Source organism: Nelumbo nucifera, chromosome 1, assembly GCF_055504915.1.
Source record: "Nelumbo nucifera cultivar China Antique chromosome 1, China Antique-T2T, whole genome shotgun sequence".
NCBI lineage: Eukaryota > Viridiplantae > Streptophyta > Magnoliopsida > Proteales > Nelumbonaceae > Nelumbo > Nelumbo nucifera.
The window spans coordinates 17,245,328-17,317,416 of NC_142649.1; the positions used below are offsets into that span (position 1 = coordinate 17,245,328).

The window sequence follows — 72,089 nt, forward strand, 5'->3', positions numbered from 1 at the left end:
TCAATTACAATAACAGAAATAGAGCAATAAGAAAAGGTCTTCAGTAGGAAACTTGCTAAGAAGAGAGTTTCCTTTATCCTCTGATTGATCTGTCTTTGGTAAGAGTATTCTGTATTGTTGCTGGTCCTTTGGTTGGAAGACTGAAGCCTTCTTTTGTAGGAGATCTATGGCTCTCTTTGGTAAGAGCGCTGGAGCTCTCTTTTGTAGGAAGGCTAGAGCTTTATTTTCTAAGAGTGGAAGAGCTAGGGCTGGCCGACCTAGGGTTGGTCAGCTTCTCAATATGCCCCCTCAAGCAAAAGTGGGTTGGAAGCACTTGAAGCTTAGACCTAAGCCATTCAAACCGTTGAGAAGGAAGTGGCTTAGTGAAAATATCGGCAAGTTGATCTTGTGTGGAAAGGAACCGCACGATTATACACTTCTTAACGATAAGATCCCAAAGGAAATGGAAATTAACATCAATATGTTTAGTACGGGCACGGAAAATGGGAAAAGCTGCAAGATACGTGGCCCCAATATTATCATAGTAGAGAACCGATGGAGATCTAAGTTTGACCCCAAGTCAGAGAGAAGAGAATTGAGCCACAAGAATTCAGTGGTGGCATTGGCTAGACCTTGGAATTCAGCCTTAGTGCTAGAGTGAGCAATAGTCAGCTACTTCTTGGCACTCTACGAGATCAAATGAGAACCAAGAAAGATACCATGGTCTCTAGTAGATCGTCTGTCGTCAGGGCAACTAGCCTAGTCAGCATTTGAGTAAGCAATCAATGTCTCTGATGCACGACCCAAGAAAAATAAACTAGTGTCAATGGAACCCTTCAGATATAGTAGAATACGTTTAACTGTAGTCCAGTGCTCAGTAGTATGAGAATGCAAAAATTGACACTTTATTGACTACAAAAGCAACATTCAGTTGAGTAAGAGTGACGTACTGGAGTGCACCCACTATGCTCCGATACTGAGTGGGATCAAGGAGTAACTCACCATCAAACCAAGAGAGATGAGAAGAGGTGACCAATAGACTGGAAATCGGTTTGGCTGCAGCAAGATTAGTCTTCAACAAGAGGTCCAATATGTACTTTTGCTGAGAGAGAAACAAACCTGAGGCATCACAGTGAGACTCAATGTTAAGAAAATAGTGCAACGATGTCAAATCCTTGAGGGAAAAAGTTTGAGACAAACTGCTAATAAGCTGAGACACATGCAGAGAAGAAGAGCCAGTAACAATGAGATCATCAATGTAAACAAGAATATATTTATAATCTGATCTTAGTATAGATAAACAAGAAGGATCACATTGAGAGCTATGAAAGCCAATATCATATAGTTTATTACTTAATCGAGAAAATCAGGCCCGGGGAGCCTGTTTGAGACCATAGAGGGCTTTATGAAGCTTGTAGACATGATCAGGATAATTACTATCCTCAAATCCTTTCAGTCGGAACATATAAATCGTATTAGTAATAAAACCATTGAGGAAGGCATTACGGACATCTAACTGGTGGATATCCCATCCATGGGAAACTACTAGTGAAAGAACAACATGCATAGTTGTCGGTTTGACAACGGGGCTGAAGGTCTCAATGAAGTCAACTCTCGGAACTTGAATGAAACCTTGCGCGACAAGACGGGCCTTGTAATGTTCAATCGAGCCATCTGGGTGCCGTTTGATTTTGAAGACCCACTTGGACACAACGATGTTCATAGAGGAATCATAGGGAACCAACTCCCAAGTGCCATTCTGGAGTAGTGCGTGAAATTCGGCAGTCGTAGCAGAATGCCAATGAGGGGACTTAGCAGCCTGTTCGTAGGAAGATGGCTCCTCTTCTTGAGCAGTAACATCATGGACTAGAGCAAGAGGAAGAGGGTGGCAAGTAGATGTCAAAGCTTGAGCCGATCTGGATGCCATTAACCTAGTTGTCATAGTATGAGTACGAACAGGGGGATCCACGGCATGGGTTGTGTCATGCTACTCCTGAATAGGTTTGGTGCGCGGAATTGGTAAGAGATCATCAGTGATGGAAGCTTCCTGTTCTGGTTTAGGGGAAAAAGTGGCAGATTCCTCATTAGTAATAGATATAGATGGTGAGTGATCAGGAGATGCCTCAGGAACAGAATCAGTAGAAGCTGGACACGTGTAAGCATTAATAAGACCCAAAGAGGGGAGAGTAACCCCAGTAGGAGCAGCAGGGTTGGGAGATGGCGATGACTGTACCATTCTAGGAAAGGAATGTTCATAAAAAACAACATGGTGAGCAATGATCTCTTTACTGGTAGCAGGGTTATAACAACCATACCCTTTGTGACTGTTGCGGTAGCCAATAAAGATACAATGAGCAAAGCAAATATCCATTTTGTGAAAATTATAAGGCCAAAGTAGAGGAAAACATTTACAGCCAAATACTTTCAATATAGAATAATCAGGAGGTTTGCCAAATAACTTCTCATGAGGAGAGAGATTACCAAGACCTAGAGTAGGTAGTTTGTTGATAAGAAAGACTACATTTTCAGCAGCATCGGCTCAGAACGACTGAGGGAGAGAAGATGACGCTAATAGAGGTAAGGTGGACTCAATAATGTGCCGATGTCTGCATTCAACATTGCAGTTCTGTTCATGCCTGTGGGGACAACTAAGATGGTGAGTAATACCAGTACTGTCAAGATAACGGGAGAGAGAGCAAAATTCACCACCCCAATCACTCTGAAACGTCTTGATTTTTGTAGAGAAAAGATTCTCAACATGATTCTTGAATTTAAGAAACATATTAAAGACATCTGATTTTCGCTCAATAGGAAAAATCCATGAAAATTTTGAATATGCATCCATAAATAGAAGATAATACCAGAATCTTTTATTGGATAAAGTTGGGATAGGTCCCCATACATCCGAAAATACTAACTCAAGAGGGGAAGAAAAATCTGTATTTGAAGACGGTAAACTTAAACGGTGGGCATTGCCCATCTAACAAGCTTCATACACAAAAGGATGACTAAAACAACCGGAATAAGGTAAACCAAATTTAGAAATAATGTTTTTCACAACTCTTAAGGAGGCATGACCAAGACATTGATGCCATTTTGACAAGGAGGTTTTCTCTCCAACACAAACTTCCATGTTTTCTATCCTCTACTGAACTGCTCTAGGAAACTGATAGTCTATCTCTACTAGTACCTCTGAGTAAAATTCTCTTAGTATGGTCCTTCAAGACAAAGAAATCCAGATGAAATTCAAAAATCAAACCAAGTAAACCAAATAAACCCAAAAACCCCAATATGACTCTTTTTCATGACCCTAGAAATTGACGTAAGGGCCATTATGACAATTTTAAAGTTACATTTTCAGCTATTGAGATGTAAGATTTGAATCTGATATGAACAAATTTGAAAATGACACCATTGCACGTGAAAAAAACAAAGGAAATTATGGGAACCTCAGATTGATTAATTAATCCCCTGAATATTTTCTGGAAAAGCATGTTAGCTAGATTGAGTTGTCTCAGACCTGCTTCAGCCCTTCCTCTCTATAAATAAGATGGGTTTTAAGCTAGAGACTTTTGAAGAAAAAACAAGAACCTAGAATCCCCACCCGAATACCCAACCAGTTCAGCCAAGAACTTCAGAAAGAGTTTCAGTCTCAGATTAGAACCCACTAAAAGTCTCAGACCTGCTTCAGCCCTTCCTCTCTATAAATAAGATGGGTTTTAAGCTAGAGACTTTTGAAGAAAAAACAAGAACCTAGAATCCCCACCCGAATAAACCATTTCAGCCAAGAACTTCAGAAAGAGTTTCAATCTCAGATTAGAACCCACTAAACACCCCAATTTCTCTCAGTGTTTTCATCCTAGCCTTCAAGAAAGGCAGAGCCCTTCCCAGCTCAGATATCCACCCTTGCACATCAAGAAGCAATCACAAGACCTTTGTTCGTCCAAAAATCTCAAGAGACACCATTCCTAGTTAAGCTCTACTAGGATTGCTTCTATAAAGTTTAGTCAAGTCTACATCAAATGCATACATTTCTTAACCAGCATTGGTAGATTTTCATTCTTGTTAGTTAATTTTCGCATTAGTCTCCTTAATTTAAAAGATGATTTGGTTTGATTGCGGATTGATTGAGAATGTAGTTATAGACCTCTGAAAGCTTTCCTTTTAACTTCATGTAATCTTAAAATAAGAGGAAGGGAGGTGGGATTTAGGGTAAATTGATATACCTAATTCCCAATAACATCATCTACATCCTAGTAGATGATCAAGACTTCACACACAAATGGTTGAAAGTGATAACAACAATCATATATATCAAATACACCTATATTGGCAATAACATCATCTAGAAATTAACAAGTAGATGATGAAGACATCACACACAAATGGTGGAAAGTGAAAACAACAATCATATATATATCAAATACGTACACCTAGTATAGGTAAACATTCAGTACTAGTATAGATAATTTAAGTTACACGATCAATGATAAATAATTAGCACTTAATACTTGCCTAATACGGAACATTCAAAACGACAACCCACTCAATGACAAAGTTATAACATATTCATTGACCAACTCCGAGCGATATCAACTATCACCATGGATGCATGTATTTATTAGCTAGTTTAGCTGATAGATGTTTAATTAGGCGGTAGGATAAGAGGCTTTCATGGCAATGCCACAAAGGCCACCATTTGAGGCAGCAACATCTCGTTGGATTCGCATATCTCCATTATCTCCCCACTGAGTGCCCCACGAATTCTTCAGTAACCAATACATCATGCCATCTTCAGTTGTACCATAACCAACCACTGTAACAGCATGGTTTAAATCAGTTCCACATTCCCCTGTAAAAACACCAGTTGAGTGTTGCAGTCTACTGCCTTCAACTGGTGTTTATGGCGACAGAAACTGGTTGCATCGCTACTGCCATCTTCGTTGGAACTAGCGTCTATGGCGACAGAAACTGGTTGCATCGCTACTGCCTTCAATAACTCATTCTCATCATTTGATGGGACGTCCACATATCCACTGATACTTGCTGCATGGGATGCTGATTTCTCTGTGTCGCACATTCCCTGCACTCCTCTGTAAGGGTAGTTTTCTTCGCTGTTAATGCCACCAGTTTGTTGGATATATTGGAATGCAGTATCCATAAAACCACCGTCACAGCCATTATTTTCAGTGTTGCAGTCTACCAGCTGTTGCTCAGATAGAGAAATTTGTTGGCCTTTCTTGATTTGGATAATCCCTTCTATTGCTGCCACTGCCGAGAATGCCCAATAACATCCTATATATATTGAATTGATTACTTTGTTAGTGAATTGTACGTATTGTAATGCTTTGAACCCTAGTTGCACTTGCACCCCAAGTTGAAAGAATCTATGCGCTCGGCATTGTTCTTGAATATGTTGAAGTGTTTCTCCTTCTCTACATTGTCTTGGTATACAACTCCAGGGCGAGCCATCCATTGCTCAAACCTCTCCAACATAGATGCTTGTTGGAGAGTGCGGGCATTGGCTTGAGAAGTAGAAGCTCCTAAAATGATGATCAATAGCGAGGCCATGGCACAGGTTATGAGTTGGCACGCCTTTGTCGTCTGAAGTAGCTGATAACTATATATATATATATATATATGATGATGAATAAGAGGAGAACAAATTAAAGGCTAAGTAATTGAGGATCCATGTCCAATTCCTTTGGTGGTTTTCATTTATATAGAGTTTGCATGCATGTGCACTTCCCCAAGGAAACTATGTTAATTTCCTTGCCGTGCAGGGGGTGTTTGACTTATAACATTTATCATTAGGAATTGATGGGGCTGTATATGATTTTCTTGCACTCAAAGGACGCAACCATGTCACCACTTTGTCAAATTTTGCTGGATGATCACCATATATAACTGGTTGGCCGTGTCTCGATTGTGGATTGTAATTGTAATTAAGTTGATGGGGAATGGCCTGCGGAGATTGCTCATTTGACGGATATTGCCACACACTGAAGTCCCATTACACAAGTGGAAAATGAGACTTAATGTTAAGGTTTCTTGGATTTTGCATTCAATTATCGCCTCCTGCTGCATAATTTTGATTTTCTTTTACCTTGTCTCCTACGGCCAACGTGGGCTGGTCCACAGGTCGAGTCTTGGGCTAGTCATGGACCACTCCAAGCCATGAGAAGAATATCTTTTAAAAAATTGAAAAAAATAATTATAAAAATTTAAAGTAAATTAACAAAATAAAATAGACAAAAAATTAAAAAAACCTTTATATATATATATATTAAAACGAAATTTTGATGTATAAAATTGTTTATATATGCAATAATAAAATGAAATAATATAATAAAAATGAAAATCAAATTATATATATTAAGATACATATGTGCAAATTTATAAACTTTAAGTATTAAAATAATTATTCTATTATAAATATTTTATTTCTATAAATTTCATGAGATTCAAATAATTAATCTTCTCATATAAATGTGGATCTATTAGATTATTTATTCTATTGTTTTATCAAATACTGATTTTGTATATTATTATTTTTAATTTTTTGTTAGAGTTGTTATACATAAATATGTATTATTTATTTGAATTGGATTTAGACAAAAAAATTCATAAGGTTATTTTATTTTACTTGCTAAATTGCTTAGTGGTTTAAGAAATTGGACACTAAGGAGTATTGCCTTAATTGGTTTGGGTTTGAATCACCCCATTCTAGCTCATTTTTTAGTAAAAAACCATGTGTGCATGGCATATGTCTCCGTCCATAACGAACAATACACACCCATATCGACTCAATACACACAATTGGGGGTGCTCACGGTTTAATTAACCAAACTAGTGGTACCGATAACTAAAACCGAACTGAAGACAATCGATTAATCCGAAAAAGCATTCACTCTACATCGATACGTTTATATATAATATAAATCATATCAAAAAGTGGCATCTATTACATGCGCAAATTGGGGAACATATTTTCTAGCACTTAGAGGACGCAACCATGATGAAAGCTACTATGCTATTGGCTGGACCATAAACTATTCAATGTTTAGTTTAACCAGTCAAATCTAATTTTTTCTAATCTTATACTTCCATTCACTCTTTGACAATATCCATTTACACGTATATAAACACATATACATGAAAATACACATTTAGAAAGGCTATTGTTCCTTCATTAACTTGAAAGTACATTCCTATATCATTGCAACCACCCACAGCATTAATTGTCACTGATTGCGTTCTATCTGTGCAATGTCTAAGGCAGTGTTTTAAAACCGATCAAGAGGTTGAGCCACTGGCCCACTGCTGGGTCACAGGTCAGAGGTTCAACCATCCAAATCGGATGGATTAGAGTGTGACACATCATCCGCTATATAAGCGTATAAATTATTTATTATATAATAAAAATGTATAATTACATTTTATATGTAATATATGTATGTATATATATGTTTAGTTCAAGGTCAATTTATATATTTTAGAGTACATTACAAAAACCTCCCTTGAAGTTTTTGACAATCATAAAAACCTCCCTTATAGTTTCATTTTAGCAAAACCTACCCACAAAATTAACAAATACCTCCCTTCCGTCAATGATCAAGATGGAAAACGTTAAAGAGATGATCATTTTTTCAAAATACCTATTTTACCCTTTCTCGAATACTGTTCATCTTCTTCCCTGTTCGAACCCAGAAGCAGAGGCAGCAGCGGCACCCCTCTAAATCCGATCACTTCCTCTTCTCTAATCTCTCATCTTCTTTGGCTTCTTGTTCTTCTCCTTTTTCCCTTTCTCTATCTGGTTGCAGCGGTAGATTCGAACTCAGCATCGATCCACCTTCTCCCACCATCTTTCTTCCCCCTCTGTGCTTCCTCTCTTTCTTCTCCATCTCTTTTCTTCTTCTTGTTCCTCCTTCCCCTCCTTTCTTCTCCTTCCCCTGTCGGCGTCCATTTTTGGATCGCTTTCTAGGTTCGAACGGGGAAGAAGATGAAATTCTTTACCACACACCACATTGGTATAGGCATAGGCATAGGGTGCCCTTGGTTTTGAAATTGTGTTTTTTCTTTTTGACTAATGAGTAATGACTACTACATGGCTTAACATGTTTCTCGATTGAAACAACTCCTCAGCCATCAAAATCAAAAGAAAATCTATGAAATCCAAATTCCTTCTTAACATTAACTCAGAAGTCTCTCTGAATCCACAATTCCACAAACACGAACGAGATCTCAGATCCGAGGTCTTCCCAAGTCCCAACTCCATGATTACCATCTTGTTTTCTTCAGAACTTCTATTTATTATTTTCAGATTATTAATTTCTTTTGTAATCATTTTTAGATCAAAACCAAGGACACCCTTTCTTCCCCTATTGGTGGTAGAAAACAAGGGCGATGGAAGGGGACAATGCTAGAAGAAGAAGAAGAAGAAACAGAAGAAGAAGAAGAAGAAAAGAAGGAGAAGAAGAAGAATGGAAAAGAATAAGAAGTCGAAGAAGATGGGAGAAGAGGAAGAGATCAGATTTAAAGGGGTGTTGTTGTTGCCTCTACTTCTGGGTTTGAATGGGGAAGAAGATGAACAGTGTTTGAAAAAAATGATCACCTCTTTAACATTTTCCATCTTGGTCATTGACAGAAGGGAGGTATTTGTTAATTTTGTCAAAAATAGAGGGGAGGTTTTTGCTAAAATGAAATTATAGGGGAGGTTTTTATGATTGTCAAAAACTTTAGGGGAGGTTTTTGTATTTTACCCTATATTTTATTTCAATTTTAATTGCAGCGTTTAACCTGACCTAGTCGTTGAGTCAAACAGGTCGACTATTCATTGCTCAAATTTTTAGGTTTCCATTGCTGTCAAGGTTGGGCCAAGGGCAACATTGTATATATGCTTCCATAGATGAGGGCTAATTGAGTCCGAGGGCTTATCAAGTTGAGGGCCAGAAAGTCTGACTTGTGAAGGAAGAAGCATGTTAGAGGCCCGGGTGTTATCCTAGGGATGGAGACTCTGACGGTCAAGTTAGTAACTGCATAACAAGGGGTCGGACGAGATCTGAGAGAGGTAGCTCAAACAAGGTTACCCAGATGCTAGAGAGCTTGAGAGTAGAAAATCCAAGATAGCTTACCTAGGGAGTGACACCACTTATTTATACTTGAGCCTACCCCCCACTCTCAAGGTCACGGTGGAGATTCTAGTAGGGACCTTGGTTTTGGCTGAAGAGAGTGTAACATTATTATCGGGAGGCACTAAGTGGCATGTTCCAGTGCAGACCTCAGAGATAGCCTTAGCTCAAAGGCACGGAGGTGTCGGCCTCAAATTCTGAGGGCTTCCCTTAGTTGCTTTGGTGGCGTTTGCTTTGTTGATGACTTTGCCTCTTGAGAAAGTTATAATGGGCCAAGGGCTTGGTACCGCGCCTTGTACAGGTATGAAAGGCTCGTGCCCCCTGATCATGTGCCTCACAAGACAGGTGTCGGAGTCGATGAGTCGTGACCGTATGTGGGATGGGCGTCAGTTCATCTAGGTTGGGTTACTTCTGGCCCAGAGCCGGTGGACGAATTGGCTTGATTACTCAGTGTCGTTTTGCACTACCAAGGTCGATGATGCGTGTTACGCATCGGATTGGGCTGTCAAGTCGGCTGCTCCGCGGCCATTAGATCCGAGAAGATCTAAGCTGTCTGTTTCCCTATAAATAGGGCGCTAGTTGAGGCAAAGATCACCATTTGCCTTCTTCATCCTGAGCTTTCAGAGACCTCATCCATCATCTTAGCCAATCTCCTAACCTTTAGAGACCTCACCAAAACAGAACTGAGGGCCTTGTCCCTAGTCGAGAGGTATAGGAATAGTGTGTCTCCACGAAGCGGCCGAGTGAGCAGAGGAGGCGAGGCAAGGTAAGACTTCAGTTCATCAAAGGCTTGTTGGCATTCTTTGGTGCATTGGAAGTCCTTCAGTTTCTTGATGGCTCGAAAGAAGGGTAGGCAGCAGTCGGCCGATTTCGACATGAATCGGATGAGGGCAGCCACTTGGTCGATAAGGCTCTGAGTTTCTTTGATCGACCAAGGTGGTGCCATGTAATGTATAGCATGAATCTTCTTGGATTGGCGTCAATACCCTACAATGTGGCGAAGAAGACCAAGAATTTGCCCCAGGTGACGCCAAAAACACACTTACTGGGGTTAAGCCTCATGTTGTACTTCCATAGTGTAGCAAAGGTCTTGGCAAGGTCTGAGGTGTGCTGGTTAGCCTCCATGCTCTTGATAACCATGTTAGGGGTGCAACTTGAGCGGGCTTAACCTGAGCCCAGCCTGGCCCAACACGATTTTTTTCACGGGTTGGGTTAGATTTTCTGGACCTCGGGTTGGACCTGGGCTTGAAAAAGTAGGTTTTTATTTTTTTCAGGTTGGGCTCGGGTTGAGGTCTTAGGTAACCCGAGCCCAGCCCGATGTATTGTACATGTAGTATATAGTTGAATCAATGAATCGTATGTTAATATGTTATTGTGTTGGCTTAATGGTAGTTGTTTAATTAGTAAATTACTAATTTAGTATTAGGTGCCATGTGTCAATTGCCAATGCCATTACTCAAAGTCATTAATTAGTTTCTTAAGTTTCTTTTTCTAGACACATTTCCCTATATGAAACTTTGACGTTTCAAATTCTTTTAATTTGAATGCCATTTTGGCAAGTTGGCAACATTAATTAAGGAAACCCAAAGTTTAAACCGCCAAAAGCCCAAAAGTCCAAAGCGAGTGGAAACTTATTATGGCAAGTTGGCAACATCAATTAAGGAAATCAAAAACAAGTAAAAACTCATTAGGCTCATTAAATTTTAATGTGGGGCTTTGGCCATTGGGCTGATTAACCAATTCAAGTTTGGCCTAGGCCCGGGCCCAACCCAAGTGCCTAAAATTTTAGTGCAGGCTGGGTATGGGTTGAATAATTCGGGCTTGACCTCGGGCTCGGGCTTTAGGTCCTATTCTTAGGGTTGGGCCTGGGTTGAGCTAAAACCCGGCCCAGCCTGCCTGAATTGTACCTCTAAACCATGTCATTCAAATAGGTTTTGACGTTTCTTCCCATTTGGTGCTTGAAAACTTTGTCCACAAGTTGTTGATAGGTGGCTTCGACATTCTTCAGGCCGAAGACCATGCTAAAGTGACCACTACTGTTGTACGGTTCCTTCTATCTCTTCGTACTCACAGCACAAGGGAAAACTACTATTGGAAATCTACCTTTTATATCCCGGAATGTCCGAATGTGTGATTTCCCCTAAGCCTTAGCATAGGGTGGCAAAATTTCCTTGCTGTAATTAATTAGAGTCCAACTTGAACCATAACATTCATTAAGAACTTTCCTCATATCATTTGAGAAAGTGGCATTTATTACATGCACAAATTGGAGGACATATTTTGTAGCACTTAGGGGACGCAATCATGACCAATGGTACTCTTTCCTAGACCACAAACTGGTCAATGTTTAATTAGTTTGAATTTATTTTCTTTTAATCATGTACATTCGTTCACTCTCTGACAAGTGTCCACTTACACGTATATAAACACTAGTATACATGAAAATACACATGTAATTGATAAGTGATCGATGAGGGGTGATCTAACTGTTCAGTCACAAAGAGCCACGTGGCTAGTCTGAACCGTTTAATGATACTTCAACTATTAGACAATGTATGCCCTTAGCTCCAATCAAATTGATGTTAACATTTATTGTAAATAAGCACATAATTGTTTCATGTTATGATTGGTGTGTTTCTATATTATTACTTTAATTATTTCTTAAATTAGACATTTATGAGACTCATATTAGTTTAGAATGTTCCTAGTCGTTGGATAGACTTGGGGAGTTTATCCTAACAAGGCTAACGCTAATGTCCTCTCAAGAAGGTTGGGGCAGTTTCTCTCAACTGTCAGGGTTGGACCCGAAGCACAGACTACAAGAAAATTGACTCAAAATACAATTTTTAGCAACAATTGATTAGTGTTGTTGCCAAACCGATGTATTGGCAATAGTTATTCTACAACTGTTGTGAATTGTATTAGCAACGATCGTAAAAATTGTAGTGGCTTAAATTGGGGAGGGATGTCAATGGGTCAAGTTTGTACAAGTTTTGTTTTTATTCAAAATCGATTTAATTGACTATAAGAAGAAGTTGTATTAAATTTGACTTAAATAGTTTTTTATATACTAATGTTTGAAAAAGTAACTTGAAAAAAGAACCATTCTCCTGCACCTAGATCAAAATTGAGAAAATTAAAAATGTTGAAGAAAACTATGTAAAAATCATTAAATATTTTAAATGATGAAAAATGTTTGAAAATTATATACTAATAAATAGGAATGACAATTTTTCTTGTCCTTGTTTGGCATTTGATTTCCCCAAGCCCAGAGTGTTGGGAATTGAGATGGCCATGATGGAGATGGGGATTGATAGTCATACCTAACCAAGGACGAGGATGGGAAGTGAATTCCCTACCCCACCTCAACCCTAATTATATATTATCATTACAATAAATTAGATTTTTAATTACCAAAATCGGCCTAACGAACTCGTCATTGTAAGGTACTAATTAGGGCTGCAAGTCGGGTGGGTTAGGCTGGGTTTGTGGTCAACCCAAGCCCAATCATAAGATTTGGGCTCGAACCCAAGCTTGAGGTCAAGTCCAATCTTCCCAACCCGAGCCTAACCCGCATTGTAATTTGATGCATTCGGTTTGGGCTCAAACCCAAGCTGGGCTCAGGTTAGAAAATGGACCCATTCTAAAATTATATATGTATGTATGCAAATATGTATACATATATGTATGTATATAAGTAAATATATATGCAAGTATATATGTATATATATAAATATGTGTACACGTAAGTACATATCTATATATGTATGTATATATAAATATGTATAATTGGACCACATTCAAGCTACCTAAAGGCTAGGCCTGTACCCCAACCCAAAAAATAAAACCTAAGTACAAAAAATCCAAATACAGTTGATGTAAAATTTTGTGCTGGATTAGTTTGGACCAGGGTTCAAAATATCAATACGCCCGATACGCCAATAGGGGCATATCAGGCGAATTGATACATTTTTTTACTTTTTTTTTATTTTTTTTTCAAAACCAATTTAAGGGAGCCAATTTAAGGCTCCTCCACCCCTTGAACCGGTCAGACCCCCGATACCCACTGTAAGGGCATATCGGAGAGGTCCCAAAATAATACGTATGCGTATTCATACTTTGAACCTTGGTTTGGACCCACCCAATGTGCACCAAATCGAATTTTATGTATGGTTGTTATTATTTACAATAATAGATGATCATTTAATGATGAATTTCAAAAACTCACCATTATTACTTAAATAATTCCGTCATTAATTTAAGAAATAAAATACTTAAAAAAAAGTAACAAAACAATTGTGCGCATTGAATTTTGCGCGGGCTCCATCTCCCCTCTCAAAATTCCATCTTATTTAAATGCGAAATCGGATTTGATAAGACCATGCTCACACCGTTCGCATGCGTCCCTTGCAGCCATTTCTTGAAAATATCTCCCCATAAAAAAAGCAATATAAGTATAGAGATATTCCCAAACGGTCTTTTTGAGCACTGAATCTGTTCTCTTCAAACACAGGCTGCTCTCTCCCTCAAAATAGCAAGAATACTCGTTCGGCTCTTTCAAACGGGTCCGGATGTAGTAGGCACGTTAGGTTCGCACAATGAGTTAGCACGTAATAGCTGTGTGATACATCTCAGTTAATGTGCCTTTCATTCAAACGTTTTGCTTCTTTACACAGAAATTATTCATTATTTTATTATCTTTGTCAAAATAATAAAAAGTAAAAAACAATGAAAAAAGAGAATGTAAATGAGTCTCAACTCCCAACATGTTTAGGTTTTTCTTTTTCATTATTTTTATTTTTAATTATTTTTACAAAGATAATAAAATAATGAATAATTTGTATCTAACGGAGCAAAAACGTTTGAATGAAAGACACATTAACTGGGAGATGTGTCACACAGCTATTATGTACTCACTCATTATGCTAACCTAATATGCCTATTACATCCGTAGTTAGGACCCCTTTTAAACACCTTGCTCCCCGCCTCTTTCTTCTCTTTCACTCTTCCTGCACTAAACCTGAAACCAGAAGTTTGTTCTCTCTCATCTTTCTTCCACCGATCGCTGCTGAAATCATAGGAAAACATAGCGTCCCTCTACCTTCTCTACTTCATTGAGTTCACTCCGAATCTAGGAGAAGATTTTGAGAAGAGCAAGAGACTGCGGGAAGAGTCATAGGCTTGGTCCCTAGGGTTTTTTTTTTTTCTTAATCCGATATCAATAATAGGTGGGCCGGTTTTAAATCTCTTACTGATTGCAGATCAAATGGGTGGTTGTCTCTCCAATGCTAAGTTTTTCTTTGCTCTCATAGATGGTGTCTCAGTTTCTATTAATAGGCAAGATTATTCGGCGGCAGCCATTTCATTGCCTATCATGGTCAGGGGTGGGGCAAGGAGTGGAATTGGGAACCAAGGGATGGATAGAGTAATGATGAAAGAAGGGTTGACAGCTTCATCGTGGATACCAGATCCCGTTACCAGCTACTACAAACTAGAAAAAGAGAAGTTCATTGTTCACCTGTTAGAACCATTTTTCTTTTCTTTTCTTTTTACTAGTCTTAGAATGTAATCAAGGGCTTCCCTTATTGTTTTTTTTATAGATTTTGACCATAACCCCTTTTCTCTATTTGCAGTATTGCTTTCCATCCTGACTGTCATAACTCATAAAAAAGGCTCACTCCTGTCTTCCACTGCTTATTAGATACTAACTATTGGAAATGGAGAAACGATCAGCAAAGTATTTTATTTTTTCTTGAAACTCTATCGATTTTGCAAGCATTCCATTTCTAATTGGAGGGGGTTTTGCAGGCATTCCACATTATGCATTGGATTTGAGGTCATGCCTAAGAGGTTTTGTGCATTTCTGACTTTTTTTTTTTTTCTGTTATCAATTTGGCATTTGTTTTGGCATTTTTGTCTTATGAGAATAGTCTGTCTATAGATGTTCTACCTATTGTTACTATTAGGAGAAACTCACATTATTGAGTTCCAGATGATTTGAGAACCGAAAATGAGTAAAAATTCATTAGGCTCATTAAATTTTAATGTGGGGCTTTGGGTTTTGGGCTGATTAACCAATTCAAGTTTGGCCCGGGCCCGGGCCCAACCCGAGTGCCTAAAATTTTAGTCCGGGCTGGGCTTGGGTTGAATAATTCGGGCTTGACCTTGGGCTCGGACTTTAGGTCCAATTCTTAGGGTTGGGCCTGGGTTGAGCTAAAACCCAACCTAGCCCGCCCGAATTGTACCCCTAAACCATATCATCCAAATAGGTTTTGACGTTTCTTCCCATATGGTGCTTGAAAACTTTGTCCACAAGCCATTGATAGGTGACTTCGACATTCTTCAGGCTGAAGGGCATGCTAAAGTGACCACTACTATTGTATGATTCCAATTCTCTCTTCGTACTCACAGCACAAGGAAAAACTGCTATTGGAAATCTACCCTTTATATCCATGAATGTCCGAATGTGTGCTTTCCCCTAAGCCTTAGCACAAGGTGACAAAATTTCCTTGATGTAATTAATTGGAGAGTCCAACTTGAACCATAACATTCATTAAGAACTTTCCTCATGTCATTTGAGAAAGCGGCATTTATTACATGCGCAAATTGGGGAACATATTTTGTAGCACTTAGGGGACGCAATCATGACCAATGCTACTCTTTCCTAGACCACAAAATGTTCAATGTTTAATGAGTTCGAATCTATTTTCTTCTAATCATGTACTTTCATTTACTCTCTGACAAGTGTCCATTTACACATATATAAACACTCGTATACATGAAAATACACATGTAATTAATAAATGATAGATGAGGGGTGATCTAACCGTTCAGTCACAAAGAGCCACATGGCTAGTCTGAACCGTTTAATGATACTTTTGCTGTTAGACAGTGTATGTCCTTAAATCCAATCAAATTGATGTGCTAATACATTTATTATGAATAAGTACATAATTATTTCACGTTATGATTGATATGTCTTTGTATAATTACTTCTTAAACTGGACATAATGATGAGGCCATGGCACAGATGATGAATTGACAGCCCGTCATTTGCTGGTTTTCATTTATATAGAGTTTGCATGCATGTGCACTTCCCCACGTAGAGCAATACGTACAAACTAATTTCCTTGTCGTGCAGGGGGTGTTTGACTTATAACATTTATCATTTATATAGACAGCATTCCTTATCAGTCCAATCAATCCAGTAGTGCAGGGTGACTAAAAATTTCCTTGAAGTAATTGGAGAGTCTAACTTAAATTATATATAGCATTGATCAAGAACTTTCTTCATACGAGAGTGTGGCAAGAATTACCTGCACAAATTGGGGGATAACATCGTATCAAAGAAGAAAAAAAAAATGGTCGAGGTCATATTTTCTGGCACTTTGGAAACGGAACCGTGACAAAAACTACTTAATTTGCTTACTCTTATACAGTTATACTTGCATTCGGTCAGTCACAAGTGTCCATTTACATGTGTAAGACATACATCATATAAAACAGATGTGACTTACAAAAGCGCTATTAGAATAAAAGTAAGTATTTAGAGTGTTGAAGATAATGTGCTCACGTCCAATTCAGATCTGATTAGAATAAAAGTAACATTTATATAAATATATTTTCCAAAAATAAATTTCAACAGTTGAAATCAACTGCTAGTAGTTTAGGTTTTCATCACAGAGAGTGCATCTCCGATCATTCAATTTCTCCGGCAAAGGGGCTGATCATATCAATATGATCACCCACTCAGTTGAATTCTCAAACTGTCCTAACATACCCAAGTTTTGACCCCCTCTAAGGATCTCACTGATTGGCATATCAAAGACAGTCCAATCCGACACCTAATGCAGTATCATAATCGAATCTAGGGGTTAGGTGTAACATTCTAGTTTTGCCCACCTATTTCCAAGGTCTAGGGCAATACTGGAATTTTGGTTCAGTTTAGGGTTTCAATAAAACCCACACTGCATGTACCTCAGCTCTCACCCTAGCAGCTGAGACAAGTCACCCCAACCAACTTGGTGGTACATCAGTGTCAGCATTGGTAGGATAAATTTCCCCAGATCAACTCAACGGCTATGAAGATTCTAAACTAACTCGAGTCTCATATGTGTCCAGTTTAAGGGTATAAATTTCCCCAGATCAACTCAACGGCTATAAATTTCCCCGAAAAATATATGAACGTCGAGGAAACACTTCACGCACACGAAAAGCTTGTCAAAGTTGGAAAGAGGAAGGAACGTGATAATGGCCAAGGCAAAAGAAGTAGTAAGTACATTTGTAGAGGCAAGAGGTTGCTTAGCTGCTATGAGTCACTGAAATGCTGATCCAGGTCATCTCTTAGTGCTCCAGGTCATTGACAAGATGCTTTAGGTCTCCCCCTGTAAAGTACAAGAACTACACACCATTGAACGTGAGGAGGAGGAGGATCTTAATGAATATTAAATCAACCGACTACTTGAAGTGGTCATCTCACTTAAAGGGAAATGTAGAGAACAGGAATCAGGACCAGTACTGCCACTATCACAAAAAGAGGGGGCACGACACCGAGAACTACTGGAACCTAAAGGACGAGATCGATGAGCTCATTCGATGGGGGTTCCTGAGGAAATTCATTAAGGAGGACTGAGCGGCTGAGGAACCCACAAGGAGACCAGCCCTAGAAAAATGAATGGCCACTCATCGAGTTTATCAACAAGATCACTGGTGGATCAATAGTAGAGGCTAAGGATACGACTTGAGAAATGACAAGGAGAAGCCCTGCAAGAGGATGAGGACAGAGGAGGTGATTTATTTCATCGAAAATGACATGAAGGGGGCTCACTACCCCATGATGACGCAATCATAGTGAGGTTGATCTTCCATAACTATAAGGTGAAGCACATCCTAGTGGATAGCAGCAGCTCGGTGGACATCTTCTTCATTGAGGCATTCAAGAAGATGCATCTGTAGAGGAAGGACCTCTTCCCTACCGATGTGTATCTGGCTGGTTTCAACAGGGACATCGTCTAACCTCTAGGAATGGTTAAGCTGTTGGATACAGTGAGGACCACATTGAACAAGATTTCATTTGACTATAATTTTTTGGCCGTGGACACACCTACATCATACAATGCTATTCTTTGTCGCCCTATAATTTACGTACTTTGAGCCATGCAAACCGCATACTACATGGCCACAAAACTCCCCACTAAGAATAGAATTAGGGTAGTGCGTAGGGACTATCTAAACTCTCAAAAATGTTACATGGTGGCCTTGAAAGGCAAGGGAAAGCGGTCATTGGCGGTTAACTTGGAAATAGAGTTGTTCACGGGCCGGGTTTTGGACCTGACTTTACACTATGTCGTGCTCGGGCTTCGGGCCGGGCTCATTCAAATTTTGTCAAAGCTAGGCCCAAGCCCGGCCCATGAACAAGTCTACCTACAACTGCTCCCAAAGCTCGGCATGGATAGAGCTCACCCATTGGAAGATGTCATCCTCGTGTTGATCTTAGATATCGAGCCCAAGAATACAATCCAGATTGGGTCACAGCTCGATGAACCTCCATGCTTCTAAATTGGTATGTTTTTTTACATTCAAATATTGATGTATTTTCCTAGTTGCATGTCGGCATGCCTAGCATAGACCCCTCTGTTATTACCCATAGATTTAATGTAGTTCCCTTGGTTATACCTAAAAAGTAGAGGAAAAGGAAATTCACCCCAAAGCGGTGTAAGACAATTGACGAGGAGGTTGGGAAGGTCCTCAAATGGGAAGTGGCATATGTGCGTTGGCTATATAGACCTGAAACAAGCTTGACCAAAGTATATCTTCCCACTCTTAAGGATAGATAGACTAGTTGATTGCACCTCGGGGTTCAAGCTGTAGAGATTCATGGACGTCTATTCTGGTTTCTAGAAGATCTAGATGGATCTAGCAGACTAAGAGAAAACAACTTTTGTAATCAAAATTGGGTTGTATTGTTACAAGGTCATGCCTTTTGGTCTAAAGAATGCCAGGGCGACATACCTATATCTTGTAAACAACTTTTGTTTACAAATTTAATTGGAAATAAAGTAGAAGTTTACATAGATGATGTTTGTTGTTCTAAAGAATGTTTACTATTTTAAGAAAATATAACCTAAAGCTTAACCCAAACAATTGTGTCTATGGTGTCACATCGGGCAAGTTCCACAGTTACATAGTCACCCGACATGGCATCGAAGCCAACCCTGAGAAAATTAAGGCAATTTTACATATGTAACCAAGTGAACATAGAGGCAATTTTACATAGTCAATCCCTCAGGAAGGAGGTCAGTGCGAGGAATGTAGAGGCATGTATTGACTCTTAGCTCATGGTCAACCAATTGAACGGCCATTACGAAATTCAGGAGCCTTCAATGATTAAGTACTTGCGTAGGTGTGTGAGCTAATCAGACAGTTCGATACTTTATCCATCCAAAAAATACTGAGATCCAAGAAAGCATATGCTGACGCGCTTTCATAGCTATTGGCTCCTATGCAAGTTGTAAAACTGAGCAAGTTGGATTCACTTTTCGAGTATTTGCACCATGAAGAGTTGCCCTTAGATCAGAACACAGCTCAGAATGTCAAATGTAAGTCAAATCGCCACATCATAAATGGTGAATAGTTGTGCAAGAAGTCATTTACCCTTCCTTAATTGCGATGTCTCCATCCTAGCGAGGCTGAGTATGTGTTTTGCAAGATCCACGAAAGACTCTATGGTGAACACTTGGGGGATAGGGTGCTTGCTTTGAAGGCCCTCCAACAAGGTTACTACTAGCCAAAAATAAAACTAAAGGTTTAAATTGGGTCATGCCGCCTGCGGCTCAGCATGACACAGCACGACGACATGCGGGCCATGCTAGGCCAGGCAATAACCATGACTGAGTTGTATAAATTCAGTAAATATAGAATTTTCTTTAAGCATAAATGACCAAACACCCTCACACAGCCTGGCCGAACTTCAACGACCGAACTCCTCGTTGACCAACGATCCCAGCACAATTGCAACATCATGAAAGACCAGATCGACAACAGACGGTCAAGGCCAGAACAAGCCCCTGACGGGCTTCCTGAGAACGACGTCCCCGCCACAAAATGGCAAGAGGACAGCCATCGAACTCCACACACTCTCCCGATTCACAGTCGAAGCAAAGCTAATCGAGGACCACGACTAGCCCAGTCAAAGAGCGTAAAGCTCTCCAAGACCAGATGTCGCTGAGCATCCCGACAATGTGGAGAGCTTGGAAGCACCTCAGCCGGCATAAGACCGAGGTCACTAAGCTAAATACCTCGGCTCGCGAGAATCAAGGACAAAGACCTTGGCCAGCAAAGGCCGAAGACCTCGACAAACATGAGGCCGATGCCATAGAACTGAAGACCCCAGTCACAATGTCATGTCCAAAACCTCAACTAGCTAAGAGCAAGTACAGAAGCATGGCCTATGGTTCCTATCGACCAACCTAATTCTGAAGCAGAACATATTAGAAAAGGAAGGGAAAAACAACATAGGAAGTGCTCGAGAAAAAGACCAAACTTCCATTAGTGAATAAGTTGATACAATGATTATGAGGTCGACATATCGAGCTGTGTACAACAAGGATAAGGGAAGAGACAACACATCAACTATCTGCTGGGGGGTCCTAGGCATGATCCTAGGCGTCGGCAATGACAACATCTCCACTATCAGGCTCTTTGATATCAAAAGGGCCAAACCCATGAACGACACCAGCCACCTCTGGGAACTGATGCATCACCCTCCACTAATAGAGAGCCAAATCCTCCTACCAAGAGTCGGTAGCATAGTTGTCCAACTCGTTCTGATGAGCCTTCGAAGCTCTATAATTAGAGACACCCTCCTTCTTTGCCCAAGCAATCGTTGCATCTACCTCCTTGAGCCCCCTCCTTAGCACATCCCGCACCTTCTTGAGATCATGGATGCGTCCCTTCAGCTTGTGGACTATGTTGTCCCTCTCCTCGACTCTACGCTTCAACTCGACCAATTCTGCCTTCAGTTGGGCATTATCAATCTCTCTCAACTCATAAAATCATCGCAACCCACAAAGGCGGTCGACAAGCCAACGATCGAACAAACCGACTGTAGGGCTATGAATAGTTAGTACAAAAGAAGAGAAACAAGGAAGGACAAGTAAAGCCGAACTTACCACCATGATTTGATGAAGGCTGTGGCTACTAGCTTCGTTCCTAATATCGGGGAGCATCACACCCTGGGCAAGATGCTCAGTCACCCTCTCCGTATCAAGAGTGCCTTTCAGCCGAATTGACCATTGTGGCACGTAGACATTGATCGAGCCCTTAGCCGAAGCATGTTCCGGAGCATCCCCCCTTTGTGACGAGGACCTCTCAAGCTAAGTAGTGGCCTCCTCACAGTTAACTACCACGACTTCCTCTATCGACCTTGGACTCTTCCCTTATCGAGGCGTGCATTCTATCGAATGGTGTTGAAGCTCCATGGCCCCGGGCTACATGCTCGAGGTCCTAGCTGCCTATGCCTCCCTTGAGACCGCGACCTTCATACGCCAAGCTCTCTTAGCATTAGCAATGTACGAATCTACAACGTTTAGTACAAAGTTAGAACGAAGTAAAGACAAGATCATAAAAAGAAATGAGAATGCACAGCCCACGTACCAGACTAGAATTGACCGGCTGAAGTGCACATCAGCCCAGCCAGGGTCAGCAATTGTGATGATGTGTACTCCTTGATGTGCAGCTATACTATCCTTTTCACAACAGCTATCTCCTCCTTTGACAACTCGACCTTGGAAGGACCCTTATCCTTAGTCCTTGGAACATATAGGGCGAGGGAGAATGACCAACCTCCTCGGCACTTCACAAAGAAGAAATCCTCTTTCCAGTGCATAATGGAAGTCAGACCCAATGAGCACCTTCGTGTTCGACCTAGCTGATAGGTAGTAGTACCCCTGCTTGTGCTTCTTCAAGTGGAGAAAGTATCTAAATATCGGTAGGGTAAACTCAATATCCTTGAGAGTGTAGTAGCAAAGCAGCCCGACCAGGTATTGAAATGAGTTTGGCATCAACTAAACAGGAAGAACCTGATACTACCTCAGGATGGACACTACCACGGGACTTAAGGGGAACCTAAGGCCGGCAATCAAAGTATGGATGTACACACAAATCTCCCTGGGACGGGCTGAAGTGGCCATCTCCTAAATCCTGGGACACCTCAGTTCGTTCTCTTCAGGAATGCGGTACACTTCCCGGATTTTAGCCAGGCCGGTCGGAGAAAGAGTACACGAAGCAAATAAATATCAAATAATCAAAAAATGGCTTGGGTTGATAGTGTGATGGTCCGAATGCAATCCGGACAAAAGCTGCATCCCTACGAAACTGTAATCTGTAGATCGATCTCCATCTGCAATCTCTATCTTCTCTGCAAGCTCCAACGATTTCTCCGATGTAAAAAAATAGAAAAACCATAATTTATATTGCTTACATCAGAAAAACCTAATATATTATTTCTAAAAACAAAAATAATTAATTACAGACCAAATAATCAAATTAACAAATTTGGTGTGCACCAATCTTCCCACCATCAAGAGTTCGATCTCCATCACTCTTTCAAGAATCCATAATAAAACAATTCTATAATATATCAGGATATGCTATAAAAATTTTAGATCATTGGCCCACTCTGAAAACCAAATTCTTAGAGATTTCTACTAACTACTCAAATTGGCTAGTGTATGCCCTTAGCTCAAATCAGATTGGTGTACTGATACATTAATTGTAAATGAGTATAAGTATATAATTGTTTCATGTTATAATTGGTGTGTTTCTGTGTAATTACCCCTTAAACTGGACACTTATGAGACTCATGTTAGTTTAGAATGTTCTCAGCCATTGGATAGACTTGGGGAGTTTATCTTGCCAAGGCTGACACTAATGTGCTGCCAAGAAGGTTGGGGCAGCCTGTCTCAACTGCCAGGGTTGGACCCGAAGCACATGTGGTGTGTGTTTGTTTGAAACACTAAACCCAGACTAATTTCTAATTATGCCCTGGACCTTAGAGACTGGTTGGAAAAATTGGAAAGTTACTCATAACTCCTAGACTCGATTATGGTACTGCACTGGGTGTCGGATTAGGTTGTCCTTGATATGCCAATTAGTGAGATCCTTTGGAGGTCAAAACCTGGGTATGGTAGGGCAGCCTGAGAATTCACTCAAGTGGGTGATCATAGTGACAGTATCAGCCCCTTTGTTGGACAAAGTGAATGATCGGGACTACACTCTCTGATGGAAACCAAAACTGCCAATAGTCGATTTTAAACTTGTTTGAGATTTGTTTTGCAAAATATATTTATATGATATATATTATGTTTTAAGGTAAAAGGTTTGCAAAAGGTCTTAATTCCTGGGACCCATCCGAGAAGAGAGTGTGACACTGCACTTTGCAGCCAGGGGAGAGGTCCTTCCTTGTCGGGCAGCATTTGATCATTAAGGGCTGAGAGGTTAAGTGTAAAAGACCATTAGTGGTTGTTTTACCTGATGGGCTATATCTCACTTAAGTCTGTTGTCCTTGGGCCTTCATAGGATGGTTGGACTCACTGATCATTTATTGTAAATGTTGGGCCCATTAAGAGCCCATACTGATGGACTCAAGGGTTCACACCACTTGACAATGAATTCAGCCAAGCCTTTTCACAAAGGTTGGGACAAACCCATGTAGGCTTATGTGAGGTCATTGTTGGGGTCCAACGCTAAATAAAGTGAACCTAAATGGGCCAACAACAAACCAAGGATGTGAGTCACTTGCTTATTAGGCCTAAAGGCAATGATTAATTGGATTAATTAGGGTGTCACATGATAGCTTAAGCACTCATTTTATATGGGTGAATATGGGTTTGGATATGGGTCTGGATCAGCCATTAGGATAAGAGGATAAGTTTTATCCACTTAGCGAGTTCAAATCCAAATAAATATTTGGATTAGGATTCTCCTAAAAAAAGAGGAGATCGAATCTGCTCCAGTTTACTCTACTCTTAATTCTTTCTCTCTCTGTTCTTTATGCCTCAGAAACCCTAATTCGACCTCCCCTTCTTGAACTGATCTTGATCAGTTCCACCTCTGATTTTTGGAAGAAAAATATAGAGAAAATTCGTGCTCACCTTCCTTGTACGATCCAAAGTGTTGGATTGTAGTTTTGTTGAAAATTGTGTTGCTGAATCGGCTTCAATTCAAGTTGTGCCATCTTCAGGGGAAGTTGGTTTTGGGATTCAGTTTGAGTGTGAACTATCACTTTGGGAGATACATTTGTGGAATCCGTATCAGGTATACTTCTCCATTCTTTTTGGTTTCAGATTTAGTCTGGTTTCGGTGCAAGAACGATCCTTGAGAAATGTAGCTTTTTAAAACTGGGAATACGATTCCTTGAAGGTTGCAAGAAAATTTTTGAAATTTTGCCCAACCATCGGGCATGGTTTGGCCATCCTTATGATGGATTCCACTTTCCTTCACTTGCCAATTTGAGTTTTGGTTAAAATCCAGTTTGGTTCATTCCAAGGGATGAACCTGGCTCCGATACCACTGTTGGAAGGGTTAGGATTCATCGTATGGATGGCCGAACCATGCTAGATGGCTAGGAAAAATTTCAAAAAATTTACTAATCCTTTTGGGAATCGAATTCCCTATGTTTTAAAAAATTGCACTTTTTAGAATTGGTCTTGCACTAAATCAAACCAGATTTGAAACCAATCAAAGAGGAAGATTTATACCTGATATGGATACCACAAATGCAGATCCTAAGGTGGCACAGTGTGTAGGTGAAGTTGATTCAATAACACAATTTTCAGCAAAATTGCAACCCAACTACTTGGATCAAACTGGGGAAGGTGAGCTTGAAGTTCCTCTAAATTTTTCTTGCAAAAATGAGAAGAAAACTGATCTCCATCTGTCCTTGAAAGCCTAGGTCGTGACAGGGTTTCATGGAAGACAAAAGAGAAGAAGAGAGAACAAGAAATAGTGGTATTCTTGTCTGGTTCACCCTCTTCTTCTTTTATCTCTTTATGGAGCACTTCTCCTAATCAAATTAGGAGATTATCCAAATCTAATTTGGATGTGGACTCTAATAAGAGATAAGCCTTATCCTCTTAAGAGGATAGGTGCTCCATACCATTTCCTAACCTAGATTCGACTTAGAGCACATGACAACTTAATTTGTCATGTGACAACTTAAGATAAAGACCATTAGGTAATCAACCCTGTAATGGTCTCTTACACTTAACCTCTCAATCCATAATGGTCACAACTCTACCCAATAGGGAAGGACCACTCCCCTGGCTGCAAGGTATAGTGTCACCTCTCCTTGACAGATCCATTGCCGGTAGTTTAGATTTCCATCAGAGAGAGTGTAAGCCCAATCTTTCGCTTTGTCCGACAAGGGGGCCGATCTTAACATTATGATCACCCACTCAGATGAATTCTCAAACTGCCCCAACATATCCAGGTTTTGACCCTCAATGGATCTGATTGATTGGCATATCAAAGACAGCCCAATCCAACACCAAGTGCAGTACCATAATCAAGTTTAGGGGATATGTGTAACTCTCCAGTTTTGCCCATCAATCTCCAAGGTCCAGGGAATAACTAGAAAATGGTCCTGGTTCAATGTTTCATTTAAACACACACTACATGTGCTATGGGTCTAACCCTAGCAATCGATACAAGCTGCCCCAATTTCTTTGGAAGCATATCAGTCTCAAAAGATATATATATAGGGTTGCCAATTTTCCCCATTTGCCCAATCCCCGTGGTGATCCACCTCAAATGGGGCGGGGATGGGGATGATTTTCCCCTATGGGGACGGGGATGGGGAATTTTCATCCCCATTAGTGGGGACGAGGATCCACACTAATATATATGTATATATGTATGCATACGTTGTATATGTATATATGTACACATACATCTATATATTAATATTTTTAAAAATATGGTTGAATCGTTTCTAATAAGATTGTAAATTTTATTTTTTTAAATAAAACTAAAAACAAAAACAAAATGGTTAACATTATAAAAAATCACGGGGAATGGGTATCCCCATGGGGATGGGGTTCCCCATTGGGACGGGGATGGGAATTTTCATGAGGAAGGGGATGGGGAGAGGCTCCCCATCCCTGCCCCACCCTGTTGCCATTCATATATATATATATATATATATACTAGTAATTAAGCACATGCAGTGCATGTAAGATTTGAATCTGATGTGAACAAATTTGAAAATAACACCGTTGCATGTAAAAAAAAAAAACAAAGGAAATCTTGGGAACCTCAGATCGACCAATTAAACCCCTGAAAATTTTTTGAAAAAGCATGTTAATTAGCTAGATTGAATTGTCTCAGATATCCACCCTTGCGTATCAATTAAGGAGCAGTTACAAGACCTTTGTTCATCCATAAATCTCAAGAGACACCATTCCTAAGATCTAGGATTGCTGCTATAAAGTTTAGTCAAGCCTACATCAAATACATAAATTTCTTAACTAGCTTTGGTACATTTTCATTCTTAGCTTGTTAGTTAATTCCGATAACTTCACTATCACACACAAATGGTCGATTCGCATATATCCCTTATCTCCCCACTGAGTGCCCCACGGATACTTAATTCCCGGTAACATCATCTACAAACAAGGAGATGATGAAGACTCCACACACAAATGGTCGAGAGTGATAACAACAATCATATATATATCAAATACGTACACCTTATATAGGTAAACATTCAGTAGTAGTATATATAATTTAAGTTACACGATCAATGACAAATAGTTAACACTTAATACTTGACTAATATGGAACATTCAATACAACAAACCCACTCAATGACATCGTTATAACATATTCCTAGAGCAACTTCTTTGTAATTTATATATATAAACTCCGAGCGATAACAATTATCACCATGCATGCATGTATTTATTAGCTAGTATAGCTGATAGATGTTTAATTAGGCGGTAGGATAAGAGGCTTTCATGGCAATGCCACAAAGGCCACCATTTGAGGCAGCAACATCTCGTTGGATTCGCATATATCCCTTATCTCCCCACTGAGTGCCCCACGAATTCTTGAGTAGCCAGTACTTCATGCCCTCTTCACTTGTACCATAACCAACCACTGTAACAGCATGGTTTAAATCAGTTCCACATTCCCCTGTAAAAACACCAGTTGAGTAGAAGAGGAAGTCGTTGGAACTAGCGTCTATGGCGACAGAAACTGGTTGCATTGCTACTGCCTTCAATAACTCATTCTCATCATTTGATGGGACGTCCACATATCCACTGATACTTGCTGCATGGGATGCTGATTTCTCTGTGTCGCACATTCCCTGCACTCCTCTGTAAGGGTAGTTTTCTTCGCTGTTAATGCCTCCAGTTTGTTGGATATATTGGAATGCAGTATCCATAAAACCACCGTCACAGCCATTATTTTCAGTGTTGCAGTCTACCAGCTGTTGCTCAGATAGAGAAATTTGTTGGCCTTTCTTGATTTGGATAATCCCTTCTATTGCTGCCACTGCCGAGAATGCCCAACAACATCCTATATATATTGAATTGATTGCTTTGTTAGTGAATTGTACGTATTGTAATGCTTTGAACCCTAGTTGCACTTGCACCCCAAATTATATATATACTTGGTAGAAAAGAAAAAAAAAATATATATATATATATTGCCACTTACCACAACGGCCTTGGTCTTTGATGGGGGTAACAGCTCCTTTTTCTCTCCAGTCTAGACTTGGCGGAACATCAGTCACATTTTCGTAACTGAAACTGCGGCCATGGGGAAATTTTGATGATGGCCTTTGTTGTGCAAAATTTATGTAGCCATTACGGTAATGCTTTAACTCTTCATCGGTCCGGTCAGCAAATACATTTATGCTTTGCTTGTATGGTCTATCATCAGCCAAGTTGAACGAATCTATGCGCTCGGCATTGTTCTTGAATATGTTGAAGCGTTTCTCCTTCTCTACATTGTCTTGGTATACAACTCCATGGCGAGCCATCCATTGCTCAAACCTCTCCAACATAGATGCTTGCTGGAGAGTGCGGGCATTGGCTTGAGAAGTAGAAGCTCCTAAAATGATGATCAATACCGAGGCCATGGCACAGGTGATGAGTTGACAGCTGGCCATTGTCGTCTGAAGCAACTGATAATTAACTAGTTATATGATGATGAATAAGAGGAGAACAAATTAAAGGCTAAGCAATTGAGGATCGATGTCCAATTCCTTTTGTGGTTTTCATTTATATAGATCGATCGAGCTGCATTTGCATGCACTTCCCCCCAAGTAGAACAATACAAACTATGTTAATTTCCTTGCCGTGCAGGGGGTGTGGCAAGAATTACATGCGCAAATTGGGGAATCATATTTTCTTGCACTTTGGAAACGGAACCGTGACAAAAAGCAACTTAATTTACTTACTCTTATACTTGCATTCGGTCTGTCACAAGTGTCCTTTATACATCATATAAAACAGATGTGACTGACAAAAACTATTAGAATAAAAGTAAGTAGTCAGACTTCATAAAGTTATATGATGATTGAGATGGTCTAGAGTTGGAGATTAAGGTTGTGTTTAATGTTTCCACTTTCTTCTTCAATCATTTTCGGTTGATCAATACAAATTGGCATATTTGATGCTATTTATAATTGACCAATTTAAAAATAGAACTTGTTGACCCAGTTGTTCCTCCAGGTTGTAGGTCAATGGTTCAACAATTCGAGTAGAACAGGTTGATAACCCACCCGTGATATCGTCACAAATATAAGTTAAGAAAACTACACATTGAGACAAATGCCGAAGAGGTTCCTTGGCTTTTGCACCCAATTAATTGGAGAATCCAACTTGAACCGTAACATTCAGTAAGAACTTTCCTCATGTCATATGAGAGAGTGGCATCCATTACATGCGCAAATTGGGGAACATATTTTCTAGCACTCAGGGGACGCAATCATGGTCAATGTTACTCTTTCCTGGACCACAAACTATTCAATGTTTAATGAGTTCGAAACTATTTTTTCCTAGTCTTGTACTTCCATTCACTCTCTCGCAAGTGTCCATTTACACGTATATAAACACTCGTATACATGTAATTGATAAGTGATCGATGAGGGGTGATCTAACCGTTCGGTCACGAAGAGCCATGTGGCTAGCCCAAACCATTTAATGACATGTCAGCGCCATATGGAGGCAGGTCGCACCCACCAAGTCTGCCCAAGCCGACCAGCTCGACCTACGTCTCGACTGATGGAAGACCAGCAAGTCACTCCACAGCAGAGTGGAGCACATCACCTCGGGAGAATGAGTTGGTGACTTTCGATGACAACTTGACCTCCCTGACCAGGGTAGACAAAGACTTGAGTAGTCGGCCCACCTCTGGGTTACCGATAAACATGACACATTATCCTTATGCGATTAGTATGCCTATCGGTTCCGAAACAAATGGTGGCATGTCGTCCATGCTTTCTCAAGGTACTTGTCATTCATTGCATTTTATCTCTCTAGCTCTCAGAATCTCCCTTTGCTTTCTTGCTCACTAAACTCGGCTAACATAAGCATCGGAGTGCCTAGCTGAAGTCGAAACCCCCAGGTACTCTGATATCTTTCTTCCTGCATACCGGTCTGTCAACCTCAACACCACTCGTTTGAGTTGTCCTCCAGTAGGGCAGTTAGGTGATAAGATCACCATTAATTGACACCATTTGTGGGAACCTAAACAAAAAATCCAGTTCAACCTCTCACCACATTAGTCATAAACTCAGCATGTCATCCCCAAAAAACAACCAAAACAAAGGAACCTCCATTGGGGGGCAAACGTAGGTAGTCGAGCCCTCGTTGGTTCCTGATAACTCTATATTTTGATGCCTTAACGAGCATCATTTTAGTGTTACTTGGGCCTTAGAATAGTCAAAATTTGCCATTTTCCCAGTTAAATTCAATATTGTGACCTTTGAGGGTCCCTGTGCAAATCCTGTAAAAACTGGGAAATTTATAGAGTTTTCTACAGATTTTGAAAAGCTGGTGAGAATTCCAACTGAGAGAGGGGGTGTTTCTAAAATTTCTCCTAAACTATATCCCCCACTATCCCCCGCTTTCTCCAAAATTATCTATAATTCCTATTTATCTTCTAAATTATCTCTAATTTAGTAGAGAGTTTCTCTCCTAAATTATCTCTAATTCCTATTTATCCTCTCCCCTACTTTTTATCTATATCTCTCTAAAGAAAGTTTGGATTAAAAAATTTAATAAATATTTAAATATTCTAACAAAATTAAATAATAACTTTAAAATATTTATTAAAAACACAAAAAATAACTTTATATTTTTACAAAATATATCACGAAATTATGTTCTAAAAATTTAAGTTATGTTTTTCCGAATTATAAATTTAAATGTTTTTCAAATATTTAATAATATGTAATAATATGTTCTAAAAAAAATCTTTAAAGTAGAAAAATAATTAAAACCTAATATTGAAATTAATAATAATTTAATATTTTTACATAATATTGTAAGTAACTAATTTCACATATTTGAAGTAATAATTCGAGAAAATAACTTTCAAAAAATTAATATTTTTTAATAATAATTTTAAACTATTAATCTGTATTTATTATATAATTATATATACTAAAATTAATATTTATTGTACTTCGGTAAATATTTATTATTTTTATGATAAATTATAAATATATAAACTATCTGTAATTCCGTTTTATCCTCTCCCCCACTTTTCTTCTATATCTAAAGAAAGTTTGGATTAACAAATTTAAGAATTATCTAAATAGTCTAACAAAATTATATAATAACTTTAAATATTTATTAAAAGCACAAAAAAAGTAATTTTATATTATTACAAAATATATAATGAAATTATGTACTAACAATTTAAATTCTGTTTTCTTCGGATCATCAACTTAAATGTTTATTCAAATAATAAAAATTTAACGTTAAAATATAAAATCTTATTTTAATATTTTAAGAAATAAACATCCTAAATAGCATAATATTATAAATATATAAATAATTATATAACAAAATATGTAGTAATATGTAATAGCCTTAAATAAATAAAATTCAAATAAAAAAAATTTTTAAATATTTTACATACTGTTTAAATATTTAAATAACTAAATATATAACAGAACTATATTTTAAATAGTTAAAATAACGAAAATTTGTAATAATTTTAAAAATTTTCTTACAAGTAGAAAATAACTATAACATAATATTGAAATTAATAATAATTTAATATATTGAAAAATTAATAATGAAATTATGTATTAATAGTATGAATTATAATTTTATGGATTATTAAATCAAGTATATAACAAAAAATTTTAAAAATTTTACATATTACTTAAATATTTAAATAATTAAATATTTAACATAACTAGATTTAAATAGTTAAAATAACAATATTATGTAATAAATTTAAAAATTTCTTAAATGATGAAAAATAATTATAACATAATATTGAAATTAACAATAATTTAATATCATGCAAAATTAATAATGAAATTATGTAATTATAGTATAAATTATAATTTTATGGATTACTAAATTCAATAAATCATGAATATTTTAAAATTTAAATATTTTACATACTATTTAAGTAATTAAAATACTAAATATTTTAAATAAGAAAATATTTAACATAACTAGATTTTAAATTAGTTAAAATAAATAAGTTATGTAGTAACTTTAAAAAACTTTGAAAAGTAGAAAAATAATTATATCATAACATTGAAATTAAAATTAACTTAGTATTTTTTAAAATTAATAATGAAATAAATTTAGTAATAATTTAATATTTTTATATAATATGGTAAATAACTAATTTCACTTATATCAATTAAGATTTCTAGAAAATAACTTTCATAAAAGTTAATATTTATTAATAACCATTTTAAACCCTTAATATATATATTTATAATACAATTATATATATTAATATTAATATCTATTGTATTTCAGTAATTATTTATTGTTTTTTGATTAATCTATTTTCAATAATTATGCATAAGTTTATTTTTGTTTTGTTATTTAATAGAAAACTTTCAATAGTTATTGGAGATTAAACTACTACTATTGAAATTTTTAAATTTTGTTTATTGTACTTATTGTATTTATTATATTTATTAGAGATTAAACTGTTATTTGATATTATACTATTTATTGACTAATTTAATATATTTTTAGTATGTATTGTATTTTTGTAATTATTGTATTTTTCATTATCAATATATTTTCAATTATTGTACATTTTTTCTATAAATCTTTAATAATTATTGGAGATTAAAATATTTTTATTTATGAGAGATGAGACTATTAATTTAGCAAAAATTATGAGCATTCATGAGTTGGTTCACTTCGGTTGTAGGCTGTTTAGCCAACTAAATTGTCTAGGTTAGGATGGGGAGTTGGTCAGATAAAACTAACTGATCATTTGTGAAAACCGACCAACTCAAATGTATTTTGGTTGATTTTTTGGTTTTGTTAGTTGGTTCAAAATATTTAAGCTTAAAAGTTAAATTTAAATTTTAAAAATTATGGTGAAATTGTGAAAAATATATTTGATAATTAAATTTATGATATAAATCATTTTAGACTAAGAAATATGGGAAATTTCCCACTTTTCCATATTAAAAATTATATTTAATGGATTAATCTTCAATGGTGGAAGTTCGTTCGACTGAGAACTAAGAAAAACCTAGAGATCTTTGTTCAACAGTTCAACTCTTGCAGCAACTCTCTCTCGACCCTCTCCTCTTACGGTCTTACCCTCTCTCGACCCTCTCCTTACCCAAGTGACCCTAACCCCTTTTGACCCAATGGGTACCCTCAACCCAACCCACTCTGACCCTCTTTTTCCTTGACCCTAATGGGTCACTTGACCCATATAACCCACTATTGAAATGGGTGGGTTGGGTGGGTCAAAAGGGTCAGGGTCAACATTGTCACCCCTAATTTCTTTATTTTGAATTAAGAGATGTTTGGATGTAATTCACGGAGGGTAGAGAGTGGATAGGAAAAGTGAGTAGGAAATCTGGGCTGAAACCGGTTGGCCGTGTCTCAACTCTCGATTGTATGGGACGGAATTAATTAAGTTGATAAGGGAGGTGTCTCCAAGTACCTTGTGGTTGTGGACATCTTAGAAAAACATAAGACATGATTAAAGAACGTAAGTCAATGGTAGGCTTTTAGAAAAGAATTAAGTCCATGAGCTAAAGGCTGGCGTCTATCTCAAGAGAAGACTAAGAGTAGGAAAAGTGAGTAGGAAATTGGGAGGTGATGAGGGGTAATTTGGTCCACCAAATGATATTATGAAATGTGGCTTTCAAGTGATATCTTAGTAGTAAGTAAGCAGATCACCTCGGTAGGTTGGCTGGTAGCACCTAGCAGGGCCGACCTAAAATACCTCATTTTGGCCGATTTGAAGGACCTCCGAACAAGGGGCTACTTACTTCGTAGATCGATCGTGCAAAGAAAGGTACTGTTGGCAACCTACAAAGCGTGCTCACTGACTTGTCACACAAATCCGTTGCTAGACCGAGTTCTCCAGATATTAATGAATCGACCATTGGGCCAGATTACTTACATTACACGCATCAGAGCCAATTGGATGGACCTAAACCCTCTGCACAGATTACGTAATCGACATAATTACTCTCCCGACATAACGGAAACAGCTCTGCGAGAACCTGAGACCCATTACTAGAAGGTCTCTGAGCACTCACGCCTATATAAAGGTCTCATTTCTACAGAAGAGGTATGCACGGTTATAAGCTCTCGACTCTCTAATCTCTTAAGACCTTCTAAGAACTCTTCGTTGACTTAAGCATTGGAGTGCCCACCCCGGGTAAAAACAACCCGAGCACTCTAACTCTCACCTTTTGTAGAATGATACAGCTTGGCCACTGAATGTGAGCATCCGATTCGGCATCCAAGTCATCTGCCATGTGAGAGCCGCCTGATCGCATACCATCAATTGGCGCCGTCTGTGAGACTACATGGAAAAAAGCTAAGTTCTCATTTTTAAGCATCTTACACTAATATCCATCTCTTCATCAATCAACCAGCCCTCCAACAACAACAAAATCAAATCACTAAGGGACACGAGCAGCTCGGAATGATCCCATAAGTACCTTTAGTGACTATTGGAAATGTGCCTTTAACCCCACCAGGCATCCCACCCACTCTAGACCCAACCAAGACACCATATCATGTGAATGCGCCTCCTCCTGTGGATGAGCCCTCCGTGGCTCCCACTGGAGCCGACACGCGCTAGTTCTATGACCTGGTGTAATGTATCTGCGGAATGAATAATCAGATGAGAGCCTGTGAGGACAAGTTTGCCACCCTAATAGGGGGCAACAATAGACACAACAACTGCAGATTCAACAACAACAACATTAGAATTGTTAGACAGTTTTGTATGCCCTTAGCTTCCATCAGAATGATATACTTTATGAGTTTATTGTAAATGAATAAAAGTGCATATTTGATTCATGTTCCCTTGGTATGTTTCTAGGTAATACCCTTAAACTGGACACTTAATGAGACTCGTGTTGGTTTAGAATGTTCACAGCCAGTGGGTCGGTCTGGGGAGACCTATCCTGACAAGGCTGACACTGTGGTGCCACCAAGTCGGTTGGGGTGGCCTGTCTCAGCTACCAGGGTGAGACCCTAGGCACATACAGTGAAGGATTAATTGAATCTATGAACTGGACCAGATTTCCAGTATTGCCCTGGACCTTGGAGACTGATGGGCAAAACTGGAAAGTTACACCCGACCCCTAGACTCTTTTATGATACTGCACTAGGTGTCGGATTGGGCTATCTTTGATATACCAATCAGTGAGATCCTTAGCGGGGGTCAAAACCTAGGTATGTTGGGACAGTTTGAGAATTCATCTGAGTGGGTGATCATAGTGACAGGATCAGCCCCTTTGTCAGACAAAGGTAATGATCGGGGATGCACTCTCACTGATGGAAACCAAGACTACCGGTAGCCGATTTCAACCGTTGAGATTTGTTTTGCAAAGTATATTTTATATGAGATATAAAAGTATATATATATATTATGGTTTCTCAAATGTTTGCAAAAGGGTTTTAATTCCCGGGAGCAGTGTGTGATCATTATGGGCTAAGAGGTTAAGTGTAAGACCATTGAGGATAATACCTGATGGGCTAATCTTGCATCTACCCACAGTCCCTGGGTGTTACAAGGTGGCTTGGCCCAGGGACCACTTTGGGTAAGTGTTGGGCCCATAGAGCCCATTTGATGGGTTTCAAGGGGTGCACTGTCTTATCTTGCATCTACCCACAGTCCCTAGGTGTTACAAGGTGGCTTGGCCCAGGGACCACTTAGGGTAAGTGTTGGGCCCATAGAGCCCATTTGATGGGTTTCAAGGGGTGCACTGTCTTTAACAGTGTATTCGGCCAAGCCTTGTAACAAAGGCTGGGCCGAACCCATGTGGCTGATGAGTAGATCAATGCTTGGGTCCCACGCCATACAAGGAAGCCCAACTGGGCAGCAGTTAGGAAGGTCAAGTGAGCACATAAGCTTAATGGGCCTAAAGCCCATTTCGAACTGGGCTATTTAATTAGTTAATTAAAGGGGCAAATTCTGAGATAGAGTAGTAGATAGGATAGGGTCTTAATCCTATCCACTCAGAGAATTCAGATCTGAATATGATTCAGATCTAGAAACCTCCTAATGAGATTAGGAGAAAGCTAATCTAAATCTGTAGATAAGATAAGGGTTTATCCCTATCACCTAAAGAGAAGGAGGGGGCGGCAGCCTTTTGAAGACAGATCATCAGATTTTCTTTAGTGCTGAAATCAAGAAGAGAGAATTCTGCACCCTGCGAATACTCTCTTGCCGCCTCCCTGTTCTTGCCGCCGTGTTTGCCAGTTCGATCTCCAGTTGTGGGAGAACTCAAGATTGGATCTTGACATCAGTTCCTTGAGAAAGGATTGAAAGGAAGCTGTGCTCACGTACCATCCTGCTGATTCTTGCGAAGGACAGAGTTCTTGGAGAAGAACACTGCTGATTCTGCTCCATCCTGCACTACACCATCTTCAGTGGGAGCAGTTTTTGGATCCTTCCTTGGGCGTGAACACCTCCATTGGGAGATACTACTTCTTCGTATCAGGTATAATTCTCCCCTACTCCTTTTGGTTCAAATCTGATTCAGTTTAAGGTTCAAGAATGATCATCGAAAATATGATTTTCTAAATAGGGAATGCGATTCCTAGTTGAAGGGAGAGAAAAATTTTTGAAATTCGCCCCTTATTCCACAATCTTTGGGCGTCCATGGGATGGATCTCTCATCCCTTCAGTGGTATCAGAGCCATGGTTCAAATCTTGAACCAGATTGTTTCAGATCTGAACCTGCGCAAATGGGCAGAAGGTGTTCTACCCGATTTGCACAGATATGGGTTTTGGGAAATTTGTTCCCAAACTTAATGGGCGAATAATCTGAAATTAATTTTACAAAAATCTGATTATTATTTAGAATTGTTCTCTATGATTTTCTTAATTTATGAGCTATTCGTACAAGAGGAGATCGAATTCTTGATTTGCGTAGGGAACCTGTGATTCTGCAGTTCTTGAATTATTTTTGGTCTGTAAATATTTTTTTTTTTTATTTTCTAGACTCAATGTATAGGTATTCAATCTGATGTCATTATTAATAGAAATAGGATTTCTATTTATTTATTTTTGGATCGAAGATGGCGACGCAAAAAAGGAGATTTCGCAGAGAAGGAGATTTCGCGGATAGGAGAATCGCTATCTGCGATTTGCAGTTTGTGAAACTGCATTCTGTGATCTAACCTCTGTTTTGCAGGATGGATTGTGCGAACAGCCCTGATTGACTGATTCTTGTTTTTCTTTTCTCAGTATTTAATTTCAGATTATTTTCTTGAATTAAAGATTTAATTAAAGATCAAACCCTAGAACCATTCGAACCAAGATTGGTTAAAATAGTTTGAACCGAACCTAGGGTTTAATCAAGGCTGAAAGTCAGCCCTAATTTTCCCACTAATGGTCCTAAGGATTGGTGTTTAATTAAATGGTTAATTCGGCCCAACCTGTAAAGGCCCAGTTTTAAAAGGTTAAAACTACTAAAAACCCACTTAACATTTAAAGCTATATGGGCTGAACCATTGGGCCCACATACCTAGTTAATATTAATGGTTAATATTTTGGATTTAAAATGGGCTTCAAATGGGCCTTATAGATGATTAATTGATTGGATCAATTTATCCCTACATGTGATGTATGGATGTGTGATGTGCTACGTACATGGGCCATAAGTACTTGGCCCATGCTCAATCGACAGTGGCTCTTGCACATACCATGGCTGAATGCACATCATTGCCATGGTGTCCCTTTTGGTCATTGGATGTCCTCTCTCAGTGGTGGGCCCCACACCTCATCAAGAGGTTACGTGCGGAACCCTAGCCGATTTAGGCCCACCGAAATCTGGCTTTATGAAAGTCAGTGGGAGCCACTTTGGTTTGACCTAAAATAAGAACTAGGGCGTAATTAACTGTTCCCTCTGGCTAATATAAGTGCATGTGATAGGGAGATTCATATGATGAACTCTCTAAAGGCCTTTCATCATTAGCATGAGGATGGGTCCTTCAGTAATGAGGAAACGCACCAGAAAATGGGCTATCCATTTGCTGTTGGGCTTGTCTGAGTGTTTCATAAGATGATAGGGGCGTCATACACCGATGTGGGAGGGGCTTCACCAGAAAATGGGAACTCTCTCACGGTACCTTGGCGTTCACGAATATGATACGTAAGCACTCACTGGACAGAAAGGTTTACCTAAAAACGGCTCTGAACCTTGTCTGACAGAGACCAAAGGGAAAACTCATATGATGAGTGGGTATGATCCTTCACAGAAAGGTGGTGGGGTTATGCAGCTGAAATAGTTGGCTCCATGCACCCTATGTGATTTCCCACATTTTCAGAGACAACCCATAGTCTCCGTCACTGAGAAAGGAGGGAAATCTCAGAGACGAATAAATGGAAATGGATCATAGATTAAAATCCATATCTATGAAATGAACATAAATCAAATTAGGTTGTGGACTGATGTTTGCTCTTTTATAAGAAAATGGCAAACGGATCATTTGCAAAACTGCTTGATGACAACAAGTTGAAGGGCCCAAACTATGCTGACTAGTATAGGAACCTTATGCTGGTCCTAGCTTCTAAAAAGCTGGACAAAGTGGTAAAGAATCTTGCCCCGGAGCGTCCGGGTGATAGGGCTTCTGAGGCCCGAAGGAGAGACTATCAAGAATGGGAAGAGAAAAACTCCCTTGCCCAGTGTTACATCATTGCCTCCTTGGACAACCCAATACAGAGGCAGTTCGATCAGATCGAACTTGCCAAGGACATATTGAACAGTCTCAGGACGATGTATGAAGAGTAGAATCGTTCTACTCGACAAAAGGTCTTGAAACAGTTCTTGACTACACAAGTGTCCAAGGGTCAACAAGTTCACGACCATTGTCTTCGGATGATGGGTTACATCAACGAACTGGAGGCTCTTGGATCCGGGCTGGACCTTGCAACCCAGATATATGCTATCCTTAACTCTTTGCCTCCTTCCTTTAATCCGTTCATCATGAACTATAACATGAACAAGCTGAATGTCAGCTTGCAAGAGCTCAGCAATATGTTGCAAAGAGCTGAAGAACTGACTAGAAAGGATGAGCCTGTAGCTATGCTTGTTGAAGCTGGCAAGACAGGCAAGAGAAAGAGGAAGGCAAAGAAGCCTCAGAAGAAAACCACTAAGAGCAAGAAGTAGAAGAAAGACAAAGCATCGGATGCCTGTCACTTCTGCAAGAAGACTGGCCACTGGAAAAGGAATTGTCCTGCCTACTTGGAATCGAAGAAAGGTCACTTTGAAACTTGTGTTATAGAAACCAATTTATTGGTAGCTTCTGCGTCCTGGTGTATTGACTCCGGGGCTTCAACTCATGCGTGTAACTCACTGCAGGGGTTCAAGGTAAGCAGAAGGCTGAGTGAAGGAGAAGTCACACTCTACTTGGGGACTAATGCAACTGTTGCAGCCGCGGCCATAGGAACCGTGGAGTTATTTTTTAGAGAAGGAATAATTGTACTGAAAGATTGTCTTTATGTACAAAATTTAAGGAGAAATTTGATTTCTGTCTCAAAACTATGTGCAGATGGTTATTCTGTCCTCTTTAGTAATATGATTTCTATTAAAAGAAACAACAGATTCATTGCATACGGGGAACTGGAGAACGGTCTCTATGTTCTACATCCTTCTCTAGAAACTAACATAACCGAAACTACGTCGGCTGAAATCCCCAAGAAGAGAGCCTATGATACAGTTAATCCCACGTGTCTGTGGCATTACCGACTTGGCCACATCGGTGTTGACCGAATCACAAGGTTGGTAAAGGATGGTCCTTTGGATTTTCTAACTATAGAAGATCTTCCCACTTGTGAGCCTTGCCCACAAGGCAAGATGACAAAATGGCCATTTAACGGTAAGCCTAAAAGATGTACAGGCACACTTGACCTAATACATACTGATGTATGTGGTCCCCTAAGTGTTAGGACACGAAATCAACACGTGTATTTCATCACCTTCACAGATGTTTTTTCACGATATAGTTACGTGTACCTAATGAGACACAAGTCTGAATCCTTTGAAAAGTTCAAAGAGTTTAGACAAGAGGTCGAGAAATAGTTAGGGAGAGAAATTAAAGCCCTTCGATCAGATCGAGGTAGCGAGTATCTCTCTGACGAATTCAGGGACTACTTAAAGGACAATGGGATAGTATCACAATTAGCTCCTCCTGCTACACCACAACTTAACGGTGTTGCAGAGAGGAGGAATAGGACCCTATAGGATATGGTCCGGTCGCTTCTCATACACTCAGAGTTACCCACATCCTTTTGGGGTTACGCATTAGAGACTGTGATTTATGTGCTGAATCGGGTTCCAACCAAATCGGTTCCGAATACTCCATATGAACTTTGGACCGGAAAGAAACCAAGTGTCAGACACTTGAAGATTTGGGGTTGTCCAGCATACGTTAAAAGAATGAGTGCAGACAAGTTGGAATCCAAGACCAGCCGTTGCCTATTTGTAGGCTACCCAAAAGGCTCTGTAGGTTATCTATTCTATGACCCAAGTTAGCAGAAAGTGTTCTGTAGTCGAAATGCGCAATTCTTGGAAACTATTTACATCCTGGACACCCATCATCAGGAAATTGTTCTTGATGCGGAGAGCTCAGGAGCAGTGGGAGATGTCCCACAAGTTCCAGGTAGTGACCAACCTAGAAGATCCACTCGGGTATCCAGGCCACCATTCCGTTATGGTTATGACCAGGATAGTTACCTGGTGGAAACCTTGACTAGTGAGGAGGATCCCGTGACTTACGTAGAAGCTATGTTGGACATAGATTCCCAGAAGTGGGTGGAGGCCATGAGAGCAGAGATGGACTCAATGGAGACCAATGGAGCCTGGACTCTAGTAGATCCGCCCTCCGGGGTAAAAGCAATCGGTTGCAAATGGATTTACAAGAGGATGAAGGGCCCCGATGGTAAGGTTGCGACCTTCAAGGCTCGTTTAGTGGCGAAAGGGTACACTTAGAAAGAGGGCATCGATTATGAGGAAACCTTTTCGCCTATGGCCATGCTTAAATCCATTAGGATCCTGCTACCTGTAGCAGCATACCATGATTATGAGATTTGGCAAATGGATGTCAAAACTGCATTCCTAAATGGAGATCTTACTGAAGATATCTATATGCAGCAGCCGCAAGGTTTCATTGCTGCAGGTCAGGAAAACATGGTATGTAAACTTAACAGATCCATTTATGGACTTAAGCAAGCTTCTAGAAGTTGGAACATCCGTTTTGACTCTACTGTCAAATCGTTTGACTTCGAGCAGAATCCGGATGAACCCTGTGTCTACAGGAAGAACAGTGGGGATAAGGTTACCTTCTTGGTTCTGTATGTAGATGACATTCTACTCATTAGGAATGATGTAGGAATGTTAACTACGGTAAAAGTATGGCTATCACAACAATTCTCCATGAAAGATCTTGGAGAAGCCTCCCATATACTGGGTCTTCGACTCTATAGAGATAGATTGAAGCGAATAATAGGATTATCCCAATCTGCTTACATTGACAAAATAGTCAAGAGATACAGCATGGAAAACTCCAAGAAAGGAAATGTTCCTTTCAGGCACGGAGTCACTCTCTCCAAGAAGATGTCTCCCAAGACTTCTGAGGAGATTGATGGCATGAATGACGTTCCTTATGCCTCAGCCGTAGGGAGCATCATGTATGCCATGCTGTGCACTCGTCCTGACATAGCTCAGGCAGTGAATGTAGTAAGCAGATTTCAGGCCAACCCAGGGTAGGAGCATTGGACTGCTGTGAAAAACATACTTAAGTACCTTCGAAAGACAAAAGAGTTTTGTCTAGTATTCGACGGTAGCTCACTACAGATCCAAGGGTATACAGATGCCGATTTCTAGTCAGACCAGATGATAGAAAGTCTACATCTGGATATGTTTTCACGATAGGATCGTGTGCTGTTTGCTGGAAAAGTAGCAAACAAGGGTCCACTACAGATTCCACGACCGAGGCCGAGTACATTGCCGCAAGTGAGGCTGCCAAAGAAGCTGTGTGGATGAAGAAGTTCATTCACGAGTAGGGAGTAGTTCCGTCCAGCACATCACCCATCCCATTGTTGTGTGACAACAATGGAGCCATTGCTCAGGCTAAGGAGCCACGAGCCCACTCGAAGTCGAAGCACATCGAGAGGAAGTACCACGTACTGCGGGAGATTGTTGGTAGAGGGGACGTCTTGATTCAGAAGGTAGCATCAGCGGAAAAGGTAGCAGACCCATTGACAAAGCCACTATCACAGAAAGTGTTTGAGAATCACGTGGAAAGCAAAGGACTCCAGCTAGTTCCTGATTGGACCTAAGTGCAAGTGAGAGCTGTTAGACAGTTTTGTATGCCCTTAGCTTCAATCAGAATGATATACATTATGAGTTTATTGTAAATGAATAAAAGTGCATATTTGATTCATGTTCCCTTGGTATGTTTCTGTGTAGTACCCTTAAACTGGACACTTAATGAGACTTGTGTTGGTTTAGAATGTTCACAGCCAGTGGGTTGGTCTGGGGAGACCTATCTTGACAAGGCTGACACTATGGTGCCACCAACTTGGTTGTGGTGGCCTGTCTCAGCTGTCAGGGTGAGACCCTAGGCACATACAGTGTAGGATTAATTGAATCTATGAACTGGACCAGATTTCCAGTATTGCCCTGGACCTTGGAGATTGATGGGCAAAACTGGAAAGTTACACCCGACCCCTATACTCTTTTATGATACTGCACTAGGTGTCGGATTGAGCTGTCTTTGATATACCAATCAGTGAGATCCTTAGCGGGGGTCAAAACCTAGGTATGTTGGGACAGTCTGAGAATTCATCTGAGTGGGTGATCAGAGTGACAGGATCAGCCCATTTGTCGGACAAAGGTAATGATCAGGGATGCACTATCACTGATGGAAACCAAGACTGCCGGCAGCCGATTTCAACCGTTGAGATTTGTTTTGCAAAGTATATTTTATATGAGATATAAAAGTATATATATATATTATGGTTTCTCAAATGTTTGCAAAAGGGTTTTAATTCCCGGGAGCAGTGTGTGATCATTATGGGCTAAGAGGTTAAGTATAAGACCATTGAGGATAATACCTGATGGGCTAATCTTGCATCTGCCCACAGTCCCTGGGTGTTACAAGGTGGCTTGGCCCAGGGACCACTTAGGGTAAGTGTTGGGCCCATAGAGCTCATTCGATGGGTTTCAAGGGGTGCACTGTCTTTAATAGTGTATTCGGCCAGGCCTTGTAACAAAGGCTGGGCTGAAGCCATGTGGCTGATGTGTAGATCAATGCTTGGGTCCCACGCCATACAAGGAAGCCCAACTGGGCAACTGTTAGGAAGGTTAAGTGAGCACATAAGCTTAATGGGCCTAAAGCCCATTTCGAACTAGGCTATTTAATTAGTTAATTAAAGGGGCGAATTCTGAGATAGAGTAGCAGATAGGATAGGGTCTTAATCCTATCCACTCAGAGAGTTCAGATCTGAATATGATTCAGATCTAGAAACCTCCTAATGAGATTAGGAGAAAGCTAATCTAAATCTACAGATAAGATAAGGGTTTATCCCTATCACCTAAAGAGAAGTCTTATCGAAATATGATTTGGATAAGCTGCTCCTAATTGGATTAGGAGCTGATCTTTTAGGTTAATAAAACGAAGGAGGGGGCGGCAGCCTTTTGAAGACAGATCATCAGATTTTCTTTAGTGCTGAAATTAAGAAGAGAGAATTCTGCACCCTGCGAATACTCTCTTGCCACCTCCCGGTTCTTGCCACCCTGTTTGGCAGTTTGATCTCCAGTTGTGGGAGAAGTCAAGATTGGATCTTGACATCTGTTCTTGGAGAAGAACACTATTAATTTTGCTCCATCCTGCACTGCGCCATCTTCAAAGGGAGCAGTTTTTGGATCCTTCCTTGGGCGTGAACACCTCCGTTGGGAGATACTACTTCTCCGTATCAGGTATAATTCTCCCCTACTCCTTTTGGTTCAGATCTGATTCTGTTTAAGGTTCAAGAATGATCCTCGAAAATATGATTTTCTAAATAGGGAATGCGATTCCCAGTTGAAGGGAGAGAAAAATTTTTGAAATTCGCCCCTTATTCCGCAATCTTTGGGCGTCCATGGGATGGATCTCTCATCCCTTCAAGAACCAGCGAGAACCGGGTGTCTAACAGGTTGGGTTCCCAGATAGATTCCCAACAAAGTCTCTAATCGAGTTCCTGACATCTGCTTGGGTTTCTAGTCAGATTTCCACAACATCTGCTTGGGTTCCCAGTCAGATTCCCAACCAGGTCTGTGACCGGGTTCCCAGTAGAAAGTTGAGCTACTACTCCCGTAGGGACTGAAGCCGCCAGTTCCTCCAAAGGATCCAAAAGAAGGCATCATAGACGTAGGAATGGAAACAGGGTAGGGATTACATTACCCATCCCCAACCTCGACCCCCAAATCATCCCCCATCCCCATCGGGGAAAGGAATTATCCTCCATCCTTGACCCTGATAGGGATGAATTCCCTGTCAAAGACCCGAATCCTCGATTACACAAAGACCGAGACTGAGAGAAAGCGAGAGACAGAGAGAGAGAGAGTGAGAGAGAGAGAGTGGGGACCTTTGCAAGTTGCGATCGACGACGATAGATGAAGGGAGATTGAAGAACTAGGGTTTTAGCTTTTAGTTCTTTCTTTTTTGAGTCTTTCTTTGTCCTATGACCTCTATCATGTGGTAGTCGACGATCAAAGATGTCTGATGTCCGACGAGTGACGACAATTGGCGACAATAGACAAAGAAAGAAGAAGAACTAGGGTTCTTTGAGACTCTTTCTTTGTCCTCTCACCTCTGTCTATCGAGTGGTAGTCAAGACTCAAGAAGTCTCCAGAGTTTTTTAGAATAGTTTTTGTCTTTTAAGTTTTAATTTTTAATTTTTTACTTTTTATGTTTTTGAGTTTTTATAATTTATTAATCAAATAAATGAATAATATATATATATATATATATATGATTTGGGGTTGGGCGGGGCAGGGATAGCTTCGTCGGGTTGGGGAGCTCGGGTACTCGTCAAGGATGAGAAAATTTGCCACCCTATGCAGATGCACTCACTGCACCTCATAGAAAAGTCATCTCACTCTATCTGTGAGCGTGATGGACAAGAAATAAGAAAGCAAAGCAACCAGCCAAGCAGACACCTTATCTGGGTGGCCTATATCTTGCACCTCACCACTAGACCCTGAGATACTTGCGGCTCCATGACCAAAGAACTTCAGGGCACCCAACCCTGAATCCTACAACGGAACGATAGACTCGATAGACCAAGCTAATAATTTCCAAGCCCTAATGCAACTACACGGGGCCAACGATGCAAGCCTATTTATTGCCTTCCCAAAAACCCTAGGGATACAGCTCGGCTATGGTACTCAGGATTGGTCCCCGACTCCATAAGAAGTTGGGATTAGCTCGCCAATCTATTTACCACTCACTTCACCACCAATAAAAGGCACCCTAAGTCTGCGACCTACCTATTAAATAGCATTTAGAGACCTAATGAGACACTTTGTGAATACATTAGGAGGTTCAACTTGGAGCATCTCCAAATCCCTAACATTGACAAGGTTGTACAACTCATCGTGGCAACTAACGCTATCTGTCACCCCGACCTATGCTAGGAAATTGAATTGAAGCCTCCAACTTCTATGGAGAAATTCCTCACTGAATCATCCTTGGGCCGACCTTAGCTAGGTCCAAGCCACGATAGTACTACACATCCTGGGGGAGGAGCACACCTCTCCCCATCTAAAGAGCTACATGAGGATCGTTAAGGCAGTTGTGCATAGAGACGTTGATGTTCGGGATGAATTGACGTATGTCAAAAGGGTATGGACCAGCAGGACGTTCTTCTTGGCCCACCTGAAAAAGAGATGCAACAGGATCCATATAGATCTGATCAGTGCTCATAGGGTTGCAGCCTCCCTCAAGGTTGATGACATTCGAAGCAAATGTCGTTGACCTCGCCTCAGCACTGGCCTTTGTTCTGCAAAATTTATGTACCCATAATGGTAGTGCTTTAACTATTCATCAGTTCATTGAGGAAATACATTTATGCTTTACTTGTAGGGTCTATCTTCAGCCAAGTTGAAAGAATCTATGAGCTCCGCATTGTCCTTGTATATGTTGAAACGCTTCCCCTTCTCTACATTGTCGTTGTCCTGGTATATATATACAACTCCATAGCAAGTCATCCATTGTTCAAACTTCTCCAACATAGATGCATGTTGGAGAGTACGAGCACTAGCTTGAGAAGCAAAAGCTCCTAAATTGATCATTAGAGAGGCCATGCAGATGAGTTGTCATGCCATTGTCTGAAATGACATATGTACAGAGCTGCATGTGCAATTCCTTTGGTGACTATCCTTTATACAGAGCAGCATGTGCAATTCCCCAAGTAGCATACAACTATGTTCCTTGCCGTGTAGTGGTGTTTGACTTGACATTTTTAATTAAGAAATTTAGTGGTGTGAGAGTGGTAATAATACATTCAATATTTGGGAGGCTGTGCTTAATTTTATCTTGCACTCAAAAGGACGCAATGCCACAACCTTTATCATTTTTTGTTGGATCATATCTATCTATCTATCTATATATATACATGGGTTGGTCGTGTCTCGATTATGGAGTATAAATAAGTTGATAAGGAGCGGCCTCATTGGATGATGGATGATCCCACACAGAAGTCCCATTAATAAAGTGCAAAATGAGACTTAATGTTTTGTTTTCTTAGCTTTTGCACTCAATTACCGCCCACTGCTGCATATATAATTTTGGTTCTACCTTATCTTAGTTAAAGTTTAAGAGAATAATGTTCTTCAAAGAATACGTCGAATTTCACTATGATGAATAACTGTACATGGCTGAATTTTTATACAAAATAATAAACAATAAATTACAATCAATTACAATAATAGAAACAGAGCAATAAGAAAAGGTCTTCAGTAGGAAACTTGCTAAGAAGAGAGTTTCCTTTATACTCTGATTGATCTATCTTTGGTAAGAGTATTCTGTATTGTAGCTGGTCCTTTGGTTGGAAGACTGAAGCCTTCTTTTGTAGGAGATCTATGGCTCTCTTTGGTAAGAGTGCTGGAGCTCCCTTTTGTAGGAAGGCTAGAGCTTTATTTTCTATGAGTGGAAGAGCTAGGGCTGGCCGACCTAGGGTTGGACAGCTTCTCAATATGCCCCCTCAAGCAAAAGTGGGTTGGAAGCACTTGAAGCTAAGACCTAAGCCATTCAGACCGTTGAGAAGGAAGTGGCTTAGTGAAAATATCGGCAAGTTGATCTTGTGTGGAAAGGAACCGCACGATTATACACTTCTTAACGATAAGATCCCGAAGAAAATGGAAATTAACATCAATGCACGGAAAATGGGAAAAGCTGCAAGATACGTGGCCCCAATATTATCACAGTAGAGAACCGATGGAGATCTAAGTTTGACCCCATGTCAGAGAGAAGAGAATTGAGCCACAAGAATTCAGTGGTGGCATTGGCTAGACCTTGGAATTCAGCCTTAGTGCTAGAGTGAGCAATAGTCAGCTACTTCTTGGCACTCTGCGAGATCAAATGAGAACCAAGAAAGATACCATGGTCTCTAGTAGATCGTCTGTTGTCAGGGCAACTAGCCCAGTCAGCATTTGAGTATGCAATGAATGTCTCTAATGCACGACCCAAGAAAAATAAACTAGTGTCATTGGAACCCTTCAAATATAGTAGAATACGTTTAACTGTAGTCCAGTGCTCAGTAGTATGAGCATGCAAAAATTGACACTTTATTGACTACAAAAGCAACATTCAGTTGAGTAAGAGTGACGTACTGGAGTGCACCCACTATGCTCTGATACTGAGTGGGATCAAGGAGTAACTCACCATCAAACCAAGAGAGATGAGAAGAGGTGACCAATAGACTGGAAATCGGTTTGGCTGCAGCAAGATTAGTCTTCAACAAGAGGTCCAATATGTACTTTTGCTGAGAGAGAAACAAACCTGAGGCATCACAGTGAGACTCAATGTTAAGAAAATAGTGCAACGATGTCAAATCCTTGAGGGAAAAAGTTTGAGACAAACTGCTAATAAGCTGAGACACATGCAGAGAAGAAGAGCCAGTAACAATGAGATCATCAATGTAAACAAGAATATAAATTATAATCTGATCTTGACTATAGATAAACAAGAAGGATCACATTGAGAGCTATGAAAGCCAATATCATATAGTTTATTACTTAATTGAGAAAATCAGGCCCGGGGAGCCTGTTTGAGACCATAGAGGGCTTTATGAAGCTTGTAGACATGATCAGGATAATTACTATCCTCAAATCCTTTCAATCGGCACATATAGATCATCTTAGTAACAAAACCATTAAGGAAGGCATTACAGACGTCTAACTGGTGGATCCCATCCATGGGAAACTACTAGTGAAAGAACAACATGCACAGTTGTTGGTTTGACAACGGGGCTGAAGGTCTCAATGAAGTCAACTCTCGGAACATGAATGAAACCTTGCGCGACAAGACGGGCCTTGTAATGTTCAATCGAGCCATCTGGGTGCCGTTTGATTTTGAAGACCCACTTGGACACAATGACGTTCATTGAGGAATCATAGGGTACCAACTCCCAAGTGCCATTCTTGAGTAGTGCATGAAATTCGGTAGTCGTAGCAAAACGCCAATGAGGGGACTTAGCAGCCTGTTCGTAGGAAGATGGCTCCTCTTCTTGAGCAATAACATCATGGACTAGAGCAAGAGGAAGAGGGTGGTGAGTAGATGTCAGAGCTTGAGCTGATCTGGATGCCATTAACCTAGTTGTCATAGTATGAGTACGGACAGGGGGCTCCACGGCATGGGTTGTGTCATGCTACTCCTGAATAGGTTTGGTGCGCCGAATTGGTAAGAGATCATCAGTGATGGAAGCTTCTTGTTTTGGTTTAGGGGAAAAAGTGGCAGATTCCTCATTAGTAACAGATATAGATGGTGAGTGATCAGGAGATGCCTTGGGAACAGAATCAGTAGAAGCTGGACACGTGTAAGCATTAATAAAACCCAAAGAGGGGAGAGTAACCCTAGTAGGAGCAGTAGGGTTGGGAGATGGCGATGACTGTACCATTCTAGGAAAGGAATGTTCATAAAAAACAACATGGTGAGCAATGATCTCTTTGCCGGTACCAGGGTTGTAACAACGATACCCTTTGTGACTGTTGCGGTAGCCAATAAAGATACAATGAGCAAAGCAAAAATCCATCTTGTGAAAATTATAAGGCCAAAGTAGAGTAAAACATTTATAGCCAAATACTTTCAATATAGAATAATCAGGAGGTTTGCCAAATAACTTCTCATGAGGAGAGAGATCACCAAGACCTAGAGTAGGTAGTTTGTTGATAAGAAAGACTACATTTTCAGCAGCATCGGCTCAGAACGACTGAGGGAGAGAAGAGGACGCTAATAGAGATAAGGTGGACTCAATAATGTGCCGATGTCTGCATTCGACATTGTAGTTCTGTTCATGCCTGTGGGGACAACTAAGATGGTGAGTAATACCAGCACTGTCAAGATAACGGGAGAGAGAGCGAAATTCACCACCCCAATCACTCTGAAACATCTTGATTTTTGTAGAGAAAAGATTCTCAATATGATTCTTGAATTTAAGAAACATATTAAACACATCTGATTTTCGCTCAATAGGAAAAATCCATGAAAATTTTGAATATGCATCCATAAATAGAAGATAATACCAGAATCTTTTATTGGATAAAGTTGTGATAGGTTCCCATACATCAGAAAATACTAAATCAAGAGGGGAAGAAAAATCCGTATTTGAAGACGGTAAACTTAAACGGTGGGCATTGCCCATCTAACAAGCTTCATACACAAAAGGATGACTAAAACAACCAGAATAATGTAAACCAAATTTAGAAAATGTTTTTCACAACTCTTAGGGAGACATGACCAAGACGTTGATGCCATTTTGACAAGGAGATTTTCTCTCCAACACAAGCTTTCATGTTTTCTATCCTCTACTGAACTGCTCTAGGAAACTGATAGTCCATCTCTACTAGTACCTGTGAGTAAAATTCTCTTAGTATGGTCCTTCAAGACAAAGAAACCAGATGAAATTCAAAAATCAAACCAAGTAAACCAAATAAACCCAAAAACCCCAATATGACCCTTTTTCATGACCCTAGAAATTGACGTAAGGGCCATTATGACAATTTTAAAGTTACATTTTCAGCTATTGAGATGTAAGATTTGAATCTGATATGAACAAATTTGAAAATGACACCATTGCACGTAAAAAAAAAAAACAAAGGAAATTATGGGAACCTCAGATTGATTAATTAATCCCCTGAATATTTTCTGAAAAAGCATGTTAGCTAGTTTGAGTTGTCTCAGACCTGCTTCAGCCCTTCCTCTCTATAAATAAGATGGGTTTTAAGCTAGAGACTTTTGAAGAAAAAACAAGAACCTAGAATCCCCACCCGAATAAACCATTTCAGCCAAGAACTTCAGAAAGAGTTTCAATCTCAGATTAGAACCCACTAAACACCCCAATTTCTCTCAGTGTTTTCATCCTAGCCTTCAAGAAAGGCAGAGCCCTTCCCAGCTCAGATTTCCACCCTTGCGCATCAAGAAGCAATCACAAGACCTTTGTTCGTCCAAAAATCTCAAGAGACACCATTCCTAGTTAAGCTCTACTAGGATTGCTTCTATAAAGTTTAGTCAAGTCTACATCAAATGCATACATTTCTTAACCAGCATTGGTAGATTTTCATTCTTGTTAGTTAATTTTCGCATTAGTCTCCTTAATTTAAAAGATGATTTGGTTTGATTTCGGATTGATTGAGATTGTAGTTATTGACCTCTGAAAGCTTTCCTTTTAACTTCATGTAATCTTAAAATAAGAGGAAGGGAGGTGGGATTTAGGGTAAATTGATATACCTAATTCCCAATAACATCATCTACATCCTAGTAGATGATCAAGACTTCACACACAAATGGTTGAAAGTGATAACAACAATCATATATATCAAATACACCTATATTCGCAATAACAACAATCATCCACGTCCAATTCCTTTTGTGGTTTTCATTTATATAGAGTTTGCATGCATGTGCACTTCCCCAAGGAAACTATGTTAATTTCCTTGCCGTGCAGGGGGTGTTTGACTTATAACATTTATCATTAGGAATTGATGGGGCTGTATATGATTTTCATGCACTCAAAGGACGCAACCATGTCACCACTTTGTCAAATTTTGCTGGATGATCACCATATATAACTGGTTGGCCGTGTCTCCATTATGGATTGTAATTGTAATTAAGTTGATGGGGAATGGCCTGCGGAGATTGCTCATTTGACGGATATTGCCACACACTGAAGTCCCATTACACAAGTGGAAAATGAGACTTAATGTTAAGGTTTCTTGGATTTTGCATTCAAGTATCGCCTCCTGCTGCTTAATTTTGATTTTTTTTTACCTTGTCTCCTACGGCCAACGTGGGCTGGTCCACAGGTCGAGTCTTGGGCTAGTCATGGACCACTCCAAGCCATGAGAAGAATATCTTTTAAAAAATTGAAAAAAATAATTCTAAAAGATTAAAGTAAATTAACAAAATAAAATAGACAAAAAATTAAAAAAATCTTTATATATATATATATTAAAACGAAATTTTGATGTATAAAATTGTTTATATATGCAATAATAAAATGAAATAATATAATAAAATTGAAAATCAAATTATATATATTAAGATACATATGCGCAAATTTATAAACTTTAAGTATTAAAATAATTATTCTATTATAAATATTTTATTTCTATAAATTTCATGAGATTCAAATAATTAATCTTCTCATATAAATGTGGATCTATTAGATTATTTATTCTATTGTTTTATCAAATACTGATTTTGTATATTATTATTTTTAATTTTTTGTTAGAGTTGTTAAACATAAATATGTATTATTTATTTGAATTGGATTTAGACAAAAAAATTCATAAGGTTATTTTATTTTACTTATTATCACAAGAAGCTAAATGGCTTAGTGGTTTAAGAAATTGGACACTAAGCAGTATTGCCTTAATTGGTTTGGGTTTGAATCACCCCATTCTAGCTCATTTTTTGGTAAAAAACCATGTATGCATGGCATATGTCTCAGTCCATAACGGCCAATACAATGTGATATGGATCGATACACACCCATATCGACTCAATACGCACAATTGTGGGTGCTCACGGTTTAATGAACCAAACTAGTGGTACCGATAACTAAAACCGAACTGAAGAAAATCGATTAATCCGAAAAAGCGTTCACTCTGCATCGATACTTTTATATATAATATAAATCATATCAAAAAGTGGCATCTATTACATGCACAAATTGGGGAACATATTTTCTAGCACTTAGAGGACGCAACCATGATGAAAGCTACTATGCTATTGGCTGGACCATAAACTATTCATCGTTTAGTTTAACCAGTCAAATCTAATTTTTTCTAATCTTATACTTCCATTCACTCTTTGACAATATCCATTTACACGTATATAAACACATATACATGAAAATACACATTTAGAAAGGCTATTGTTCCTTCATTAACTTGAAAGTACATTCCTATATCATTGCAACCACCCACAGCATTAATTGGCACTGATTGTGTTCTATCTGTGCAAAGTCTAAGGCAGTGTTTTAAAACCGATCAAAGGCTCGTTGGCATTCTTTGGTGCATTGGAAGTCCTTCAGTTTCTTGAAGGCTCGGAAGAATGGTAGGCAGCGGTCGGCCGATTTCGACATGAATCGGATGAAGGCAGCCACTTGGTCGATAAGGCTCTGAGTTTCTTTGATCGACCGAGGTGGTGCCATGTAAAGTATAGCATGAATCTTCTTGGATTTGCATCAATACCCTACAGCGTGATGAAGAAGACCAAGAATTTGCCCCAGGTGACGCCAAAAACACACTTACTGGGGTTAAGCCTCATGTTGTACTTCCATAGTGTAGCAAAGGTCTTGGCTAGGTCTGAGGTGTGCTGGTTAGCCTTCATGCTCTTGATAACCATGTTAGGGGTGCAAGTTGGGCGGGCTTAACCCGAGCCCAGCCCGGCCCAACACGATATTTTTCACGGGTTGGGTTAGATTTTCTGGACCTCGGGTTGGACCTGGGCTTGAAAAAGTAGGTTTTTATTTTTTTCAGGTTGGGCTCGGATTGAGGTCTTTCGTAACCCGAGCCCGGCCCGATGTATTGTTCATGTAGTATATAGTTGAATCAATGAATCGTATGTTAATAAGTTATTGTGTTGGCTTAATGGTTGTTGTTTAATTAGTAAATTACTAATTTAATATTAGGTGCCATGTGTCAATTGCCAATGCCATTACTCAAAGTCATTAATTAGTTTCTTAAGTTTCTTTTTCTAGACACATTTCCCTATATGAGATTTTGATGTTTCAAATTCTTTTAATTCGATTGCCATTTTGGCAAGTTGGCAACATTAATTAAGGAAACCCAAAGTTTAAACCGCCAAAAGCCCAAAAGTCCAAAGCGAGTGGAAACTTATTATGGCAAGTTGGCAACATTAATTAAGGAAATCGAAAACGAGTAAAAACTCATTAGGCTCATTAAATTTTTATGTGGGGCTTTGGCCTTTGGGCTGATTAACCAATTCAAGTTTGGCCCAGGCCCGGGCCCAACCCGAGTGCCTAAAATTTTAGTGCGGGCTGGGTTTGGGTTGAATAATTCGGGCTTGACCTTGGGCTCGGGCTTTAGGTCCTATTCTTAGGGTTGGGCCTGGGTTGAGCTAAAACCCGGCCCAGCCTGCCTGAATTGTACCCCTAAACCATGTCATCCAAATAGGTTTTGACATTTCTTCCCATCTGGTGCTTGAAAACTTTGTCCACAAGCTATTGATAGGGGGTTTCAACATTCTTCAGGCCGAAAAGCATGCTAAAGTGACCACTACTATTGAACGGTTCCTATTATCTCTTCGTACTCACAGTGCAAGGGAAAACTACTATTGGAAATCTATCTTTTATATCCCAGAATGTCCGAATGTGTGATTGCCCCTAAGCCTTAGCACAGGGTGGCAAAATTTCCTTGCTGTAATTAATTAGAGAGTCCAACATGAACCATAACATTCATTAAGAACTTTTCTCATGTCATTTGAGAAAGTGGCATTTATTACATGCGCAAATTGGCGGACATATTTTGTAGCACTTAGGGGACGCAATCATGACCAATTCTACTCTTTCCTAGACCACAAACTGGTCAATGTTTAATTAGTCCGAATTTATTTTCTTTTAATCATGTACATTCACTCACTCTCTGAAAAGTGTCCACTTACACGTATATAAACACTCGTATACATGAAAATACACATGTAATTGATAAGTGATCGATGAGGGGTGATCTAACTATTTAGTCACAAAGAGCCACATGGCTAGTCTGAACCGTTTAATGATACTTCTGTTGTTAGATAGTGTATGCCCTTAGCTCCAATCAAATTGATGTGTTAATACTTTTATTGTAAATAAGCACATAATTGTTTCATGTTATGATTGGTGTGTTTCTATATAATTACTTTAATTAGTTCTTAAATTAGATATTTATGAGACTCGTATTAGTTCAGAATGTTCTCAGACGTTGGATAGACTTGGGGAGTTTATCCTAACAAGGCTAGCGCTAATGTCCTCTCAAGAAGGTTGGGGCAGTTTGTCTCAGCTGTCAGGGTTGGACCCGAAACACAAACTACAAGAAAATTGACCTTTGGCAACAGTCACTCAAAATACAATTTTTAGCAACAATTGATTAGTGTTGTTGCCAAACCGATGTATTGGCAACAGTTATTCTACAACTGTTGTGAATTGTATTAGCAACAATTGATTAGTGTTGTTGCCAAACCGATGTATTGGCAACAGTTATTCTACAAGTTTTGTTTTTATTCAAAATCGATTTAATTGACTATAAGAAGATGTTGTATTAAATTTGACTTAAATAGTTTTTTATATACTAATGTTTGAAAAAGTAACTTGAAAATAGAACCATTCTCTTACACCTATATCAAAATTATGAAAATTAAAAAAGTTGTAGAAAACTATGTAAAAGTCATTAAATATTTAAAATGATGAAAAATGTTTGAAAATTATATACTAATAAATAGGAATGACAATTTTTCTTGTCCTTGTTGGGCATTTGATTTCCCCAAGCCCAGAGGGATGGGAATTGAGATTACCTTGCTGGAGATGGTGATTGATAGTCATACCTGATGTAGCACGGTCCGGTCACTCCTAGCTGGCGCTCACGTGGCTCCTGAGAGGTACCTGAGATGAGAGGAAAACGAAAGAACTCCCGATGGGTTTCTCGACGGGAACACTCCGATGCTTAAGTTAGTAACGTGTGCAAGAAGCGAAAGGAAAACGAAGGCTAAGAGTGAGGATAGTGCGTTATCACTATGTTTAGGAGGTCGAAGATTCAAGAAGAAGTTTCCTTTCTACCCTGAGGGCTTTTATAGGGACACTCACATTAGGTCGGGCATAACCGCCACTGGGCTCCTGCCACAGCCGTTACCTGCCAGGGCTGCGCAGGTGGTCGTTGTGGTGTACGCTTCACCCGGGTGATGACACGTTTCCAAAGTGGTAGGCATGCCTTTGCCTGTTGAGAGACGTGGACGCAGACTATCGAAAGGACTGGGACTGTGCCGTTAGTAGAGGATATGGCGCAGTCTGACCGGTACGGTCTGTCAGTCGGAAGCTTCCTGGAGGGCGCTAGTGCGGCTCGTTCGTGAGCTATCTCGTGGCGAGCTTGGAATACTCCAGGATTACCTTAGTGAAATTGGTCATTGGAATGACTTGTCTGTTAGGGAGCTCGGGCGAGCTAATAACTTTAGCTCGCGAGCTACAGTTTCCTCGGGGTATCTCTTTGAAGATAGCACGGGGAACCTAGAGTTCGCCTTGCGGCGGACTCCTCCCCTCGTGAGCTATAATGTAGCGGACTGCTTCGTGGGCTCGTCACTTGGTCACTCTGGGCTTCAGTGCTAGGCTATCACTCATGCTAAGTCGGCGTCTACGTGTCATCGTTTCATAGGTTGGGTCAAATAATTCTTCATCAATTGCCCCCCACTCCTCGAGCTAAGAGTACCGCCTTAGCGCGGGAAGTTTATGAAGTGCGATGGACTGATTTGACCAAAATTCAAACTTGATTGATTGTCCTTATTAAATGCATTTGCGGGAATCAAGAGATTTTTTGACTTTCCTGACTTTTCGGATTCCAAAAACGTGTTGAGGTGGCCTTTAACTCCGAACGTCGTGCGGCTGTGACTACCTTAACTACGGAAGACGTGCCGCCAATCGCCTTCGGTTTTCAAAAGGGGCGCGGTCAGGGCGCCCGCGAACTGTTGGATCTGCTTTGATCTGGGCCGTCAATTTGAATGGGTGGAGACTATAAATAGGGGGCCCCCTCGGGCTCTACTTTCTCCCACGCCATTTTGCTATCTTTGGATTCTGAGGTTGTGCACTTCACCTAGTCTACCCGAGTTCCTCAGTTTGCTTTGTTTTGTCTACTCTGGTGAGTCCCAATTGCTGTTAGCCATGTTTGGGTATCCATATCACACTTATCAGAGGGGCGATAGCTAGGATGATGATGGTCCCTCGAGCTCGGGGGGTGCCTGGGAGCAGATCCCGGAGGCTCGGGAGGCCTCTGGTGACATGGCGTCTACTTCTAGGGGAAGGGAGCCTGATACCTTTGGCCCCTCCTTAATGACAGCGGAAAGACTCAGGTCTCTGATCCGCTATTTTCCCCTCCTTGGGGACCTGGTTTACAGCCTCCCTACTGGTAACTTCCCTTGGGAGCACGGTCCCGATGACATAGTAATCTTTCAGGAACAACTCGAGGCCGGCTTGCGTCTCCCCCTGCACCCCTTGATAGTGGAGGTGCTAAATCACTTCAACGTCACTATTGACCAGCTTCATCCCAATGCCATTCGAAACATGGTTGGGACTATATCCCTGTGTCATGAGTACTGCCTTCCTTTCGACCTTGATATTTTTGTCTCTATCCTTTATATAAAGAACGCTGCTCTTGGGGTTCCTCCGGAGAGGCGCTTTTATTACCTCTCTCCCCATTGCGGCTATAAGCTCTTGTATGAGCTGCCGAATAAGATTCCCGCCTGGAAGCGAGACTACTTTTTGGTCCGTAATCCCGAGGGGTGGCCCTTTCCCACTGCTTGGAGGGGCACCATCCAGGACCCCGGGGCCGAGCTGGACCCTGAGATTCGGAAAATGATGCTGTCCTGGGCATCGGTAGGCTTCCTTTGCTCGGACTACTTGACCGAGGAGAAGCTCGTGCAGGCAGGCTTGAGCCCGGGTAGGTCGGCCTTTTAGGTCGCGTAGTGCCTTGTGACTATTGTGCACACGTGTATTTTGTTTCTTGTCAGACTAATACCTTGTGGTCTTTTGGCAGCCGTCATGTCCAGTGCCGATTCACGCCGAGGTCTTTGTTAGCACGGTGTTTTGACCCTTGGGCTGAAGGAGTAGCTTGTGGCCCACTCTCGAAGTCTGCCCACGCCATAAAGGCGACTGGGTCCTGTTGTGCCGAGGTCATATTAGCTCGGTATTCTGGCCCTTAGGCTTTGGGAGTGGCTCATGGCCTACTCAATTCTTACAGATAATATTGCCTTAGGTTGACAATATTCCATGCTCGAGGGATCGCCGAAGCAGTGATCCCCCGAGCACTCGTTTCACTCGATAAGGACCTTCCCAGTTGGACTCGAGCTTGCCAGCGCCGGGCTCAGGTACCATAACTTTACGAAGGGCCAGGTCGCCAACGCGGAGGTTCCGCTTCTTGACCCTGGCGTTATAGTACCAAGCTACTCTCTGCTGGTAGGCTGCGGTCCTAATGTACGCGAGGTCCCTTACTTCATCGAATAGATCGAGGTTGGTACATAGCTCATCTTCGTTTGTCTGATCACTATATGTTTCTAGCCGCAATGTAGGTACTTCGATCTCTTCGGGGATCACTGCTCTGGTGCCGTAGGTGAGATTGAAGGGTGTTTCTCCCATGGCGGTCTTCTCCGTGGTTCGGTAGGCCCATAGGACACTGGGTAGTTCATTTGCCCACAATCCTTTAGCTTGGTCCAGCCGTGCCTTTAGTCTGCGGAGGATGGCTCTGTTCGTGACTTCTGCCTGACCATTTGCTTAAGGGTGCGCGACTGAAGTAAAATTCTGTTGGATCCCCATGTCTCGGCACCAGTCTTGAAATTTGATGTCCTTGAACTGCTTGCCGTTGTCGGAGATCAATACCCGAGGTAATCCGAAGGGGCACACGATGTTCTTCCAAAAGAAGTTTTGGACATTTTGGGTTGTGATCGTCACGAGGGGCTCGACTTCTACCCACATGGTAAAATAGTCCACTGCCACTACTAAGAACTTCCTTCCACCCGTTGTTGGCAGGAATGGCCCGAGTAGATCGATGCCCCACTGCACAAAGGGCCACGGGTTGGTGAGATACTTGAGGTCAGCAGCGGGTTGGTGGTGAATATTGGCATGTCTCTGGCATTTGTCACATTTTCTGACGAGCTCAATAGCGTCTGCCTTCATTGTTGGCCAATAATACCCTTGTCGGAGTGCCTTTTGGGCGAGGGCCCTGCCCCCCAAGTGCCCACTGCACAGACCCTCATGGGTGTCACGGAGTATGAGCTTGGCTTCGGTAGGTCGCAAGCAACGTAAGTAGGGGAGCGTGTAAGATCTCCGGTATAGTTGTTCGTCTATCATGACATTTTTGGTTGCCTGGCGCTGCACCCTTCTAGCTGCGTTGCGGTCTATAGGGAGGGTCCCGTGTAGCAAGAAGCTCGCGAGCGGGTCAATCCTACTCGATTCTGCTTGAACGACGGGAGCGACCTCCTCTGCCCCCCTGAGGATGCTGGGCCGAGGCAGGTCCTCTATGTACACAGTTCACATGGTGATGTCGCTGGTGCTGGCTAACCTGGACAGGGCGTCGGCCTCAGCGTTCTCTGACCTAGGGATTTGTCTGATAAAGTGTGACTGAAAGTTGAGCAGGGCTTCTCTGACTTTGGTTTAGGCTACCATGGTTGGCTCGCAAAATTTATACTCACCAATGACCTGGTTGACCACGAGCTGGGAGTCGCTACAGATCACGATGTGCTTGGCTTTTACTTCTCTAGATAAGGCTAGTCCAGCTAGCAACGCCTCATACTCCGCTTCATTGTTAGACTCCGCGAACTCGAAGCATAGTGCGTACTCCAGTTTCGTGTCACTTGGGCCGTGCAGGACTATTCTAGCCCCACTGCCCTGTTGGTTCAAGGAGCCATCTACATGATGGATCCAGGGCTCCTCATCCCAGCTCGCGCTTGGCCTAGCTAGGAGAGATGCCACACTGGTTGCTACCTCATGGGGCTTAGACTGAACCAGCCTGGGAGCTTCGAGCTCACCCGAACTGGGGACCTCGTGCTCGATCGGCCTAGGAGCTTTGAAGCTGAATGTGCACTCGGCAATGAAATCTGCTAAGGCTTCGGCCTTATTGGTAGTTCGTGGCTTGTACTGGTGGTCATACTCGTTGAGCTCAACGGCCCACTTCGTCAACCGACTAGAGACCTCGAGCTTAAGCAATACTTGCCTCAGGGGTCTCTCAGTGAGGACGATAACAGTATGAGCTTGGAAGTACGGGCGGAGTTTCCGAGCTGCGATTATCAGTGCGTATGCTAGTTTTTCCATCTCCGGGTATCTTGTTTCTACTCCCTGCAATACTTTACTAACATAATAGATGGGTCGTTGGACCCGATCTACTTCCTTTATTAGTACCGAACTGACCACTTCATCGCTCGCCGAGAGGTACAATTCTTAAACATCGCCCTCCTCGGGCCGGGTTAAGGTCGGCACACTAGCGAGGTATTTCTTGAGCTCGTCGAACGTGAGCTGGCAATCTTGGGTCCACTCGAACCCTTTGCTCTTAATTGCCTTAAAGAACAGCAGATAGTGGTCCATCGATTTAGACATGATGCGACTCGGGGTGGCTATGCGGCCATTCAACCTTTGAACCTCCTTCAGCTTCTGGGGTGGTCTCATATCTAAAATGGCCTTAACTTTATCCGGGTTGGCCTCGATGCCGCACCGGGTAATGATGTGTCCTAAGAACTTGCCTGAGGTCACACCAAACACACACTTGTTTGGGTTCAGTCTCATATTAAACTTACGCAGAATTTTGAAAATAGAATGCAAATCTTGTATTAATTCATGTGAGAATTGAGTTTTGATGACCATGTCGTCTACATACCATTCTACTTTTCTGCCGATTAACGGCACAAACAACTTATTTACAAGCCTTTGAAAGGTTGACCCTGCGTTTTTCAACCCAAAGGGCATAACCTTGTAACAGTATAGGCTGAATTCCGTGATGAAGGCAGTTTTTTCTTCGTCCGCCGGGTCCATCTTGATTTGGTTATAGCCCGAATAGGCATCTAGGAAACTTAGCAACTTGTGCCCTGAGGTTGCGTCCACCGATCGGTCAATTCTGGGGAGCGGGAAGCAGTCTTTTGGGCAAGCACGGTTCAGGTCGGTGTAGTCGACGCACATGCGCCACTTGCCGCTGGCCTTCTTTACCAGGACGGGGTTGGCTACCCAACTCGGGTAGTGGACTTACCTTATGAAGTCAGCTGCGAGGAGCTTCTCGACCTCCTCGTTGACCGCTTTCCACCACTCCGGGGCTAGGTTGCGTTTCTTCTGTCTAACGGGCCTAACTAAAGGATCAGTGTTCAGCTTGTGAGTCATGAGTTCGGGGTCTATACCGAGCATCTCTGCCACAGACCACACAAAAATATCTAAATTTTGAACTAAGATGCTTACTAGTTCAGATCGTAGGGGCTCTTGGACGGAGGTGCCGATCTGAAGCGTCCGAGCTGGGTCTGCTGCTGAGGTCAGGACCATGGCTGTGTCTTCCGTGGGCGCGGCTCACTCTTCACCTTGCTTCGTGGGTCGCTCTAGTTCGAGGTCGTCGGCCACCTTGGTTTTCCCCTTCAGGGTGGCAACATTGCACTTGCGGGACTCGAATTGGTCGCCCCGTGCTACTTCCACACCAAAGTCTGTTGGGAACTTCATAGCCAAATGGTAAGTGGAGACCCACTGCCCATAGGACATGGGTAATCGGTCGACCTATTATGGCATTGTAGGGGGAGGGGGTCGCTACCACCAGGAAGTTGTGTTCGAATCTGACCACACAAGGCCATGTGCCGATCTTTACAGGTACTGTTACTTTCCCAAGGGGGTGGACTTCTTCAATGCCGAAGCCCACTAAAGGGGTGTCTGTAGGCTTCAGGTCACTTCTCTGCAACTGAAGTTGGTCGAACGCAGCTTTGAAAAGGATGTCAGCTGAGCTGCCTGAGTCCACGAGTACGCGCCTGACCTCGAAGTCGTTGATTCTTAGCTTTATTACGAGTGCATCATCAAGGGGGTAGTGGACCCCTCGCACATCGTCTTCTGTGAAGAAAATTGGGTCTCCCGTCTTCAGCCGCTTTGGGGGGTTCTGCTCTTCCTGGGTGGCCACACGAACTGACGTCTGAGCTGCTGCTGAAGTGCAACCCGCAACGATCGAACCTCCCACTATCATGTTGATGGTCCCCCGAACTGGCCTCTCCTCTGGAGGCTGCTTCTGCGTTGTTCAACCGGCCTGCTGCTGGACTCGGGAGCATCTTTACCGTGCTCCCCTTGCCGACCTACTCTATTACTATTGTTATTATTATTTTGTACAAAGTTTCTCAAATATCCACGACGGATGAGCTCCTCTATCTCGTCATGAAGGTTTTTACAACTCTTGGTACTGTGACCATGATCTTTGTGAAAATTGCAATACAGACTCTTATTTCTTTCATTGGGATTCCCCCTCAGACGGGGTGGCCACTTCTTGTACGAGGCGTCCTTGATCGCCATCAAGATTTCGGTACGCTTCGCATTCAGTGGGGTGTAATCTGCTCGGTCCGCTACAGGAGCCCAGAACAATTGACCCGGCTTTGCCCCCCGAATTGTTTCTTTTTTTCTTCAGTTGTCCCATTGACTGGAAGGCTCTCCTTCTCTCTTTCTTTTATTCGGGTGCACCCTCGCCCTTCTGGTTGATCTCCTCTTCAGTGGCTATGAACTTGTCCACAAGCTTTAGAAACTCGGTTATGGTCGAGGGTTGGTTGAAGACCATGTGCCACTTGAACTCTTTGTGCATCACACCCTTCTTGGCTGCTGCAAGGCATACGGTGGGGTCCAAGCGCGGTATTTGTATACAAGCATCATTGAACCGCTTGATATAGCCCCGGATGAACTCTCCCTCTCTTTGCGCTATGTTGAGGAGACTTTCTTCAGTTCGCGGGCACCATTTTCTGGTGATGAAGTGGGACGTGAAGGCTTGTGCGAACTGCTCCCAACTTCTTATCGATCCGGGTACCAAGTTCCGGTACCACGTACGGGCTGCTCCCCTAAAAGTGGTGGAGAAGGCCACACACATACACGACTCACTGGCTCGTGCCAGGTGCATCTGTGACTGAAAAGCATCTACATGGTCATTCAAGTTGAACAACCCGTCTACTTGTCAAGAGGGGGGAGCTTGAAGTCCTTGGGCATTGGGACTGCTAGGCGTTCGGAAGACAGGGGGGACGAAACCGAGAGGAGGGGAGCTTTGACTTTGGCCGACCTTACCTCTTCTTTGCCCATGAGCTCAGGCAAATCGCGGGTGACAGATCGGTGAGCTCGGCGGTGCCGTCTCTGGTTCTTGGTGCGCTCGGCGTTCGTGCTGCTCACCTCTGCGCTCTCCGGAATGGTTTGTGTAGAGAGTAGCCCAGTCTGCTGGTGATGGCTGTGGACAGAGGGGTCCTGCTTGGAGTCCGCTGCCAGGATCTCGAATCGGTTTTCAAGGATCGGGGTTCCAAACTTTGACTGTCGAGGTGATGTAGACCTGCTGAGCCAGGGTCCTCCCAACCTGTCCGCCCGCGGCGAGATCGAGGTAGCCGGTCTCTCTCATCTGCCACGGGAGGAGGCCTGATTTTTTGGGAGATTTTGGGGGGCCTCTCCTCAGCCGGAGGGGTGCTCATTCTGGCGGCAAGACTTGGCTTGCTGCGAGGCTGGGCACTGAGGCGGGAGCTGAGGCTGGAGCAGCTGGGGGAACTGCTGCTGATACTGATACTGGGAGACTTGGTGCAGTGCGTGTTGTTGATAGAGATGAAGTTGTTGGAACTGTTGCATTTGAGCCTGCATGGCCCTCATGCACTGCATCAAGTCCTCCAGCTAGTTTGGGCTGGCCGCTGGGGGCACGACCGAAGGTCCGGTGAACGTCATTCCGAGTGTAGCAGGGAGTGGGGCGACGACAGGTGCCATTGTGAGGGACACATTCAAGCTGGGGATTCCGTCCACTGAGAGGGGGACGGTGAACTGTCTGATACAGACAGTAGGAAGCTGGGGTCATTCCCTGGAGTTATCCATTTTCGTGCTTCATCCGACGTTTCTAGATGAAGCCATGAGCATTGGATTGTTTCAAGGAGGGAAAGAACTGAAAGAGTTTAGAGAGAAAGGCCTTTTGAAGCATTTTCCATAGACGGCGCCAAATGATGTAGCACGGTCCGGTCACTCCTAGCTGGCGCTCACGTGGCTCCTGAGAAGTACTTGGGATGAGAGGAAAAAGGAAGAACTCCCGAGGGGTTTCCCACGAGAACGCTTCGATGCTTAAGTTAGTATTGTGTGCAAGAAGCGAAAGGAAAACGAAGGCTAAGAGTGAGGATAGTGTGTTATCACTATGTTCAGGAGGTTGAAGATTTAAGAAGAAGTTTCCCTTCTGCCCTGAGGGCTTTTATAGGGACACTCACATTAGGTCGGGCATAACTGTCACTGGTCTCCTGCCACAGCCGTTACCTGCCAGGGCTGCACAGGTGGCCGTTGTGGTGTACGCTTCGCTCGGGTGAGTGACACGTTTCCAAAGTGGCAGGCACGCCTTTGCCTGTTGAGAGACGTGGACGTAGATTGTCGAAAGGACTGGGACTATGCTATCAGTAGAGGATATGGCGCAGTCTGACTGGTACGGTCTGTCAGTCGGAAGCTTCCTGGAGGGCGCTAGTGCGGCTCATTCGCGAGCTATCTCGTGGCGAGCTTGGAATACTCCAGGATTACCTTAGTGAAATTGGTCCTCGGAATGACTTGTCTGTTAGGGAGCTCGAGCGAGCTAATAACTTTAGCTCGCGAGCTGCAGTTGCCTCGGGGTATCTCTTCGAAGATAGCACGGGGAACCCGGAGTTTGCATTGCGGCGGACTCCTCCCCTCGTGAGCTGTAACGTAGCGGACTGCTTCGTGGGCTCGTCACTTGGTCGCTCCGGGCTTCAGTGCTAGGTTGTCGCTCATGCTAAATCGGCGTCTACGTGTCACCGTTTCATAGGTTGGGTCAAATCATCCTTCATCAATACCTAACCAAGGACGAGGATGGGGAGTGAATTCCCTACCCCACCTCAACCCCAATTATATATTAACATTACAATAAATTAGAATTTTAATACCAAAATCTGCCTAAGAAACTCGTCATTGTAAGGTACTAATTAGGGGTGCAAGTTGGGTGGGTTAGGCTGGGTTTGTGGTCAACCCAAGCCCAATCCTAAGATTTGGGCTCGAACCCAAGCTTGAGGTCAAGTCCAATCTTCCCAACCCGAGCCTAACCCGCATTGCAATTTGATGCATTCGGTTTGGGCTCAAACCCAAGCTGGGCTCAGGTTCGAAAATGGACCCATTCTAAAATTATATTTGTATGTATGCAAATATGTATACATATATGTATGTATATAAGTAAATATATACGCAAGTATATATGTATATATATAAATATGTATACACGTAAGTACATATCTATATATGTATGTATATATAAATATGTATAATTGAACCACATTCAAGCTACCTAAAGGCTAGGCCTGTACCCCAACCCAAAAAATAAAAAGCCTAAGTACCAAAAATCCAAATACAGTTGATGTAAAATTTTGGGCTGGATTAGTTTTGACCAAGGTTCAAAATATCAATATGCCCGATATGCCAATAGGGGCATATCAGGTGAATTGATACATTTTTTTACTTTTTTTTATTTTTTTTTCAAAACCAATTCAACGGAGCCAATTTAAGGCTCCTCCACCCCTGAACCGGTCAGACCCCCGATACACCCACTCTAAGGGCATATCGGAGAGGTCCCAAATTAATACGTATGCGTATTCATACTTTGAACCTTGGTTTGGACCCACCCAATGTGCACCAAATCGAATTTTATGTATGGTTGTTATTATTTTACAATAATAGATGATCATTTAATGATGAGTTTCAAAAACTCACCATTATTATTTAAATAATTCCGTCATTAATTTAAGAAATAAAATACTTAAAAAAAAATAACAAAACAATTGTGCGCATTGAATTTTGTGCGGGCTCCATCTCCCCTCTCAAAATTCCTTCTTATTTAAACGCGAAATCGGATTTGAAGCGACCATGCTCACACCGTTCGCATGCGTCCCTTGCAGCCTTTCCTTGAAAATATCTCCCCATAAAAAAAAACAATATAAGTATAGAGATATTCCCAAACGGTCTTTATGAGCACTGAATCTGTTCTCTTCAAACACAGGCCGCTCTCTCCCTCAAAAAAGCAAGAATACTCGTTCTGCTCTTTCAAACGGGTCTGGATGTAGTAGGCACGTTAGGTAAGCACAATGAGTTAGCACGTAATAGCTGTGTGACACATCTCAGTTAATGTGCCTTTCATTCAAACGTTTTGCTCCTTTACACAGAAATTATTCATTATTTTATTATCTTTGTCAAAATAATTAAAAATAAAAAAAATGAAAAAAGAAAACGTAAATGAGTCTCAACTCCCAACATGTTTAGGTTTTTCTTTTTCATTATTTTATTTTTAATTATTTTGAGAAAGATAATAAAATAATGAATAATTTGTATCTAACGGAGCAAAAATGTTTGAATGAAAGACACATTAACTGGGAGATGTGTCACACAGCTATTATGTGTTCACTCATTATGCTTACCTAACATGCCTATTACATCCGTAGTCAGGACCCCTTTTAAACATGTTGCTCCCCGCCTCTTTCTTCTCTTTCACTCTTCCTGCACTAAACCTGAAACCAGAAGTTTGTTCTCTCTCATCTCTCTTCCTGCACTAAACCTAGCATCCCTCTACCTTCTCTACTTCATTGAGTTCACTCCGAATCTAGGAGAAGATTTTGAGAAGAGCAAGAGACTGCGGGAAGAGTCCTAGGCTTGGTCCTAGGGTTTTTTTTTTTTTTTTCTTAATCCGATATCAATAATAGGTGGGCCGGTTTTAAATCTCTTACTGATTGCAGATCAAATGGGTGGTTGTCTCTCCAATGCCAAGTTTTACTTTGCTCTCATAGATGGTGTCTCAGTTTCTATTAACAGGCAAGATTATTCGGCGGCAGCCATTTCATTGCCTATCATGGTCAGGGGTGGGGCAAGGAGTGGAATTGGGAACCAAGGGATGAATAGAGTAATGATGAAAGAAGGGTTGACAGCTTCATCGTGGATACCAGATCCCGTTACCAGATACTACAAACTAGAAAAAGAGAAGTTCATTGTTTACCTGTTAGAACCATTTTTCTCATCTTTTCTTTTTACTAGTCTTAGAATGTAATCAAGGGCTTCCCTTATTGTTTTTTTCATAGATTTTGACCATAACCCCTTTTCTCTATTTGCAGTATTGCTTTCCATCCTGACTGTCATAACTCATAAAAAAGGCTCACTCCTGTCTTCCACTGCTTATTAGTTACTAACTCTTGGAAATGGAGAAACGATCAGCAAAGTATTTTATTTTTTCTTGAAACTCTATCTATTTTGCAAGCATTCCATTTCTAATTGGAGGGGGTTTTGCAGGCATTCCACATTATGCATTGGATTTGAGGTCATGCCTAAGAGGTTTTATGCATTTCTGACTTTTTTTTTTTCTGTTATCAATTTTGCATTTGTTTTGGCATTTTTGTCTTATGAGAATAGTCTGTCTATAGATGTTATAGGCTCCTTAGGCTCCTTAAATTTTAATGTGTAAAAGCTCATTAGGCTCCTTAAATTTTAATGTGGGGCTTTGGGCTTTGGGCTGATTAACCAATTCAAGTTTGGCCCGGGCCCGGGCCCAACCCGAGTGCCTAAAATTTTAGTCCGGGCTGGGCTTGGGTTGAATAATTCGGGCTTGACCTTGGGCTCGGGCTTTAGGTCCAATTCTTAGGGTTGGGCCTGGGTTGAGCTAAAACCCAGCCCAGCCCGCCCGAATTGTACCCCTAAACCATATCATCCAAATAGGTTTTGACGTTTCTTCCCATATGGTGCTTGAAAACTTTGTCCACAAGCCATTGATAGGTGACTTCGACATTCTTCAAGCCGAAGGGCATGCTAAAGTGACCACTACTATTGTATGATTCCAATTCTGTCTTCGTACTCACAGTGCAAGGGAAAACTGCTATTGGAAATCTACCCTTTATATCCCTGAATGTCTGAATGTGTGCTTTCCCCTAAGCCTTAGCATAGGGTGACAAAATTTCCTTGATGTAATTAATTGGAGAGTCCAACTTGAACCATAACATTAATTAAGAAATTTCCTCATGTCATTTGAGAAAGTGGCATTTATTACATGCGCAAATTGGGGAACATATTTTGTAGCACTTAGGGGATGCAATCATGACCAATGCTACTCTTTCCTAGACCACAAAATGTTCAATGTTTAATGAGTTCGAATCTATTTTCTTCTAATCATGTACTTTCATTTACTCTCTGACAAGTGTCCATTTACACGTATATAAACACTCGTATACATGAAAATACACATGTAATTAATAAGTGATAGATGAGGGGTGATCTAACCGTTCAGTCACAAAGAGCCACATGGCTAGTCTGAACCGTTTAACGATACTTTTGCTATTAGACAGTGTATGCCCTTAAATCCAATCAAATTGATGTGCTAATACATTTATTATGAATAAGTACATAATTATTTCACGTTATGATTGACATGTCTTTCTATAATTACTTCTAAAACTGGACATAATGATGAGGCCATGGCACAGATGATGAATTGATAGCCCGTCATTGTCGTCTGAACTCTGAAATAAGAGGAGAACAAAAGCTAAGCTAAGTAATTGAGGATCGATGTCCAATTCTTTGGTGGTTTTCATTTATATAGAGTTTGCATGCATGTGCACTTCCCCATGTAGAGCAATACGTACAAACTAATTTCCTTGTCGTGCAGGGGGTGTTTGATTTATAACATTTATCATTTATATAGACCGCATTCCTTATCATTCCAATCAATCCAGTAGTGCAGGGTGACTAAAAATTTCCTTGAAGTAATTGGAGAGTCTAACTTAAATTATATATAGCATTGATCGAGAACTTTCTTCATACGAGAGTGTGGCAAGAATTACCTGCGCAAATTGGGGGATAACATTGTATCAAAGAAGAAAAAAAAAATGGCCGGGGTCATATTTTCTTGCACTTTGGAAACGGAACCGTGACAAAAACTACATAATTTGCTTACTCGGTCAGTCTCAAGTGTCCATTTATGTGTAAGACATACATCATATAAAACAGATGTGACTTACAAAAGCGCTATTAGAATAGAAGTAAGTATTTAGAGTGTTGAAGATAATGTGCTCACGTCCAATTAAGATCAGATTAGAATACAAGTAACATTTATATAAATATATTTTCCAAAAATAAATTTCAACAGTTGAAATCAACTGCTGGTGGTTTAGGTTTCCATTAGAGAGAGTGCATCCCCGATCATTCAATTTCTCCGACAAAGGGGCTGATCATATCAATATGATCACCCACTCAGATGAATTCTCAAACTGTCCTAACATACACAGGTTTTGACCCCCTCTAAGGATCTCACTGATTGGCATATCAAAGATAGTCCAATCCGACACCTAATGCAGTATCATAATCGAGTCTAGGGGTCAGGTGTAACATTCTAGTTTTGCCCACCTATTTCCAAGTTCTAGGGCAATATTGGAATTTTGGTCCGGTTCAGGTTTTCAATAAAACCCACACTGCATGTACCTCAGCTCTCACCCTAGCAGCTGAGACAAGTCACCCAACCAACTTGGTGTTACATCAGTGTCAGCCTTGGCAGGATAAATTTCCCCAGATCTATTCAACGGCTGTGAAGATTCTAAACTAACTCAAGTCTCATATGTGTCCAGTTTATGGGTATTACACAGAAACACACCATAATAAGATGAATCAATTATGTACTTTATTCATTTACAATAAATGTCAAAACATACATCTGTTTGATTGGAGCTAAGCACATAATTGTCTAACACTAAGAAGATCGCTTGTGAAGAACCTCCTAGAGGATAAGGGGAAGTTCCTTAAGCACACCCAAAAATATATGAACGTCGAGGAAACACTTAACGCACACGAAAAGCTTGTCAAAGTCAGAAAGAGGAAGGAACGTGATAATGGCCAAGGCAAAAGAAGTAGTAAGCACATTTGTAGAGGCAAGAGGTTGCCTAGGTGCTATGAGTCACTGAAATGCTGATCCAGGTCATCTCTTAGCGCTCCAGGTCATTGACAAGACGCTTTAGGACTCCCCCTGTAAAGTACAAGAACTACACACCATTGAACGTGAGGAGGAGGAGGAGGATCTTAATGAATATTAAATCAACCGACTACTTGAAGTGGTCATCTCACTTAAAGGGAAATGTAGAGAACAGGAATCAGGACCAGTACTGCCACTATCATAAAAAGAGGGGGACAACACCGAGAACTACTGGAACCTAAAGGACGAGATCGAGGAGCTCATTCGATGGGGGTACCTGAGGAAATTTATTAAGGAGGACTGAGCGGCTGAGGAACCCACAAGGAGACCAGCCCTAGCAAAATGAATGGCCACTCGTCAGGTTTATCAACAAGACCACTGGTGGGTCATTAGTAGAGGCTAAGGATACGACTTGAGCAATGACAAGGAGAAGCCCTGCAAGTGGTTGAGGACAGAGGAGGTGATTTATTTCATCGAAAATGACATGAAGGGGGCTCACTACCCCATGATGATGCAATCACAGTGAGGTTGATCATCCATAACTATAAGGTGAAGCACATCCTAGTGGATAGCAGCAACTCGGTGGACATCTTGTTCATGGTGGCATTCAAGAAGATGCATCTGTAGAGGAAGAACCTCTTCCCTACCGATGTGTATCTGGCTGGTTTCAACAGGGACATCGTCTAACCTCTAGGAATGGTTAAGCTGTTGGTTACAGTGAGGACCACGTTGAACAAGATTTCATTTGATATAATCTTTTGTCCGTGGACACACCTTCATCATACAATGCTATTCTTTGTCGCCCTATGCTATACGCACTTCGAGCCATGCAAACCACATACTACATGGCCACAAAATTCCCCACTAAGAATAGAATTAGGGTAGTGCGTAGGGACTATCTAGACTCTCAAAAATGTTACATGGTGGCCTTGAAAGGCAAGGGAAAGCGGTCATTGGCGGTTGACCTGGAAATAGGGTTGTTCACGGGCCGGGTTTTGGACCTGACTTTACACTATGTCGTGCTCGGGCTTTGGGCCGGGCTCATTCAAATTTTGGCAAAAGCTAGGCCCGAGCCCGACCCATGAACAGGTCTACCTGGAATTGCTCCCAAAGCTTGGCTTGGATAGAGCTCACCCATTGAAAGATGTCATCCTCGTGTTGATCTTAGATATCGAGCCCAAGAAGACAATCCATATTGGGCCACAGCTCGATGAACCTCCACGCTTCTAAATTGGTATGTTTTTTACATTCAAATATTGATGTATTTTCCTAGTTGCATGTCGGCATGCCTGGCATAGACCCCTCTATTATTACCTATAGATTTAATGTAGTTCGCTTGGTTATACCTATAAAGTAGAGGAAAAGGAAATTCACCCCAAAGCGGTGTAAGACAATTGACGAGGAGGTTGGGAAGGTCCTCAAATGGGAAGTAGCATATGTGCGTCGGCTATACAGACCTAAAACAAGCTTGACCAAAGTATATCTTCCCACTCTTAAGGATAGACAGACTAGTTGATTGCACCTCGGGGTTCAAGCTGTAGAGATTCATGGACATCTATTCTGGTTTCTAGAAGATCTAGATGGATCCAGTAGACCAAGAGAAAACAACTTTTGTAATCAAAATTGGGTTGTATTGTTACAAGGTCATGCCTTTTGGTCTAAAGAATGTCAGGGCGACCTACCTATATCTTGTAAACTACTTTTGTTTACAATTTAATTTGGAAATAAAGTAGAAGTTTACATAGATGATGTTTGTTGTTCTAAAGAATGTTTGCTATTTTAAGAAAATATAACCTAAAGCTTAACCCAAACAAGTGTCTTTGGTGTCACATCGGGCAAGTTCCGTGGTTACATAGTCACCCGACGTGGCATCGAAGCCAACCCTGAGAAAATTAAGGCAATTTTACATATGTAACCAAGTGAACATAGAGGCAATTTTACATAGTCTATCCCTAAGGAAGGAAGTCAGTGCGAGGAATGTAGAGGCATGTATTGACTCTTAGCTCGTGGTCAACCAAGTGAACGGGCATTACAAAGTTCAGAAGCCTTCAATGATTAAGTACTTGCGTAGGTGTGTGAGCTAATCAGACAATTCGATACTTTATCCATCCAAAAAATACTGAGATCCATGAAAGAATTGGCTGACGCGCTTTCATAGCTATTGACTCCTATGCAAGTTGTAGAACTGAGCAAGTTGGATTCACTTTTCGAGTATTTGCACCATGGAGAGTTGCCCTTAGATCAGAACACAGCTCGGAATGTCAAACGTAAGTCAAATTGCCACATCTTAAAAGGTGAATAGTTGTGTAGGAAGTCATTCACCCTTCCTTAATTGCGATGTCTCCATCCTAGTGAGGCTGAGTATGTGTTTTGCAAGATCCACGAAGGACTCTATGGTGAACACTTGGGGGATACGGTGCTTGCTTTGAAGGCCCTCCAACAAGGTTACTACTAGCCAAAATTAAAACTAAAGGTTTAAACTGGGCCGTGCCGCCTGCGGCTCGGCATGACATAGCACGACGACATGCGGGCCATGCTAGGCCTGGCAATAACCGTGACTGAGTTGTATAAATTCAGTAAATATAGAATTTTCTTCAAGCATAAATGACCAAACACCCGCACATAGCCTGGCCGAACTCCAACGACCGAACTCC

At 41.1% G+C, this 72,089-nt stretch overlaps 1 protein-coding gene and 1 pseudogene across 1 annotated transcript; both read right to left on the minus strand.

The window, feature by feature from the left end:
- Window positions 1-4,628: 4,628 nt before the first annotated feature.
- Window positions 4,629-5,550, minus strand: LOC148802959 (senescence-specific cysteine protease SAG12 pseudogene; annotated as a pseudogene).
- Window positions 5,551-27,099: 21,549 nt separating this feature from the next.
- Window positions 27,100-28,284, minus strand: LOC148802960 (senescence-specific cysteine protease SAG12-like). Its single transcript, XM_088896511.1, has 2 exons — window positions 27,831-28,284; window positions 27,100-27,689 (listed from the first exon to the last, which is right to left on the minus strand). The coding sequence occupies exons 1-2, from the start codon at window positions 28,282-28,284 to the stop codon at window positions 27,100-27,102; spliced, it is 1,044 nt and encodes a 347-aa protein (XP_088752637.1).
- Between the last annotated feature and the right edge of the window lie 43,805 nt (window positions 28,285-72,089).

Coding starts and splice junctions, on each gene's coding strand:
- LOC148802960 (XM_088896511.1), bottom strand. CDS start 28,284: ATGGCCAGCTGTCAACTCATCACCTGTGCCATGGCCTCGGTATTGATC. Junction 27,690..27,830: donor CAAAGACCAAGGCCGTTGTG/GTAAGTGGCAAT, acceptor CAATATATATAG/GATGTTGTTGGGCATTCTCG.